Source organism: Panthera onca, chromosome E3 (genome assembly GCF_046562875.1).
Source record: "Panthera onca isolate mPanOnc1 chromosome E3, mPanOnc1 haplotype 2, whole genome shotgun sequence".
NCBI lineage: Eukaryota > Metazoa > Chordata > Mammalia > Carnivora > Felidae > Panthera > Panthera onca.
Window position 1 is genome coordinate 33,156,270 of NC_138354.1, and position 53,593 is coordinate 33,209,862.

A 53,593-nucleotide genomic window follows, 5' to 3' on the forward strand; every position below is an offset into this window, starting at 1 on the left:
TAGGAAGAAATACAAAACAAAACCCATGTCACTGTTAAGCAGGGTAATGAAGGAACAGTGTTGATTAGTAAGTTCCATGAGATAAACGGTTTTGTTTTTAAAGGTTTTATTTTTTTAAAGTAATCTCCATACCCAATGGGGGATTTGAACCCACAACCCCGAGATCAAGAGTCACGCACTCCACCAACTGAGCCAGCCGGGCGCCCCTGAGAGCAAGCGTTTTTCCGACCTGCTTGTTCACTGCTGGACTCCCAGTGCCTCAAACAGTGTGTGGCACGTAGGACATTCACACCAAATATACTTTTTTTTTTATTCGTTTTTCTGAAGGACACTTAGTGTGCGACTTGCAAAGTACTGTGAGGTCGGGGACATCAGCCTTATCGTTTATTTAGTTTTGAGAGAGAGAGACAGAGTGTGAGTGGGGCAGGGGCAGAGAGACAGAGGGAGACACAGAATCCAAAGCAGGCTCCAGGCTCCGAGCGGTCAGCATAGAGCCCGACGTGGGGCTCGAACCCACGAACTGTGAGCCGAAGCCAGGCGTTTAACCGACTGAGCCACCCAGGTGCACCCCCCCCAAACATCAAGTATACTTTAAGTGAATGATTGGAAATATATTATTTCTGTGAGCGATTGTTTGGCAGAAAGGAAGGAAGGCAAGGAGGTTTTTTTTTTTTTTTTGAAAAATTAAAAATATTTAGAAAAGCACAAAGAAATAGTATTTTTGACTCTGCTTAAGATCCCAGGAAAATGAGAGCACACCCTGGACGCTGTTAACAACGGGGACTTTTTTCTTCCCCTCTGCCTTTTCGGGGTTAAATGTACTCCGTCTTTTCAGGACAGGCCAGGACAGGGGACCTCTGCCCGCCTTGCCATGCTGGGAGACGCCAGAGGACTTTCTTCTGGGACTTGCTAAAGACGTCCCCTGGGCCTACCTGGGCTCCAGATGCTTGGGTGGTAATGATCCTGGCGGTGGAAAGCATACTGCCCTGCTTCCTGTCACTCTTTCTGATGTATTTCAGGGTAATTCAAATGTGAGAGGGCTCACAAGCTCCGTCCCCACGGGGCCGAACCTTCTGATAAAACCCGGGAGCTTTAGTCAAGCAGCCAGATGTTTCGGGGCTCAGTGCCAAACGTGTCTATGATGGGAAAAACCCAGACACAACCCCTTAGGTCTGTGATGTCTTCAAGAGACCCGAAAGCCCCTTACAACGTGGTTAGGGGCCGTATCTACAGGGGCCTGGAGATTCTGCGGCCGTGGACTTCGGTGACAGTTGAACCTCTGTGTCGTAGGTCCAATGGACGAGATTTGTATTGTGGATCCTTCTTATATTTGCAGGATGCTTCACGACAGGGAAAAATGATGAGATCCAGAGCTCCAAGCTGTAACTGGAGGACGCGAGGCGGTGGGGGGGGGGGGGGGGAGGGTTCTTCTCTGCTGGAAACCATTGCCTCCATCCCGCCCCCACCCAGTCTGTGGAGGTGGGCGACAGGAGGAAATGATCTCTCCAGAGAATGTATTTCTCAGATCCCACTCCAGGAATTCAGGTCTTTTGGCCATTCATCCAGCAGGCAGTAAGGGCTTTCGTAGCTGTCTCTCTTATGGCAGATGGGCAGCCGGCTGAGCCTTGCCTAAAGTGCTGATGGCAAGGCATTTGGTTAGCGGGGCGGGGGGGGGGGGGGGTGGGTTGACCCAACATTAGTTTCCTATAGCTTTCATACTTGGAATTTTTCCTGGGCAGCTCTCCTCCAACAATCCTGCTCCACATCTGGAAAAGCAGCTGAGAGAAAATGTCGCTTGTGAGGTCTTTGCATGTGCTGGCTGTATTCCTCCCTGCAGAGGCATCTAGAGCTGTAAGCCAAGGTCAAAGATAGAGTTGGACCCTGAGAGATGAAGCGATTTGCCAGGATAACATGGCCAGCGGGAGATTTTTTGCTGCTTGGCTTCGTGACTTGCTTTGCCCACGAAATGTGAGCGCACAGAAGCTTTTAATAGCCGGTGTGTACTTCATTCCCTTACCTCCCCACCTCCCTGAGACCAGCGACGGTCCACATCGAGGCTGCTCCATCAGCCTGCATCGTGAAGCAAAGATGATACGAACACGTGGTCACAGTCAACCCGTAACGGACATGTAATACGAGCAAGATACAGCAATTACCTGTGTTGCCGGCCACAGAGATTGTGGGATCATTTGTTACCATGGTGTCACCCAGCCTATCCTGACTGATACAAAGACTGCAGCTAGAACCCATCCCTCCAAATCCGAGTCAGCAGATGCTGATTCTTAGTGTGTTCGTTATCTGTCTCTGCATAACCAAGTACCCCCACGATTAGCACACCTACATTCACTTAGAGTTTCCGCGGGTCAGGGATCTGGACAAGGCTTCACTGAGTCCTTTGCCCCAGGACTTCCCACAAGTCAGGATGGTGGCCAGATCTGGGGTCTCATCTGGAGGTTCACCCGGGGAAGGATCTGCTTCTAAACACACATGGTTGTTGGCATTACTCTGGTCCTCGAGGGCTGGTGAACGGAAGGCCTCAGTTCCTGGCTGGCTGTTGGCCAGAGTTTCCCTTGTTGTTGTTGTTGTTCTGTTTTGTTTTTTGTTTTGTTTTGGTTTTTTCCTGTGGATCTCTCTAACATGGCAGTTACTTTATGAAAAAAAAAAAAAAAAAAAAAAAAAAGCATGCTAACCTAGAGGCCACAGACAGTCTGCTGGCCGGACAGAAGTCACAGTGCTTGTAACCTAATCACAGAAGTGACATCCATCATTTTTGCCTTATTCTGTTCATGAAAACCCAGTCATGCGTCCAGCCCACTCTCAAGGGGAGGGGATCACACAAGGGTGAAGCCCCAGGAGGTAGGGTCACATGGAGAAGGGGTGGCACCCTAGCAGCCTGTCCACCAGTTTGCTTGCAAAGGACATGGCTATTGATCGGAAGTGAGAAAAGCCTCTGCGACACCTGTCAAGATTCAACTGACCCACCAACCAAAAGGGGGGTGCACTGGCCGAATCACCTTCCCATCTCGTCCATTCCCATCCGGACTTTATGGCTTTAGATATTGTCTTTTAGGGTCTCCACCCTTCTTGACCAAAGCCCGCCTAGTCTCCGTTACCTATCCTGCTACAACTCCAAGTCCTGCTACTGCCTGAAGGCTGGGGATCACGTTCGCCCCGGGGCATGGACACCGCTTGTCATTCCCTCTAAGAACAGAAAAGAGTCAACAGAAGCAGGTTATGAGCAACGGGCAGAACCTTAAAACGTTCAAGCCAGCAAGGCCACACAAGAGGGGCCAGAGTTCTCAGTACCCTGTGCGCCTCACCCCTGACTCCCACCCTGGCCTTTTGTCAACCTGTTCCTGCTGTGAAGCAATCAGCCAGGATGCCTCATAGGTGCGACAGCAGACATGCATTTCTCATTCACGCACCTGCAGCTTGGCTGGAACAGCTCTGTGTCCCAGATGGGAGTTCTGTAGGTCACCTAGGGTAGCTCTGCTCCCCACGTCTTTAATTTTTCTGGAAACCGTGGGCTACTGGGGGTGTCTTCTGCTTACAGAAATGGCAAAAGCACACGAGGGTAAGCCTTACTGGCCAAGCGCATTCCCAGCCTTTGCGTGTGCCCTGCCTGCTAATATCTCATTGACCAAAGGCTGCCAGTGGCCTGCCTCAAGGTCATCGGAGGGGCGGGGGCGGGGGGAGGGATGTACACTCTTCTGGCCACAAGGCTGGAGTGTGGATGCACACTGCTCTATAGCAGGTGAAGATTTGGGCCCCAGAACTCAATCGAACACATTCTTATTTTCCCCCCACACCATGTTGAGGTTTCCAGCTTATTATGGAAACACCAGGAGTGTGAATACGGGTGGGTAAAGGTAGGTTTCTGCCTGCAGTTTTAGCGGACAGATAGGACTGTATTTAAAGAAACCAAACTAGGAGGCATAGGCAGCAGGTGAATGGGCAGGTAGGTGGGGCTCTGGAGCGGGGTTTGGGAACAATAGAGAGGAACAGTGGATCCCCTCCTTTCTCTGGGTCCTGGAAAGGCTCTTTGGTGTCTTGCCAGGTGCTTCCCGGGGTGAGGCACGCCCCACCAGCAGGCACACTGGAGGTGATTTAGGTGATTCGGGAGGAGGCACTGCCTAGAGTGAGAGTGAGTTTGAATCACAGAGTGAGAAGGAGTTTCTCTTTCCTGGTGATCTTGCAGTGGTTCTGATGACAAGAAGGAGAGTCTCCTTCTGTGCTAACGTGTCCCTAATACCTCCCAGGCTGGCTGATAGATCCCCAACTTCAGGTTCGTGGTTCTTTCAGGCAACAGGATCTGGCTAGAATATACGGACGCTGGGGTGGGGGTGGGGGGTTGGGTAGCGTTTATAAGTTTCTCATCTATGTTTGCTGAATGGCACTGTTTCCTGTTTACTGTAATGCTATAGGGTTTCCTTTTAAAATAAATATAGTTAAATAAACAGAGTTGATTTAAAGGAAAAAAAGTAAGTGAATACTAGTTCAGGGGGCATGTAGTGACAGCTTGGCCATGGTTAGCATTTGGTAAATAGTGACGTGGTAGGAACAGGAGAGTGGTCTTGCTGCAGTCGGTCTGATTTCAAATCCACGTTCCATGCGTCACTTGAGGACTTTGAGCAAGTTACTTAGGTAGCTAATCTGACCCTCAGTCTCTTTATGGAGAAAACGAGGGCAACTTCTTTTGCAGGGCTGTGGGGTTATATTGAAGGGAATGTTGAAGCAGAAACCCACCCGGACTGTCCATTCTGGGAGAGCCTCCTGGGTTTCCTGCGTCCTCCAAGTGGCCATGGGACAGCAAATGCCAATGTCCCTGCTGGTGGCTGGGCCCCACCTGGCCCTCCTCGGCTGCAGCCAGACCCCACTCTCCTTCCCTTTAAGGCAGGGCCTCAGTTCAAATGAACACCTTCCTGCCTCCTCTCTAGCCCTACAGAAAACCTTCTGCTTAGCGGATAGCGGTCTTGAGCAGCATTAAATTCCAAAATTCAAAGAGAGATGACAGGTCAGGCACCAGAGCAACTGGGGAACCTCAGGACCTTGGGGGTGGGGCGTGGCCCTTCAGAGGGGCTCTCAGATCTCCTAAGGATCTCTAATTTCCATTCAGGGAGGCTCTCCCCTTGCAGAGCTCCCCAGCAGGATTGAAAAAAGACTGGCATCAGTCAGTTTAAACATGGCATTCTGGCCCCATCAGCCAGTGCATAATAGATTGGTATTTCCTAAAAGTGTTTCTAATTCTCTTTTCCGTAATGCGGTCTACTGCCTTGTATTTTGGGGTGCATGCAAATAATATGAACCTGTTAAATTAAAAGCTTAAAATATACTGTTATGTTGTGGCCCTGTTTTGGAACTTCTTCGATTTTTCAGTATACTAAATGCTCCCCCCACTCCACACATGGGGCTTGGGTACCTCTGGCCTCCTCCAACTCCCCAAGAACCTCCAGAACACATTAGTCCTCTCAGTTTCCAGATGGGAAAACTGAGGCTGGAAAGAGAGGCTGGCTGTTCCTTGTCTTCTGCTGTCACTTCTAGGGATCATAAATTCCAGGGCTGTGGGTTCAAAGGATGTGGGTGGTGGTTTGTGCAAGGGTGTGTGTGCAGTGGGGGGAAGCAGCAAGTGGGGGGGGGGTGGGCTCGGCGGGAGTCCTAAGACTTGGGTTCCCGGTTGCCCTGCCCCCTCCCACCAAGGTCGCAGAATAAAAATAACAACCGTTCATATTCACTGAGCACTAACTATGTGCCAGGCACTGGGCCCGCGTGTATCACCACTTTCGGGTCTTCCAACGACCCTACAGGTCCCATTGTGACTCCCCTTTCCAGAAGAGGAAACCGAGGCAGGAAAGGTGTAGGAAGGACAGGATCACAAAGTTGAGAAGTGGGCCTGAGAAGGGGTTCTCCAGCAGGAAGTCGGATTCCAGATCCGTCGTTCTGAACCCTTACGGGAAGGTTGGAGGAGAAAAGGGGGGCAGAGGGACCGGAGAGGGGAGGGAGTGGAAATCCGTCCGGGCGAGCGCGGCGGAGGGACTCCTGGCTGCCCGTAGCGGCGCGATTCTCCCTCTTTCCCCGAACTGCGCGGCAGACTCCGCCCCAAACTTGGCCCGAGTTGCGCCCGGGGGCGGCCGGGGGCCGGGGGCGCTCCCCGGGCCGCAGCCTTTCCCTCCGGCGTCCCCCCACCCGCCTGCCGCCGGCCCTCCCACTCCGCTCTCCGGGCCCCTGACATCACGCCCCGGGAGGCGGGATCCGGGAAGGAGGGGACGCGGGGAGGAGGCTCCGCGCCACCGCGAGGGAGGAGGGAGGGCGCGCAGTCCCAGCCCAGAGCTTCAAAACAGCCCGGCGGCCTCGCCTCGCGCCCCAGCCCGTCCGTCGGTCCAGCCGCCTGCGCCCGGTGAGTGGGGCTCGCGCCCGGGAAGCGCGCGCGGGGCGCAGGGCCACGTCGGGGGGGCTCCGGGCAGCGTGCGCCCCGGGAGCCGGCCGCGCGCCCCTGCGCGCACGGGACCGAGGGAGTCCCGTCGTTGGTGGGGGGCAGGGAGGGGCCGAGGCCCATCCGTACCGAACCCCCCCCCCCCACGGTCCTCCGCCAGGGGACCAGGGCGCGGACCTTCCCCGTGCGCCGAGTTCGCCGCGCACCCCGAATTCCACCTCCCCACCCCCGGACCGCTTCCTGCGCCTTTTGCGCCGAGGCGGGCGGGAAAAGTTCGGGGAGGAGTCAGGGCGGCTCCCCTCGCCCCCGCCGACTGCCCTCCCGGGGCTCTCGGAGTGCGGCGCAGCCGTCTGTCGCGGGAAGGTCCCGGGCGCCTCGGCGCACCGTCCCCCATCTTACCGAGCGGCGGGCCGGGCTGCGCCCAGGCCGGGTCAGTGGGTACCCCCTCGGCCGCGGCTCCGTTGCGCCCCCCAGCGACGAGGAGCAACTTCCTTGGAGGAGCCTGGAGGCGCCGCTGGGAAGCCGCTTCTCCCTTCTCATTCTGGTTGGGGTGGGGGTCTTTGGCGGCCCCACCGATGGGTTCCAGAGAAAGGGGAGGCTGGAGCTCGAGTATAGAGGGACTATACACTCTCCAAATCCAGGGTCCTAAACACACCCCAAGGAGGCCCTGATTTGGGGCTCCCATGGGGACATCATAAATGGGAGCCGGTTGAGGGTATCTGGACATGAGGGATAGGGATACCCCGCAGAACAAAGCCCTCCTTCCAGGCCGCAGAAGCCACCCCTTATTTTTGGAACAAGGCGGACAGCCCGGTATCAGGTTTGGGGAAAGTCACCCTGCCTCCTTCCAAACTCCAAAGACGTGTGTGTGTGTGTGTGTGGAGTGGGATTGGCTCAGGGGTGATCTTGTAATTTTAGCGGTGTCTATACTGGAGAGGCAAGCCTGAAAAGTGACAGGCAGAGGAAGGGTGAGGGGCTTGGGAAGGCTGCAGCCCCAATCTTGTATGATCCCACTGTCGAAAGGCACCTAGGACGGGCAGATTCATAGGGCAGAAACAGAAAGTACAGGTTGCCAGGGACTGGGGCGGGGTGGGGGGTTATCGCTTAATGGGTAAGTTTTATGTTGGGGAGGGTGAAAACATTTGAGGTATAGACAGTGGTGATGATTGCATGACATTTGGGGTGTATTTAATGTCACTGAATTCTGCAGTTACAAGTGCTTAAATGATCGATGGTCGATTGTATGTATTTTTACCACCATTAAAAAAAAAAAGTCTCCAGCCACCTCTTTACTTCCGTCTGAATTAGTGGAGTCTCAGAGGCTGCTGACCATTGCAAGCCACCTCTCCCAGAATTTGGCCTCGGTACAAGGAAGTAGAAGTGAGGCTGAGGAAGAGACAGGAGCCCGGGTCCCCCTAGGACTGCGGGAGGGACCCGGATGGGAACTGAAGCTAATGGAGTGTTTGCGGAACGCCTGTGCAGCATTCGGTGCGCCCACGCTCTCCCCTTCTGGAAGCTTCACACAGCTGCGTCCATCCCTGCTCCCAGGTGGCAGGTGGGGAGAGCCAGGTGGGAGACGTTAAGTCAATTTCTCAAGAGCACTGAGCTAGTGAGTGCCCAGAGCCAGACTTTGAACCTCCCTCTCCCCAAGCCCTCCCCTTATCCACCTGGAAATGCCCCGGTGGGTTTCCTGGAATGGGGCGGGAAGATGGGGGGGGGTGGGGAGACCCTTCTGGGAAAAACAGGGCCCAGATGCCCAGGGGGGCCTTGGCAGATGCCAAGCCCAGAGCCGAGGGAGGGGCATGGGGGTGGCAGGAAGACGCCTAACCTGTTTTCCCACTGAGGGATTTGGGATCTGCCCCCGCCAGGAATTGAGGGCCAGGAATTGAGGAGTGGGAGTTGGAGAGCGGGCCACGTAGCCTGGAGCTTGCTGTGTCCCTAAAGTGGGGAAACTGAGACTCCCTAAAGTGGGGAAATCTGGGGACTGGTGTCTGGGGTGGAAGCCACGGAGGTGGCCAGCCTGGTGGGGAGGCTCGGGGGCTGCGGCTACACCGCCCACCCAGCAAAGTGACACCCTGTCTGGCAAACGGGGCTCCGTGGCATCTAACTGTAAATACAGGGCACGTCCATTCAGTCACCCCTCCCTGGCTTCACAAGACGCTGTCTTCCTGCGATGGAAGCAAACGTTTCACCTAGATTTCCTTTCTCAGCCTCGCACGTACATTCCAGGCAGGAGCCGAAACCACGTGCGTGTGCGTTCAGAGTCTCCATTTTACAGCCACAAGTGATTCATAGGTTGACTCAACTGGCCAAGTTTTCATCCCCTGGGGACTGTCCTGCCCCTCAGCGGCCTTCCTGGTTGATGGGGGCACAGCAGAGGCCAGCTCCCTGTCGCAGTAGACTCGGTCAGACATGACCAGGAGGGGAAGTCTGTCGAGACAAAAATATAGAAGTGTTTTTGCAAGGCCAGATGGGACGGCCATTGGATTGCTGGCTGGTTGATGAGTCGTTTGGGAGGAAGAATCCAACCACCCTCCCTGGGGGGGCAGGTGTGTGTGTGTGTGGTGTGTGTGTGTGTGTGTGTGTGTCTGTGTGTGTGTGTGTCTGTGTCTGTGTCTGTGTTTTGTAACATGTGGCCGCTGCCCAGCTCTGTGGACAAGTGGGGCTCTGACACAGAGCAGGGGTGGCGGCTGCCATGCCCGAAAGGTAGGGTGGGGTCCCAGGCACTGGAGCAGAGTCCCTGGAGAAGAGGCAGGTGAAGGTTGGTGCCGGGCTTCTAGGAGGGAGAATCAGCCCTGGACGTCGGCTTAGGAGAGCAGGCACTTGGTGGTGGCAGCTGGAGTGGGGAAAGGAGGCACCTGGCACCTTAGACGGACCGGAGGCCTGACTCTTGGACTTGGCTTCAGCTTGTCCGGGGAAGAATAGGGGTTGGGGTGGGGGTGGTGGGAAGCAGGGGCTCCCCTTTCTTGCCCCAGGCGTGATGGAGTTACCCAAGGCCCTGCAGGAGTTACCCAGAGTGCAGAGTGGAATCCTCCCCAGATGCATCTGGCTCTCGTTAGGGACAGGCCAAGGGGGCGGGGGTGGGGGGGGGGGGGAGAGTCTAAAAATATCAGAGGCAGAACTGCTACCCAGCGAGAGTGCTGGGCTAGTAACCGGATACCCAGGGTGGGGGCTGGTGGTGGTGCCTGTGACGCAGAGCTAGCGTAGCTCTGTTCCAGTCACTTGGGTTCTTCCAGGCAGCTGAGCCTTGGGCAAGGGCCTGGGAGGAGCGAGAGCTGTCTGCATTCAGGGCAGCCAGGGGCTAAGATGGGGAAATTTCAAGGGTGTGAGAACCTTAGAAAATCCCAGTTTGACAACTAGGGACACCCTGACTTGCCCCAGGTCACCCGGCAGGTTGTCAGCAGAATCAGGAGCAGATCTGGGTCTAAGGGTGCACTGCCCAGGAGCTCAATGGCATCGGAGCCGTCATGGGGGTTCCAGGCCAGGTCCCCAGGATCAGGGTCCCTTATGGCATGTGCCATCCACCTGGGATGCTGAGTTTTCCGTGCTCACGTACTGATGGGAGAAAGGTAGACAAGACACTATGCCCAGGCAGTAGGTCACTTCCCGCTGGGCCTTGGGTCACTCTCGGGCCCAGCCGTTGGGCTCTGGGGGATGTTTGCCCATCCTGGGGCAGGTTGTAGGGAGGAGGAGGGGCTGAAGGAGAACCAGCTATATGAGTCCCTCCCTCCTTCCCATCTTAAGACACTGTTGGTTTTGTTCAAGAGGTATCTGCTGTGCCTAATGAGTAAGTTGTTAACGTGAATAACTGAATTCCTACGGCCCCCACTGTCCTTGGGAAGTGGAGCTGCTTTTGATCTAAAAGGGAAGTGAGGGCGTAGAGATTGCCCCAATTCCTGCCTTCTGTGGACAGGTTGGATGACCTCAGCTTCTAGAAGCTTCCTAGCATTCCTAGGTGGTGAGCTGGAGGAGGGGTCGCGGGGGGCGACATTTGGCATGGAGATTATCTTGAGGAATACGGGTGTAAAGGGTGTAAGCTCCCTATCACCGTGTGGGATGTGGGGACGGAGAAGTTAAGTCCCTCACTGCAGATGGCTTCCCCGTGGAGAAGTCACTTGGAACGTTTCTGGTTCTGACACTTCTGATCACCGATGTATCTGGCAAACGCCGTCAATAAATACGACTCAGAGTCGTCTCGTTCGTCTTGTTCTCATGAATGCTTCTCACAGTGTGTCGTCACTGGCGGCATGCAAGATATTTTTTGAAGTTCTGCAAGCTGAACGTGAACCAAGAAAGAGTAATCATGTCTTTCTGTCAGTTGGGGTTTCACATCAACAGCACCCAGACCGGTTCACAGATACACCGTTTGGTAGAGTGAAACTACAGTTGATGCTTTCAGCTTTAACACGTTTTTTAAAAAATAATCGAAGGGTGTCGTGGATAAGCCCGGCTGATCCAAGCAAAAAGCTTAGCCCTGGCGTGACTGCCATTTGGGAATTGGCATCACCGTGACCGGGATGGACATGCAGTTCACGCTTTGGACGACGCCACCGATCCTGGAGTATCTGTGAGCTCTCCGCCCCAGCTTCGCTTCCGCAGAAAGATCCGTGTGTCTGGCTTCAGACCTCGCAGCCACTCAGCTTCCCAGAGAGTCTCTCCCTTTAATGAGGGTCCTTGTGCTGCCCGGATGACCTCGGACGTTGCTCTGAGGATGGGAGGAGTTGTGTGTCGGTGTAGATAGGAGTGGCTTGCTTGAACCGAGGGAAGGGCGAGGGAGCGGCTGGCTGGCCCCCTTTCATCTTGCTGGGTACGATTTAGCAACTCTGTGCAGAGAGCTGCTACAGGCAGAGAGGGATTTCACTGTCTTCCAAGGAGGCTGCAGCCTGGTCCAAGGATGCTTGTGCCAGGACCGGGACGGAGACAGAGATGTGGTTTCGTGGAAGCCGGTGGTTGTGGTGGGCAAAGGGTTTCCTTAAGCCTCGTGGGACCGGAGACGGGCTCAGCAGAGTCCCTAGGATTTCCCCAAGCAGCGATGGTCCTGGGTGTGCGGGCGGGAGCAGAGAAGGACGGCGGACAATGCTGGCGGGATCCCCCTCGAGGAGCAGTGTGCAGGTCGCCTGCCGTTCAGGGAGGGCAGCAGGGGGCATGGAGCTGGACGGGGAGAGAGGGGCCGGGTGGAGGGGCTTTCCTCCAGATCCCCAAGAACCTGGCTAGGGAGGCGGGCATGATGATGTTCCCACAGCATTGTTGCAGTGGAAAAGGCAGAGAGAGAGAGGAGAGAGGCGGGGGGGGGGGGGGGGGGGGAAGAGGAAGTAACCTAGAAGCAACATAAATATCCATCGGTCGTTAACAGGACAGTTTACAGAGGTTAAAAGGAATGAGATTCATCTGTGTGTCCCGGTAGAGAAAGATCCGTAAGGCATTGTTATAGCAAAGCGATCGGTGGGGAAATACTCTTTTTGTATGAAAATCAACAAGGACTAGCGGCGTTTCCTGTGGCCTCGTATGTATCGTGTGGACATAAGCAAGAGTGTCTGGAAGGACACATCAAAATAGGTCTGGTGGCTGCCTCTGGAGAGAGGGGAGGGAAAGGAACAGCAATGGCAGGAATGGACACGGGAACCCCAGCCTCGTCTGTACCAGAGAGCACGCGCTTCCTCTGTACCTGAAGTTCCATAAGTTCCGGTAACCCGGGGCCAGGGTAATGGGGGGCCATCCAGCCCCCGGGGAGCGTTCCCTTCGGAACATCCCACTGTGGACGCCTCGTGGGTGTAAGGGTTTTCCTGTCTGGGTGCTGTTAACAGAATGGGGCGACAGTGAATATAGTGGCCCCAGTAGGGCCATTATGAGAACCCCCGAAGGGTATCCAGGAGGCCTTGGGGAATGGGAGCTTTGAAGAGAATTCAGAGACACGTAAGGAGCCGGGGCTGGAGCCGCGTTTTAGGTTGGTTATCTGAGGGGAGTAGAAAATGGCTTGCATTCTGGCGCCATTGTCCGTGGCAATAATAATAATTACCGTTGCTGTTGTTCTAGCATTTGTAAGGTGCAGAGCAGTTTCCTGGGCCACGGGCTTTGTATCCTTTATCTCATTTAAAATGAACACCAACCCGGGATGCCTGGCTGGCTCCCTCGGTGGAGCCTGCAACTCTTGATCTCAGGGCTGTGGGTTCGCGTCCCACGTTGGGTGTAGAGATTGCTTAAAAACGGAATCTTAGGGGCACCTGGGTGGCTCGGTCATTTGAGCATCTGACTTTGGCTCGGGTCATGATCTCGCGGTCCGTGACTTTGAGTACCACATTGGGCTCCCTGCTGTCCGCACAGAACCCGCTTCGGATCCTCTATCCCCCTCTCTCTTCTGCCCCTCCCCCGCTTATACACGCGCGCGCTCTCTCTCCCCCTCTCTAAAAAATGAGTAAACAGTAAATAAATAAATAAATAAATAAATATTAAAAACACCAAACAACCGCCCCGTGAGGGTAGGGACTGTTCTAATTCCCGTTAGTAGATGGAAAAGTGGAGTCTTAACGTTTTTGCTTAAAACCACACAGTGGCTGTGTTTTGGATTTGAATCCTGGTCTGGTGGACCCCACGGACCCTGCTGCATTTGATGTATCCCGCGACGTCCGTCTTTGGGAAAACAGACATCTGCGTCCTCCTCTTGGAATAATCCCGGCCCGTCGACCCGGGAAAGTTCCTTTGTTAGCACATGTTTTGGTGGGTGTCCCGGAGGCTGGCATCCTTCCTCCGAAGCCGGCCATCTGGGCAGGCCTGGGGGCCCCCCCGGCCGTGAGCTCTCTGCCCCCCAGCCTGTCTCACGGAGGACGGACCCGCCCCTCCCCCAGGCCGTCTTGATTCTGTTTCAGGTGTGTGTGGAATGGCATTCTGGGAATCCCGCTTTGGCCAGGAACGTGGAGTCTAAAGCTATCCGTTCTTTCTGCTGGTCTTTGCCGAAGGCCAGGGCTGGTGGATGCGGGGACGGACCCATCCGGTGAGGTCACGGGGGTGCCTCCAGCATCCAGCACCCAGCTCAGCGTGCAGTAGCAGGTGCTCGGGGACCCTCTGTCCTGTGAAGTGCTGAGAGAGGGAGTCACCCTGGAGTCTTGGGGCTCCATGCTTCCCAGCCGGCCCCAGAGGAGGATCCCAGGGGTGGGTGAGGAGCCAGCCGGAGGCTGCAGGGGGTGAGAAGGGAGGGGAGAGACTCGGGGGTGGGGTGGAAGAGGTAACTGGGGCCGGGACAGCTAGCCGTTCCCTGTCCCTCCCGTGGCGGGCTCCGCCTGGAGCCGCGTCAGGCCCCGGATGGCACGGTCAGCATCCATTTGTGTCAGAGTGACACGGGGTCACATTCTTCTAGGGCAGAGCCCGAAAGAGGCTTCATTGCCGCCACGCCCACAGTGCGGTCTGCACACCCACGGGCGTTAGGAAGCAGCTTCTATAGCATACGGGCAAACGTTAGAAACTGTGATGTGCTCATATTTATTTATTTAAAATTTGCGTTACTAAAATGTCCATCGCTTGGCCCGGGATACGGCTTTTCCTTTGATGGAGTGATACACGCTTAAAAACGAATCGACTCAAGCTCATGTGTTTTAAAGACGGTTATGGGTCATGTGTGGCCCCGGGGGGGATATGGAGACAGGGCAGAACTGATAATAGTGTTGTCTCTGTCACTGTTTCCCTTCACTCCGTGATGTGCCCACCCCATCCCCCGCCCACCCCCAGATGCCACGAGTGTTGGCTGCTAACACAAGCTCCCCCTTTTCTGGGCAATTTCGAGGACCCCCTCACCCCTCTGGAGACAGCCGGGAAATTGTGCTCCTGCCCCCTGGGTCTATGGACCACACCCCGGGGCACCTGCCCAGCTGTGTCCACGAGCCTGGCTGAGGTCCCGCCGCCCTCTCCCAGGTGGGGCCCTGGGGCTCTCCCAACGGTTTTCCAGGCTAGAGCTGATGAGCCTCGGAATATTCCTTTCCCTGCACCCAGAGGCTGGGTGGGACTTCCCAAGCGGAAGGAGGACACTGATCGTCTGGAGGCCCTCTTCTTGGAGATGCTTCCGGTCTCCACTCACCCTCCCTTCCGCCTCAGGGCCTGCACAGGGCTCTGGAGTGGCCTCGCGCCGTCAGGGGTGGCGGTTTACCAGCCCCCAGTGAGCTCAGCCATCTCTGCACACCGGCCTGTTCTGGACAGTCCGTGCAAATGGGGTCGTGCGCCGCGTGGCCTTTTGCGTCTGGCTTCTTTTCCCTCGCAGCACGTCTTCGTGGTTCTTCCCTGTTGCGGCACGTGTCGGTGCTTTCTCCCTTTTCAGGGCCGAATAATATTCCACCATATGGGTGTCACCGCTTGTGTTCATCCGTTCACGAGTTGCTGGACACAGGGGCTGCCTCCACCTCTTGGCCGTGGTGAGGAACGCTGCGGTGGACATTCAGGTACCTACTTGGACCCGTGTCCCCGTGTCTGTTGGGTGTATCCCTCGGCGTGGAGTTGCTGCCTCGGGTGGTAACAGTGTTTAACTGCTCGAAGAGCAGCCAGCCTGTGTTCCAAAGTGGCTGTACCTTCTTATGTTCCCACCAGCAGGGTTCGAAGGCTCCAGGTTCCTGGGGGCTGGGGCCTCTGGGCCTAAGGGAGGACCCACCAAAGGGTCTGGGACCCGCTGACCCAAGTGAGTGGGCGGTGGGGGGGGGGGTCTGGAAGGAAGAGGGGTGTGCCTGCTGTGTGGGCACCTGCCGGGGGTACAGTTGCAATCCGTGCAAGGTGCTGTTTTCTGCACGACGCTGCAGTGACTTTCGAAGGCGCTGGACACGTCACATGGCGCGAAATCACTCTGTGAGAGGTGGTTCCCTTTCCGATCCTCTTTCAACGATCCTGATTCCATCGAGGGAAAAATCTTAGTGGGTGCTGACACGTTTCATGCCTTTCCAGCTTCGCGTTCCTTCTTCAGACGGTGCGTGTCTTCGGTGTAGCCCTCGGACAGACAACAGCACTGAGCCAGAACTCGGGGACTTTTGCGGGGGTGGGGGGGCGTTTGTTTTCACAATCAATCTCTATTTGTAGCAAGTGATGCTGATTTTCCACTGCCAGGGAGCCAGAAGATTTCTTTTAAAAATACGTGTATTTCTGTTAGCGAGTGGGTTTATTTAAAGACCAGGATGAAGTCGATTCCCAGAGTGGTACTCGAGAAGGTGATGGCAATGGAAGTCGGGAAAACCTTGTTCTGGGATGTAGGGCCTGATAATCACTGGTCTTGAGTGTTTCACAGAGGGAATCTCTTCCTGTCGTTTGTCCCCACTCCCCACCCCCCCGCCCCCCGCCCAGTTAAGGGGCGTGACTTGCCAACTCTCAAGTTAGCGAATCTGTATGGGCTGGGAACCCCAATGGAGAGATGCTGGGTTAGAGTTCTCCAAGAAGCAGAACCAACAGGATGTGTATATATAGAGAGAGATTTATTTTAAGGAATTGGCTTACGTAGTTATGGAGGCTGGTGGGTCCAAAGTCTGCAGGGTGGGCTGGCAGGCTGGAGACCCAGGGAGAGGAGATGCTGTAGTTCAAGTCCGAAGGCCGTCTACTGGCTGAATTCCTTCTTGCTTGGAGAAGGTCAGCCTTGTTCCAGTCATGCCTTCGCCTGATTGGATGAGGCCCACCCACATTAGAGAGGATAATCTGCTCTTCTCGAAGCCCACCAATGTAAATGTTAATCACACCCCAAAACACCCTCACAGAAATACGGTGGCTCAACCAAGTTGACACAGCTAAGGATCACAGCTGCTTTAGGGGAGGCAAGGCACATAGCATTATATAAAACAGAATCCCTTTTAAATCATTCCCTTCCAGCCTTCCAAGGAGAAAGTCTCAGTTTTGTGCCAAGTTGCCTTCAAACTTCCCAAACACTTGTGACATCCTGTTTCAGCAAGGAGACAGCAAGTTGGCTTGGGACCTGGCTTTCAGCGGCCCCGGTTTCTAGCTGGCATCTAGTAACATTGTTTTGTTTCCATTGTATTTCTTTTTCCCAACACCCTTGGTTAATGGCAGGCAACGAGGACTTTCCATTTGAGTCCTGGTACAAGGTTTCCTTTTATAAAGATGTAAGCTTAGGGGCGCCTGAGTGGCTCAGTCCGTGGAGCGGCCGACTTCGGCTCAGGTCATGATCTCACAGTTCGTGGGTTCGAGCCCCGCGTCGGGCTCTGGGCTGACAGCTCGGAGCCTGGAGCCCGCTTCAGATTCTGTGTCTCCCTCTGCCCTCCGCTGCCTGCACTCTGTCTCTCGCATTGTCTCAGAAATAAATAAACATTAAAAAAAATTTTTTTTATAAAGATGTAAGCTTAGAAAGTGAGGAACTCACTAGTACCAAGGGAATTACGGGACCCACCTGAAATTCCGAAGGTGGTACACAGGGGAAAGCGACGTAAGCATAGTGGGGCCGGTGCCCGAAACAGCCCCTCATGCTCCATGTTCCCTGAGCTGCCCGTTGCCATTTTTGACTTCTTTCCCCCCCAGGAGACCATGCTAGTGGTTGATTTCCATGTGGAGGGTCCCACCGGAGAGTGGTGGCAGTGGACAGGACGAGAGCACCCTGGCTCTGTGGGAAGGGCTGGCCTGGGGGCGGTGGTTCTGAGAAGCTCCTTGACCATGATAATGGTCGTGGTTGCTGGCTTGCATCCCAGCCGCTGCTCTAAGCACTCGTGCTGTAGTATCTCCTAGAAGTCCTAGAAGGTAGGTGTGCCATCCTCATCCCCGTTTTACCAGTGGGGAAACTGAGGCACAGAGAGGTTACACTGCTAGGCTCCAGTCCAGTCAGTCTGGCGCTGTTTTCTTGCATATTTTGCCCCCGTTACCTCCTGTTCATCTTCTCCCCTCCGTCCACCTCCCCGTGTTAACTCCCCTGGAGGTGTGGGCCCGGCTTTCCTGGTCTGGGGGCTCCTCGGCCAGGCTACGTTGTAGGAAGCGATTCCTGGTCCCTGACTTGGCGGCACAACGCGTGTACAGAAATGCCAACTCTTGTCACTTAGGAAAGGTGACGGGCTGTTAACGTGAATGCCTCCGATCTCCCGGGGATTACTTGAAAGTCACTAGTACAGAGTGTTCTGTGAAGGCAAAAACATTCCCAGCCTAATGGCCGTGAGGATGGGGTGACGCCCCGAATCTGACGCCGGCTTCGGCCCCGGCTGCCTAATCCAGTTCCACCTCCCTGCCACGCTGACGTGCTGCATGCCTGCAGGGACACCAGCAGCCCTCTCTGGGCTGGGGTGTGGGTCTGCTGGGTGGCATAATGCCAAGGAGCTCCTTGGATGCCAGCAGCCGGCGGTGAGATCTTTAATTGAGGGGCTCAGGCAGCAGTCATGGGCAGGATGACAGTTACTAGGTCTTCTGCAAAAGCTGCCCAAGCCAGCAGACGTTCAGCAAATAATTGCCGCGCAACCTTGAGCTCTGGGGATATGATGAGCGAGACATTGTCTCTGCCCCTTGAGGACCGAATCTGATAAAGCAGTGTTTCCACTGTAGCAGTTAGCTTCTGCTGTGTAACAAACCACTCTGAAACGTAGTGGCATAAAACGGAAACTGTTCACAGGGAAACCTCGCTTCACGAGCGCAGAGCGTTGCGGAAACGTGCTTGTCCAAAGCGCTTGCGTACCAAGGCGAATTTCGGGAACGTTGGCTCGGTTGCGATCATGTGACATTTGCTATCGCCTACTGCTCGTATTGCGAGACATCGCTCGTTTATCAAGTTGAAATTTATTAGAAACGTTTGCTTGTCTTGCGGAACACTCGCTGAACACGTGACTCGCGATCCAAGGTTGTACCGGGTTTAGTTCGTGATTCTGCAGGTGGGTGGTGTGGGCTGGGCTCGGCTGGGCGCTCTCTTGGGTCTGTGGTCAGCTGGTGGGTCAGCTGGGGGCTGGCTGGTCGAGCGTGGTCTTTGCCGGAAAGGCTGATCTCTGCCCCGTCCAGTCTCCTGCCCTCCAGCTTGTTCATGTGGTAGCTGAGCAGAGAGAGAGAGAGGAAGTACGTGAGGTCTCGGGAGGCCCCCGCTCCGCACTGGCCACTGCGTCCCTTCCACTGCCTTTTCTTGATAGAAGAAATCACAGGGGCAGCCAGGGTTCAGTGGGTGGGGAAATAGATTCCACCTCTTAAAGGGAGGAGACGAGTTGCAAAAATTTTGTTAAAATCGTGTGTGCTTCTGAACATGAGGGATGTTGGTCTGCCTTTTTATATTCTTGTGATGTCTTGCCTGGTTTTGGAATTGGGGTAATTCAGGCCTCCAAGGATGAGTGTTGGGGGGGGATGTCGGAGGTGTGGGGGGGCGGGTTCCCTCTTCTTTGGTTTCATTCAGTTGGTGTTATCCTTTCTTGAGTGTTTGGCAGAATTCACGAGGGAAGCCATCTAGGCCCGGAGTTTTATCTTTGGGAAGGGGCTCCAGGCCCTTGATAAATATTTCTTCTTCCTTCTGGTAGCAAACTTGAAAAGAAAAGTCTAGGTCTGGTTCTTTTTCTTAGCTGTTCAGCTCCTTGAACTCTGTCTCGTTCAGTCATTCCCTCCGTACCTATTTACTGAGCACCATCGACAAAGCCGGCACTATTCTAAGTGCTGGGAGGGCTGCACCACACAGAAGGTCCCTGACACCGTCACGGAGGAGAGCAAGAACGCCCAGGTAAGCAGGTGCATTGTGGCATCAGGCCGCGGCAGATGCCGTGGGAGAAGGATAAAGAAGGGCTATAATGTACGTCACTAAGATTGTCCTCAGCAAGTTTGCCTGTCTCTTCTTTTTTTAACGTCTATTTTATTTTTGAGAGAGAGCGAGAGCGTGAGCAGGGAAGGGGCAAAGAGAGAGGGAGACAGAGAATCCGAAGCAGGCTCCAGGCTCCGAGCTGTCGGCACAAAGCCCGACGCGGGGCTCGAACCCATGAACCGCAAGATCATGACCCCAGCCAAGGTCGGACGCTTTACCGACTGAGCCACCCAGGCGCCTGGACGCCTTCTTTTCTAAGGTCTCCTCTCTCAGCCTCTGTTTCTGGGTCCCACTGTCCGCTCTTGGTTTTCTCCGCACCCTGTGCTCACCACCCCCTCCTCCTCCGTCCCCTCCCCTGGCCCAGTGCTTTCTCCACGTGGGCTCCGTGTCCCACCTGCCCACCCACCACACCGGCGGGTTCTGCTAGGTGCTCCTGTTCTCTCCTGAGAGAAGGTCCCACCCGTATTCCCACCACCTGGCCACATGTCCACATCGTTCCCAGACTTGGCTAAACGTGCTGGGCCGTTGCCCTCGCCCTATAGACGTGCTCCTCCCGCTCGGACCCGCGTGCATCAGCATGCTCAAGCTGGGGGCCCCCCACCCCTCAGCTGGTGCTCACCGGCCTGTTGCTGCCTCGGTCCAGACCCTTGTTCCCCACCAGGGATCTACCCCAAAGGTGTCAGCCCTTGGTCTGCTTCTAACCCACCCTCTGACTTCCAGAGGCAGATCTTGGTACTTTCCTCCTTAAGGGGCGCCTGGGTGGCTCAGTCCCTTAAGCGTCCGACTTGGGCTCAGGTCATGATCTCGCGGTTCGCGAGTTCGAGCCCCGCGTCGGGCTCTGTGCTGACAGCTCGGAGCCTGGAGCCTGCTTCGGATTCTGTGTCTCCCTCTCTCTGCCCCTCCCCTGCTCATGCTCTGTCTCTGTGTCTCTTTCAAAAAATAAATAAACATTAAAAAAAAAAAAAACCCAAACAGTCTTCCTCACTTCCTGCTTTACTCATTTGTGTATCACCAGGGCCCGGTTTATGGGGGGCGCTCAGTAAATGCTCATTTACTCAGGAGCAGGGGACGCCTGGGTGGCTCAGTCAGTTAAGCGTCGGAGTTCGAGTCCCGTGTCGGGCTCTGTCCCGAGAGCTCAGAGCCTGGAGCCTGTTTCAGATTCTGTGTCTCCCTCTCTCTCTGCCCCTTCCCCTTCTTTTGCTCTGTCTCTCTCTGGAAAATAAATAAACATTAAAACAATTTTTTTAAAAAACAAACAAGTAAATAAAAGCAGTGAGCAGTAGGCTAGACTCTGAGCCTGCTTCTGCCACCTGCTAATTTGATGGTATGAACAAATCCTCTCATTTTGACTTCTAGCCAGCAAAGGGGATCCTAGCTCTTGCCCATCTGTGTGACGGGGCTGTCACCTCCCTGACAAAAGGAAAAGGAAATTCAGATTTAGGGTGGGCAACGTTGTAGTTTCTCTAGTGCTGGGTTGCCTAGGTTCAAGTCCCAGACCCAGCCTTTACTGGCTGTGTGACCCTGGGGACGTCGCTTCACTTCTCTGAGCCTTTCCTTCGCCTCTAAAAGGAGGCTAATTGTAGCACCTACGTCATGGTGTTTTGTGACGAATGAGTGAGAGCCCAGAACAGTGCCTAGCACACGGTAGGCACCGAATGTCGCCTGCCACCATTGTTGACGTCGGACTGAGAGACTCAGGCCTGCGCAGGCAGGATCGTCCTCGGCGGCTTCTGCCCTGGAGCACCGCCGAATCCCCGTGTCCCGTGTGTGGCCGTGTCTGCCCCAAGCCCAGTGCTGGCTCCGTGCCCGGAAGCCCCAGCGCGGTGAGAGCAAAGCCGGGCCGCCCAGGGCAAAGGGGCTTCTGCCAGCATCAGGGCATCTCGGACGCCTGGATATTCCAGTGTGGCTGGTGTCCAGATACCAGGGCGGGAGGCCGAGCTGACCTCTGCCTTCCTGCAAACGGAGGCCAAAGCCACCGTCCCCTCCGAGTGCCGCGGGTGCTGGGAGGGGCCTGGGCTCCAGCCAGCTGGCCCGCCAGCTCCGGCGCGGGCCTCGGAGCCCCTGTGGCGGCACGGTGTCCCCCGGGCTTCAGTGCCCAGAGCGTCCTGGGCCTGTCCAGCCCGGGCTGTGGGTGGAGCGCTTCGGGGCCGAGGGAACACCACCCCCCCCGCCCTGGACCTCCAGACGCCAAGCAGCCCAGGTCTGTTTTGCAAAGCTCCACACCTCAGGGCTGACCTCCTGCCCACAGTTCCTGGAACGGCGCCAACTCAGGCTGAGAACGGGCCTTGGTTTAAATTGTAGGAAGGACTCCGGGGGTGGGCTGAGTGGTCGTCTCAGCAGCGCGCCCTGTCCCGGCGGGAAGCTGGCCGGCTCTCTCTCTTGCTCCCCAGCACGTAAGGGAGCACATGCCAAAGCCGCTTCCTTTTAGGGGCTGCAGGGGTGGGGGGTGGGGGTGTCTCTCTAGGAAGGGGAGGCGAGGAGGGACCTTAACCTTCTTTTCACCTGTAAGGCCTTATGGTGATGTCCCAGCATCAGCGGCAAGCCAAATGGTGCTTCTGGCAGAGGGAGGGCCGGTGAGTCACCAGCAGGACTTTGTCCCCACCCAGGGCCAGACGTGCAGTGCGTGAACACACACACACACACACACACACACACACACACACACACACACTTCAAGCAAATATCCGACCAAGGCACAAAAGCAGGACAGCCTCTCTACTAAAGAGCCAGTGACGAGCTACCAATCCTCGGTGTGTCCTGTTTGTTGTCTGAGGTCTGGCTGGGCATTTCTGGGAGCGCCGTCCCTCATCCCGTCGGCCATCAGAACTTAAAACTCCCTGAGCCGCCAGTCCTCCTTCGTGTGCCCGGATTCTCCATAGCCCGCCCCCTCCCCCACACTGGCTCTGGTTCTGACGTCCGGAGGATGCTGGCCCCCTGAAAGCCATTCGCTGCTCTTCCTACCCCTTTACGGATTCTTTCTCTTGCAAATAATTCTTTTGACTCTGCAGTTCTAATACCCTGGGATGTCTGTTATTTTATGTGATTATTTTGGTGGGTATTTTATAGCACGGAGAGCATTTAGGCCGTCAATCTGGAGATCCTTTCGCGTGGTTCCTACTGTGCACCAAAATCAAGGCTGTAGAGTGTCTGTGGGACCCACCTGAGTTTCTGGGTGGAAAGGGGGTGCATTGGGATACATTTTGAAAACAGGACTGAGTCCGTGTAGTGTCTGGGGGAGTGTTTTTAGTGATCAACGAGAAGCCTTATCCAAAATCCAGACCAGTCTCCAAGTAGATCAATAAAGACAGCGTTCGATTCAGTGGGACCAGTGAGTGAGCCAATAGGATCAAAAATGCCAGAAACACTTTTTTTTTTAATGTTTATTTTTGGGAGAGAGAGGGACAGAGCATGAGTGGGGGAGGGGCAGAGAGAGACGGAGACCTAGAATCCAAAGCAGGCTCCAGGCTCCAAGCTGTCGCCACAGAGCCCCACACAGGGCTGGAACTGAGGAATGGCGAGATCGTGGCCTGAGCCGAAGTCGGACGCTTAACAACTGAGCCACCCAGGCGCCCCTAAAGTGTATTTCTGGTTTTTTTTTTAAGTTTTATTTATTTATTTTGAGAGAGAGAGAGAGAGAGCAAGCACACAGGGGAGGAGCAGAGAGAGAGGGAGAGAGAATCCCAAGCAGGCTCCACACTGTCAGTGCTGAGCCCAAGGTGGGGCACGATCCCATGACCTTGGGTTTGTGACCTGAGCTGAAATCAAGAGTCAGACGCTGAACTGACTGAGCCACCCAGGCGCCCCTAGAACGTATTTCTTAATCAGACCCTCTCTAATAAGCCCCGTCCTATCCCAGCCGTAGCTAATGGGCCTGTGCAGACACATGCTGCCTCCCCAGATCCCTCCCGCCTGCTGCAAAGATTGAAGGAAGTCCCACCAAAGGTCAAGGATGCAGGGATGGATGGCTTGACGCTTCCTGAGCCCTGTCACCCGATGTTAACTAGGCTGCCGTGTGATTTCCATTAGGCCCTAACCACGTGAGCGGGGAGGAGGGCAGCAGAAAATGTCCTGGAGCCCGAGGTGGAAAACAGGGGGTTGGAGTCCCAGCTCTGCCCAACTTTGGCAAATCACCTGCAGCCTTTGTGAGCCTCAGTCTTTCATCTGTAAAGTGGGGATAATGATACCTTGCCCTGCCGGCTTCACAGGGCTGACATGAAGGTCCGACACAAGACACGCCGTGTAAACTGCAGCGCGACCTTTAATCATGAAGAATCACGTGGGGTGACCCCTCGGCGCACCCTCTCCCTGGGGACCTGCTGGACCTCCTCCCTGTCTTGGGGGCACGCGTGCATTCCTGTGCGCTGTCGCGGTCAGGGGCAAGTTCGCTAGTCCTCCCTGAAGAATGCCCGTCTTTCTTGTCATGTGGCAACAGCAGCTGGCAGAGGGCAGAGGAGGCCGGGGCTGGGAGAGAGGGCCTGGCTGGGTCGAATACCCCACGAGGGACGTCTCACCACGGGCTCGTAACTGTAACAGTGTTCTGCAATAGAAGACTCAGAATGGTAAACATTTGGCGAGAACTAAAGATAACAGACAGAGCCCCCGAGGGGTGGAAGAGGCAACTAGTAACGCCAAGGAAAAGAAGGGTTCTTCAAGGGAAAAAAATGCAGTCAAAGCACACTGTTTGTCTCTGTAGTTGACAACAGCTACGTGGTCAAAAGGTCAAGGTCGATGATTGGCCTATGGCAAGACTGTATGGAGACGGAGAGAGTGGGCAGGTGGGGGGCGACGGTGGTAAAGAGACTCTCCCCTGGGCAGGAAGCCGATGTTTATTTACAGTAGATGAATCAGGCGGGGAGGCTCCTGGCTTGACTCGGTCCGTGGAGCCCGAGACTCTTATCTCGGGGCCCGTGAGTTCAAGCCCCCAGGTTGGGTGCAGAGATTACTTAAAAACTAAAATCTTTAAAAAAAAATCCCCAAAAACAAATACAGTAGGTGAATCAGGAAATAGAAGTGCATATGGAAACATGGAACCCTGGGGAAAAACACAGCTGAAGGGGTTAAAAGTGACTGCTTCCGGAGACCGGGAGCAGGGCAGGGCAGAGGCTGTGGTTTTTCATCACACGCCTTTGATCCTATTATCTTTTGTGTTTTTTTTTTTTCCTTGTCATCACCTGTATTATATAGATCAAAACATATTTTTTGAGAAGCTGTGCAAGTGCTAAGACTTTGATTTCTAGACTGGGACTTGAAAAGCTCACCCGTACAGCCTCCCTGCCCTCCTGCCTGGTGAAAGCCATGCTGGCACGTGGCAGAGGCTACTGGAAAATGCTTGTGGACATTGGAAACCTGTCTCCCGTCCTCCAAGGGGTCTCCCACTGAGCTCACGAGGGCACCTGGAGTGGGGGCCAGGACACCCTCCAGACCTGACCTTGCTCCTGCTTCCCTGTGGGATCGGAGCAAGCCGGAGCATGGCCTCTGTTCCTGGTCTCGGTTCCTGCCTCTGGGCGATCAGGGCTTTGAGTTTTCTGAGAACATTCATAGTTATGCATTTTTAGAACTACAAATGATAGCAGATAGCTTGCCGTGCACCGGGCACAGCCATGAACAGATAGATAATAGATAGATAGACAGATAGATAATAAACAAGTGAACAAAATGAGGTACGCTGAGGCCATGAAAGTCCTCGGAAGAAAATGAACCGGGGGACAGGATAGACAGCACCAGAGGGGGCGTAGGTGTTCATCGGGTGATCTGGGAGCTTCCCTGAGGATGGGCTGTGGGAATTGAGACCTAGACAATGCGAGGGAGAGCCAGCTGAGGGCAGAAAGGAAGGTGTCCTCCAGGGAACTCTCCTCCAGAAAAATGAGACCAGGCCAGCCCGGTAGAGCACTGAAGGCCGCAAGAATAGGGAAAGCAAGAGGCATCGGCATTCAGTAGGGCATTTTTTGGAGGGAAAATAAATCTCTGTGAATGGCAAGGATAAATTAGGTGCCACCTTGGGTTTGGTGGGCTGGCCTTCATGCAGCCCCCAGCCCCGGGGGGTTTGGCTGTCCTTCAGTATCTCCAGAGAGGGTGCACGGAGACCCCGTGCCGGGGTGAAAGATGGGTGCGTGTCACGAGGAGAGCACCGCTGGGAAGGGAGGGCCCAGGGGATGCCAGAGGCTGGTCTGTGCTGGCCAGAATTACACTCCCCGGGGAACTAAGGGTGGTAATAAGTCAAAGACGTGGCATCGAGGCTTCTGCCCCCACACGGGACTCTGCACAGCTGTGGGTCCAGTAGGTCAACTTTGAAGATGGAGTATGGCACAGCACTAAGTGTCCAGTATGGTCAACTGAGCCAAAAAAATTAACAGTAAAATCCACTACCTGCACGTACCCTTTGACGCAGCACCCCCACTTCTAGGACTCTGCGGAGAGCAGCGTAAGGGGGCTCCCGGCTGGCTCAGTTGGTGGAGACTGCACCCCTGCATCTCAGGGTTGTGTGAGCCCCACGCCGGGTATAGAGATCGCTTAAAAATAAAATATTAAAAAGAAAAGGAAATAAGTGTAAGTATATCTCTGGGCAGTCCGGCGTGAAATAGCAGGACGTCCGGAAAGGACCTGAATGGCCGTCAGCAAGGAACCAGTTGAGCAGACTGGCTTCAGCCACACAGCCCAACACCAGGCGGCCATGCCAACGACGAGGTGGAATCCTGTGCGCCCGAAGAGAATGATTAGTGGTGGGAAAACCAGGCTGGAGAATGGGCTCCCGACTCCACACCCGGTTCCCCCCTCGGTGAAGGGAAAGCGAGGCTCGAGGCGAGCAGACATTTCCGCTCCCCTGGGTAGGGAGGAGGTGTGCGGAAGAGCAAAGCACCGCGCAGCGCGCCCTGAGCTCCACCAATCCGGAAGGTGGGCGCTGGATGCCCCCTCCAATCAGGAGCGGAGGAGCGGGTGAGGGGCGGAGCAGGAGGCCGGAAGTGTCACCCAGGTGCAACTCCCTCCACACGGAAACCGGAAGAGTGTGGAATAAGTGTTCCCACGTAACTATTTATGGAAGGACACAGAGGAAAATGGGAAGAGGGGTTCCCTGAAGGAGAGGAAGTAGGAGCCTGGCCTCAGAGATAGTGGTAAAGGGACCCTTGACGTAAAGGTGCAGGAGTGAAGGGCCCTTCGTTAAAGGTTTCTGGGATCTCTCCTACTTACGAATGGTTTCTTCCAAAGCCTGTGGTGAGGTCACTTGCCGTGTCAGGTCCACAAGTTCTTTTTGTCCCATTTTGCTTTCATGGGAGATCCAGACATCATCGTGGGGGAACACTAAGTAGGTTGCATTTACTTCTCTATTTCCTAATTTTCCTGGACACCTAACAGTTCAAACCAATCTGTAGCCACCCTTGTTTGCCCCTAGATCTTTGTCTTACACTGGACTCAAGACATTTTGTAAAAACTTAGCGTCTTCTCTGCGGGAGCTCCTTCATAATGTCTGGAATTCCAACCGAACTCACTCCCAAGTGTTAAAGCAGTGCCTTCCAGACATTAGGCGTTCTAGAACCACCCTCAGGCTTTTTGCTAACACTGAAGACTTCCCATCCTTTTATTTACATAATATTTTTCTTAAATGATTCACTTTTGAAACTTCAGATTTGTTTTGGGGCGCCTGGGTGGCTCAGTCAGTTAAGCTTCTGACTCTGGGGATGGGCTCAGGTCACCATCTCACAGCCCATGGGATAAAACCCTGCCTCAGGCTCCATGCTGATGGTGCGGAGCCTGCTTGAGGTTCTCTCTCTCTCCCTCTCTGCTTCTCTCTCTCTCTCTCTCCCTGTCTCTCAAAATAAACTTTTTTTTTAAGAAACTTCAAATTTGTTTTAAAAGGATATTTCATATTACTACTGTAAGTAGTGTTACTTATGAAAAGAACCTTTTAAATTCTTAAATTCTGGCTACACTCTATGACCTACCCGAAGTTCTGCTTATTCTTTTTGTAAAAAAAAAATGGCAAGTGTTTGAGACAGGCTAACACCAAACTGGGTCTTTTTCCTTGGTGGACTCAGAAGGATTGGATGGGGACTTTCTTACTTCGTGGTTCAGTGTTATTTAATGCCCTATCAATCAACGTATCAACCCAAACCATGCCCTACAGCATTTGAATTCCACACTTCGGAGAAACCAGAGTTAGAGCCTTTCTCCCCTCTTCTGGAAAGTTTTAGTTATGTGTCCATATGCTTTTGTGTCATCTGAACTGGATAATATATTAAGTCCATTATCCCCTGGCATTTATGGCCCTGCCTGATTAGGTTGGCTTTTTGGTAAGGGTCAGAAACACATCTGTTTGGAGGCAGCCTACGATGGCAGCTAAAAATGATGCAGGCGTAAACAAAGGAGTATTTGTCCTTTTAACAAGAATTGGAAGAATTTCTGAGCTGGTTCACGGATTCTTCCCGAGCGATGATGCGCAGAATCGCCGCCGGGACCGCGCAGGCCGAACTCTGGAGCCGCGGCTCCTGGCTCATTGTTAGGGAGTCCTAGGTCTTGGGGAGTCCCCCCGTGTGAGCCCATGAGCCCCTGCCCCCCATGAGGGAATGATGAGTCCCGTGAGTGAGAGAGCATGGTCAGAAAAGACAAGCCCCCCGGGTACGAATGCCTTTGGTGCTTTTGAGCAGCTCTCCAGTATCACTTTAATCCACTTGCTACAACCCTAGCTCTTGGGCAAGAGTTCCAATTTCACTTGGCTGTCGCTTCCTATGGTGGAGTATGCAGACTGTCCAGCCAGAGTAAAAAAGTTTAGCCTGAGATCTCAGTGGTTTAACATCCAAAGGCTTCTTCGTCAATCACAGTATCTGTCCAAAGCGTGAGGCTTCAACGAGCGGTGGCTGCACCATCCCGGCCACTTCATGGGGGAGGGATGTGGGAGGACGCACACCTCCTCTTCAGCCCGGAAATGCGCGCCAGGGTTGCTTACAGCCCATTGGCCAGAGTTAGTCATAAAGCTCCAACCTAACTGCAAAGGAGGCTGGGAAATGTAGTCCTGTCAGGCCCACAGGAAAATGAATCCGTCCCGGCTGTCTACCATCCACCATGTTTCCATTTTGTGGTTAGATGTTCACATAGGGATGGATGTTAAGAGGAGGGGTGTTTGAGTGGGGATTAATTTTATAAATGGTCAGATCGTTAGGAAATATGTTCGCGTCGGGATCACTTTGGCTCTGTTAAGCACCATTGCTGTGATCATGAATACTCAGATCTCCAGCTTCCTGGGAGCTGTGAGCCTCCCAGGGCATTGCCACCATTGCCTGGTGGGTGGGGGATCAGGGAACAGCATTTTGGCACACATAGAGCCGCTCGTTCCTGCGCCGGCGCCCATAGTGTGCTGCTTTGAAGAGGTGCGCGCTTTTCTGAATTAGCGATTTTAATCGGTCCTCACCCGACTTCCTCCACAAGGGATATTTGGCATTTGGATGCAACACGGAGCAGCTCCTCATGCCAGACTTAAGTCTATACAGGGAAGGAAAGATGAGAGAAGAGCTGGGTTTTGGTTTTTTTTTTAACTTTTTAATGTTTATTTATTTTTGAGAGAGAGAGAGAGCACAGGCAGGGGAGGGGCGGAGAGAGAGGGAGACACAGAATCCGAAGCAGGCTCTGGGCTCTGAGCTGTCAGCGCAGAGCCCGACGCAGGGCTCAAACTCACAAACCGCGAGATCACGACCTGAGCCGAAGGCAGACACTTAACCTAGTGAGCCAGCCAGGCACCCTGAGAAGAGCTGTTTTTGATTTGCTAAAACCCCCACTAAAAACTGACTGTTTTTTGCTTAATTTTGCTCTGCCATTGACACGTGTATTTCTCTCTCTCTCTCGCCCCCTTTAGCATCTCTCTCTCTTCCTCTGGACTTTAAACGCAATCCCTCGCCCCTCCGTGCCCTGTGAAAATGTTGGTGCTCCTGGCTTTCATCATCGTCTTCCACATCACCTCTGCAGCGTTGCTGTTCATCGCCACCATTGACAATGTAAGTTCCCTTTCTTTCCGACCGTCCCAGATCCCAGAGCCCCCGGATCCTACAGTCTGTAGAAGCAGGATTGAGAAGTTGCCCAAGGCGATTAGGATACGGGCTTGTCCTCCCCCGTGAGACATGCCCCTCTCAGCTCAGGCCTCGGGGCTCGGCCAAGTGTGGAGGTTCAGAGCATCTCACGGTTAGGTCTGGGTGCACAGGCACCTGGATCTTCTTGTCCCTGATCCCCCACATGCCTGGTGTGATGCCTTGGGTGTAGGAAGCTCTTTCCTTGAATTCACTTGAATTCATCCCTCCTCTGGGTAAATTTCTTAACCTCCACACTGTGCCATTCCGGGGCCGGACCATTCTTTGCTGTGGGGCCGTCCTGTGTCATGTAGGGTACTTAGCAGTATCTTTGGTCTCCACCCACTAGATGCTATTTTGTGACAACCAAAAACGTCCTCAGACATTGCCAAATGTCCCCAGGCGGGCAAAACCACCCTCAGTGGAGGCCCACAGCCCTAGATCCCCCAGGTGACCCATCCCAGGTGATTTCTGCCCCTCCTGCCTTTAACACCTTACAAGTCAGGAACCCTGTTGCTAGACCCCCCCCCCCCCCCCCCAGTTATGCCTTCCCTGGCAGAGCTCATGCTTGGAACTTTCCTGCTGCCCGTGCTCCCGGAAACATTGAACTCTTACTTTCATATCCAGCCTGCGGCCGTGTAGCAGGGATGCATTTGAGAAACAACCCATCGGTAAAGACTAATGGGTCTCCTAGCAGGAAATGAAGCTTGGTACCAGAGGTCCTCCTGGCCCGCACTTAGCCCCACAGGCCTGGCTTCCATCCTGATCGTTTCAAACTCAGAAGCATTTGGAGTCAGAACACGGCTCAGCAAGCCTCGGCTGCGCCTTCCGCGTGGCCACCAATGCTGCCGACATCGAGGACTCCTGTTGATCGATCATCATATGGGAACCTAGATTATCACACCGCCTGCCCCTTAGCGCTCACCCTGGCCAGGTCCTGCGCTAGGTCCTTATACATGAACCCACGCATTTGGTCCTTACCTCAAGCCTACGAGACGGGTCCTCTTCTGACACGGTTTTATGATGCGGGAGTTGGGCCTCCGGGCAGTTGGACACCTGTGCTCGGCTCACCTGCAGTCAGTGGCGGGACCGGGATTGGAGCCCTTCCTGACCCTGGATCCTGGAAGGGAGGTGATCGCAGTGATCAGTCTGGGTTCCAGAAGGGTCTCGAGGAGTTGCTCTGCGGGGCCAGGGCAGAGATCACAGTGATGCTGTGGCTTAAAGGGTTTGGGCCTCTGTGACATAAATGGTAGTGAGTGTTCTTTTAGAATCCCCTTTCTCTGTGCTTTGCAACTTCCCCTTTGAGATCCTGAAAGGGTCGCCGACGTCATGAGAGGGATAGACAGACATGAGGGGCAGAAGAGCCCTCAGCCACAGCACCAGCTAGTCCTTTGGGGCACCGTGGGTATTTGTAGTGCCGTGGCACTTACCAAGAAGACATGGACAGGCTTTTTTTGGCCAGTTGGTAAGTCACGGTGTTCATTATGAGTTAGGAATTACTCTTGGCACGTAGCTGGCACATGGGAGCTCGGTGAATGTTTGATGACTGGACAGATAGGAGAGGGGGATTCCAGTCTTTGGATGGATAGAAGACAGAAGAAGGGCCCAGTGGGGGCAGGGAGCTGTAGAAGGCACAGAGAGGAAGAAAGCATTTGGACCGAAAGCAGAATTTGGCCTGCTCGTCTCCTCCACAACAGCCTTTGCCCCCGGATTTCAGCCTTTCTGGCTGCCCCCTGACGTCGCCCCTATAGTTCGTGTGGATTTGCCGCTATGAGCTCTTGTTATTGCCACATGAGCCTCATTCGCTGCTGAAAAGCAGCCCAACAGCACGGACCTCGCTTGGGAGCCTGTCGGACGTGCAGAATCCCAGCCCCACCCCAGACCTCTCAAATCAGAATCTGCAGTTTTCTAATTTTTTTTAAATGTTTACTTATTTTTTCGAGAGAAAGACAGAGCGTGAGCACAGGAGGGACACAGAGAGAGGGAGACCCAAAATCTGAAGCAGGCTCCAGGCTCTGAGCTGTCAGCACGGAGCCCGACGTGGGGCTGGAACCCACGAACTGTGAGATCATGACCTGAGCCGAAGTCGGACACTCAACCCACTGAGCCACTCAGGCACCCCCAGAATCTGCATTTTAACCAGATTCCCAGGGGCCCCACATGCACCCTGCAGACTGAGAAGTGCTGGTCCCGTCCCGAATATTTGTTTCCCGCTGTGCCTCGCACCTGGGTAGAAGTCAATGCTTTCGTGATTAACCAACCGCCCTTCCCTGTGTTTCTGCTTTGTGTTCCAGGCCTGGTGGGTAGGAGAAGAGTTTTTTGCAGACGTCTGGAGAGTGTGCGTCAACAACACAAATTGTACAGAAATCGATGCCAGCTATAAGGGTGAGTGCGAAGCCGATACAGAAACACCGAGCGAGAAAGGAACGCTCAGGCGGAGGGCTCCCCTGTTCGCCGCTTTCATACCCTCTCCTGTGCTCTCAGGGTACTTGGAAAGGGCTGGCCCAGTGCTCCGTGCAGGCCAGAGACAGGAGGGGTGTGCAGAAACCAGCTAAGCCGCCCCCCCTCCGCCGCCCCGGTTCTTGGCCAATCAGAGCTTCCGTTTCTCGCGAGCTGTCAGGCCACTTTTCCCGGTTTGGGCACAGCCACCTTCTCCCGTGTCCTCACAAGGCGGAGAGCAGAGAGCCCAGAGCCCAACAAGCTGCCGGGTGTCTTCAGTAAGGCATCCTGCTCATGAGGGCTCCGCCCTCACGGCCCGATTCCCTCCTAGAGGTCCCACGTCCGAACGCCATCCCATCGGGGGTTAGGATTTCAATAGAGGAGTTTGGGGGAGGCATAGTCAGCCCACAGCAGCCCCAAACTGCACCATCCCTGGTTCACCCCGAACTGTGAGATCGTGACCTGAGCCGAAGTCAGACGCTCAACCAACTGAGCCACCCAGGTGCCCCCTGGATTTTTATGCTTCATAGAGCTGTAATTTACAAATCAGAAACTGCATACTTCTTAAGGGCTCAGTTCAAAGAGTTTTCCCAATGCTATATACGCCCGTGCAAGAGAGAGAACTTTCCCATCACCCTAGAAAGTTCCCTTGGGCCCCTTTCCACTCGTTTCCCGCCAGCCCCGTCCCGAGGGCAACCACTTCTGACTTGTGTCACTATAGTTCCCTCTGCCTGTTGGGACTTGATACAAATGGAGTCGTACAGTGTGTATTCGTGGGCGGGGGGCGGGGGCGGGCTTCTTTCCTCACCGCAAGGAATGGGGTGAGGGCTCGGGTGCTCTGTGGATGGCACTCCTGATGTACAGCCAGGAGGGACCGTGAGCCACTGCTCTAAGCATTTCATTAGATACTTCCAAATTGGGGCGCCCGGGTGTCTCCGTCAGTTAAGCATCCGACTTCAGCTCAGGCCCTGATCTCACAGTTTATGGGTTCAAGCCCGGCCACGGGCTCTTTGCCGTCGGCATGGAGCTTGCTTGGGTTCCTCTGTCTCCTTCTCTCTCTGCCCTTCCCCGACTTGTTCTTTCTCTCGAAGGAAATAAACTTAAAAAAAAAAAAGTACTTACAAACTATGCTTTCCTCCAGTCAGTTTCAGGCAAAACTGGGGAAAAAGAAGAAGGTTTGTCGTTAGGTTTTCCCGTGCAACTTTGGCCACCGTCCCCTCACCCGTGTTAGCTGCATCCTGGTGATGACGTTCAGCCCTTATGCGGGACTTCCTGCTTGCAGTGCCCCCTAAAATCCTTACATGGATGGATTCCTTCTGCTTGCCCTGCCTGAAGGCGGGGGGCGGGGGGGAAGCTGGGAACCACGCAGGTGGCTCCAGCCTGTGCCCTTGATCCCTTGTCTACACTGGCAGTGTGTAGCTTCCGCTGTGTCCTTCCGTGCGATGCCCTCCATCCAAGGCCAGCTCTTCTCTCTGCTGGGACTTCCTTCTGCCGAGCCTGGCTCTCCAAGGCTGATCCGAGAACCCTCCCTTTCTCTTCTCCTAAGTAGCAGTCATAAGGCTGATTCCCTTATAGTTAGGGGGTATTCAGTAGTCAGTTCTCAGAGCACTTTCTGAAGGTCCCTTGGGCCCGTGAGCCCCATGTCCCCAAGAATCCCTCTGGAGGCCTGTAGGACGTCGGGGATCATGTGGTCCAGTGCACAGATGGACACCGAGGGGGAGGGGATGCTGGGAGGACACCTGGCCGCTCTTGTGCTCGCAGTGTGCAAATGTCCGTTTACCTCCTGTCGTCCTCACTCGGGAGCTGCCACTGTCACTGTGGCCCCGGGAGTCTGCGGTCCTCGGTCACGCTCTCTCGCCCTCTCCCCGCAGATTATTCCACGGTGCAGGCGGTCCAGGCCACCATGATCCTGTCCACCATTCTCTGCTGCATCGCCTTCCTGATCTTCGTGCTCCAGCTCTTTCGCCTCAAGCAGGGAGAGAGGTTCGTGTTAACCTCCATCATCCAGCTCATGTCATGTAAGTAGAGCAACGGGCTTCCTGTCATAAGCACTCCCCTCCTGGGAGCTCCCCTCTCTACTGCACCATGACTAGGAGCCAGGAGCGGCGGCAGGTGAGGTCTGAGAGAGGAGAAGCCGGCCGCCACGCTGCGGCGGAACCTTCTCTACGTCAGAGTCTGGGATTTAGTTGGGGGGTCAGGGCAGGCGTCCCCAGGACATGAAGTCTGAGCTGGGATCTGTAGGATAAGTAGGAGTTGGCGTCTAGAACGTGCTGTCTTGATACTGAGGGGAGAGGCAAAGGTTCCCCCAGGGAAGATGCCGCTAATGTCTGTGTGTGCTGGTGATTCGGTCAGGATGGCTTTTGGCTTCAAGTAAGAAAGAAATCCAATAAACAAGGGCTTCAGCCACAAAGACCTTTACTTTTTTTATATGACAAAGAGCTTGAAGGTGGAAGGAGCCATTGTTGGCCTGGCAGCTCAGCAGCATCAAGAGCTTCCACTCGGTTCTTTGATGCTTTTCATCTTCAGAGTGTCAGTGATGACTTCCTCATGGCCCCCAAAAGGCTGCTGCAGCTCCAGACATTCATCCTAACCTCACAGTATCTAAAGCAGTAACAGGGGAAAGTACAGCAACAGAAGACGCATTCTCCTCCCTATCTGTCTCTTTGCAGGGAGTACTATTTTTCACTGAAGGCTTTTTCTGCGGCCAGAACTGGGGCACATATGGGTCCATAAAGTATAGCAAGTAAACAGGAATAGGACTGCTGGGTGGGGGAGGGGAGGGGGAGATGGTTGGCAAACGGTGGTCCACGGGCCAAATCTGGCTCACTGCCTGTTTTTTTCTTTTTTAAATGCTCATTCATTTTTGAGAGAGAAAGAGAGAGTGTGTGAGCGGGGGGAGAGGCAGAGAGAGAGGGAGACCCAGAATCTGAAACAGACTCCAGGCTCTGAGCTGTCAGCACAGAGCCCGACGCGGGGCTCGAGCTCACGGTCCGCGAGATTGTGAACTGAGCCGAAGTCAGACACTGCCTGTTTTTATAAATAACATTCTAGGGGTGCCTGGGTGGCTCAGTCGGTTGAGCAGCCGACTTCGGCTCAGGTCACGATCTTGCGGTCCGTGAGTTCAAGCCCCGCGTCGGGCTCTGTGCTGACAGCCTGGAGCTTGTTTCGGATTCTGTGTCTCCCTCTCTCTGACCCTCCCCCGTTCATGCTCTGTCTCTCCCTGTCTCAAAAATAAATAAACGTTAAAAAAAATTTTTTTTAAATAACATTCTACTGGAACATAGCCCTGGCCACTTGCTTGCACAGTGTGGCTGCGTCCACGCTCTGGCGGCCAAGCTGAGTAGTTGCGACAGAGATCGTAAGTGGCATACGAACCCTAAACTCTTCGCTGTCTGGCTGATGCCTGGCTTACACCGGTTCTGACTCACCCTCCGGGTCATGCCGACGGCCACCCGAACAAAATCGGGTCCGGCTAGCAACAAGTGCAAAGTCAAGCGTTCACGGGGTAGGCGGCAATATTCTGCTGCAAAACATTAGTTGTGATCTTTCCAAAAGACCAAAAGTAACTACTCCCCGGTCACCGAAGCTTACGTGCGTCTTCTTCTCCAGCCGCGGTCCCCGCGGGGGGCTGGTGCACGCCGTGTCAGTGGTCCGTGATCTGTTTATTTGCTTTCTTTGGACAGGCCTGTGCGTTATGATAGCAGCTTCCATTTATACAGACCGGCGCGAAGACATCCACAGGAACAACGCGCAACTGTATTTGCTGACCGCGGACGGCAGATATGGCTACTCCTTCATCCTGGCGTGGGTGGCCTTTGCTTTCACCTTCATCAGCGGCCTCATGTACCTGATACTGAGGAAGCGCAAATAGGACACCCAGAGCTACGTAGCGTTTGCTGCAGTACAGAATCCACATTCAGATAACCGTTTTGTATATAATCAATTGTGTGTGTGCGTGTGGTTTTTCTAGCAAACATATCGTTTCCTTTAAAAGCCAAAAAAAAAAAAAAAGAGAGAGAGAGAGAAGAGTTTTTGCATTCTTGAGATCAGAGAGAGAACAGACGATGAAGGCTGGAATCCAGAACTCCTGCCCGTCCAAAAGTCGCGAGACGACAAAGCCAAAAATCCAGCCATGCTCAAATGCAAACATGTTCAGTGGGATGTTTCTAGACCGTGGCGATGTGCTGTGATGTGATGTGACGAGAGACCAAGAACGCCAGGTCTCGGGGGACGTCCTCCCCCCCCAGGCTGGAGCCTCGCCGAGCACCCCCCTCCCCTCAGCCTCCCTTCCCCATTCTGTCTGTGCTGGTGTTGGAGGTGGGATGAGGGGGGGTCCGGGTGAGGGATCGAGTCTCCTCAGATGTTTAGCCAAGTTCTATGCGAGAAACAGATGTGTATCCCCTGCTGTTCTGTCTGTATCCAGACCAGAGCCCAATGGTCCTGTGAGGGGCTGGGTCCAGAAAGTTCCACCCACGTTTGCTGACGGTGTCAGGTGCTTGCCTTAGGGAAGGTGAACTTTAAGGGGGGTCGGGTTGAGGCTCACCCTAAGGCGGGGAATCTCAGCATGTGACCCCCGGCAACCTAGTAAGGTGCAGACTGCCGGGGCCCCTCCCCGGACCTACAGAATCAGTGTCTTCAGGGATGGGGCCTGGCAACCTGCATTCCTAACAGGCTCCTTGTGTTGAAGCCGAGGACCACAGCCCCAGGGCCGGGTGAGCACAGCTGCCTCGTCACGAGACGTAAAGATCTTGTGGTGAGGTGCTGGCCGCCACCAGCCTCTGTTAGCTCTTGTCTCTTCCACAGCGGCTCACATGTGGGTCATCGTCCCAACTGTGCCCAAGCCAGTGTCCAGACACCCAGATGGCCTAGAGGTGCTGCCTTCTTCCTCCTGTAAGTAGGAAAGCCTGTCCCGCCTTCTGAGGCCGGCCGGCCTCCACTAACCCCCATTTCTAGAGCCTCAGGAGGCCCACCCGCCGTTCATTCATTCAGCAGCATAAATCATGGAATGCTTGGTACATGTCAGGCCCAGGGCCCGCCGAGTGGGGACAGTCTAATCAGGGGCTCGGCGTCCACTGGAAGAGGCAGATTAAAAACTACTTAGGAAAACTAATCACGAACTATGACGAAGGCCGCAGAGAACACAACCCAGGTTCAAGAGAGAGAGGCCCTTGGGTAGGGGGGAGCCTGCTGTATGCCTGCCTATTTTCAAATGCTCCTGGAGGCACTTAAATCGGCAGAAATGTCACTCTGGTCTGCCACACAGAGTGCCTTTGTCGGGCGGTGGTGTCTCATTACACCCCAAGGACACTTTTGTGGAGGGTCCCAGGGTCCCGCCTGCAAAGGCAGCCGTGACAGGCTTCTGGATTGCCGTGGCTCTCGAACACCGGTGTGCACGGTGCCGCCTGGGGAACGTGCTTCGGTAGGGTCCGGGGGACAAGCCCGCCAGGTGCTTCCAAGGCTCTCCTGCAGAATACGGCCGTGGGGAGTTTGTCTTTGGTGTGAAAGCACGGTGTGTGGCAGGTGACCCCGGGAAGTGCCTCCTGTAAGAAGTTCTTCGCCCCTCATGGTCTGTACCCTCTTGGATTTTGGGCATGCCGCCGGGGACATGTGCCTGGGGCCCCGCGTGGGACCCATCTGCCGCGTCTCCGTGCTGGCACTTTGACCTGCTAAGTAGAGCGATGACTTGTCATAGCCTGGTTCCCGTGGAGCTGGGAAGATGCCCAGGCGTGGTCTTAGGGCCACCACGGATGCCAGTGCAGGATGGGCTTTTCTCTCCACCCACTCGCTCGTTTCTTCGTTCATTTTCAACAGTGCGTTAAATGCTTACTATGTGCCGGGCACTGTGTGGGGCTCTCAAAACACAGGGTGGGCAAATTCACTTGAGGTAGGAACTCCCTCCTTGTGGAGAGGCCACCAGCACAGCGACAAAGGGACAGACACGGGGAAAAACTGTCACCTCTTGCTTCCATGGAAAACCCATTGTAAGAGTGTGGGCCATACCTCCCGGGGTTTGCAAGATGCTACATGAGCCTCAAGGAGGAAGGTGGGTCTGCGTGCCCCGGGGCTTTCTACCCAGGGGGCTTTTCTAGAATTTTCTAGCTGCCACGGTGGAAACAAACAAAAGTCTTAGAGCCCCAAATCTGGAAAGCTTGCTCCCCAGGCAGGGTGTGAATTTCCCTCCCCAAATTTGAGGGGTACATGAGTGTCTGAAACGACCCCGTGGAGTTTCCTGGCTGGTCACCCCTCCTGTGGGGCACGTTTGGTGTCCACATCCATTTGTGATGCCCCGGTTTTGTGAAACATGAGAGGTGCTTCCTCCCCCGCGTGGTGTGATGTGTGACGTGCATCGGGAAAGTAAGGTGGTAGCAGGAGGAAGAAAATGCCCAACCTTCTTCGCCCTAGACAGAACCAGCCCTCACTCGGCGCTTAGGGTCAGTTATTCAAGGACAACCCCAATGAAGAAAATTAGCTGAGACATACAGGAAGCAACGACTAGGACCAAACACGTGACTCGTAACAACTGCATTTGAAGGGAGTGTAGTTTGCGCATTTTAGGACATTTTTATAAAGTACTGTAATTCTTTCGTGGAGGGGCTATGGATGGAGACAGATTAACTTGTTTTGTTATTTGCATTAAAATTCCTTTGGGTCTCTGTTCAGATGAGTTTGGAGGATTGATTTGTTGGTCGGAGTGGATGTATGTGTTCGTCGATGAACGCAGGAAAGTTGGGGGCCTTACCCCCCGCCCGACGCCGCCCCCCACATGCTCTCTGCTGTAGTTGTGTGCCTGGGTGCATTCGTTCTTCAACAGAGCTCAAGTCGTAGGATGCTCTGTACTTGCCGCTAAGGAAGACCTGCCCACGAGCCTATACGTAGACGCACTCAGCACAGTAACTGGAAGATAGAAGTTGTGGCTTCCTTTAAAGTCTGCCTGGATGAGAGATTGACTTGCTAATAGTTGAAAGGCTACTTACTATACAGTAGGTTAGACAGTTCTGTGTATTGAGGGACAGTGGTTTTGGGGGGCAGCATTACAGAAAGGCTTAGGGGCTGAATTTGAACCTTGGCTTGGGGACAAAATGGGACTTTAAGGTAGTTAGATCCTTTCTACTTAATGTGTCTTTAAAGTAGTCTATTTCCTACATTTTATATAATCTGAAACTGTACATGACAAATAAAGTTTGGAAGCAAACTGCCCAGAACAACAGACTCGAATGTTCCCAACCGTGCCAACCATCTAGCGGAGAAGGCTGCCATTTTGAGTGGCGGGGGTGCCATTTCATTTCCCGTCAAGATAATCCTGGGCAGTGTTTACAGCGAGCCATTGATATCTGACAGTTCGCCACAGGACAATTTCCACCACCCCACCCCCCCCTTTGCCTGCAATGGAATCTCTTTCCCAGAAGAATAACATGCTTCTTCTGGGACCCCGTGCTGGAAGGCCCCACACTTGGTTAGCGATCCGCTCGCTAATGCCATCTTAAAATCCGTAATGATATTTGAGCAAACAGCCCCACTATTTCTATTTGCAACGGTCCCTGAAAGTTATGTAGCCAGGTCTGCTCTCCAGTTTGCTTAATAAATGCTTCTGCTTTAAAGGGTTTGGTCAAGGGGCGCCTGGGTGGCTCAGTCAGTCAAGCGTCGGACTTTGACTCAGGTCATGATTTCATGGTTTGTGAGTTCAAGCCCCGCGTCGGGCTCTGTGCCGACAGCTCAGAGCCTGGAGCCTGCTTCGGATTCTGTGACTCTCCCTCTCTTTCTGCCCCTCCCCGATTTGTGTTCTGTTTCTCTCTCTCTCTCTCTCTCTCTCTCAAAATAAACATTAAAAAAAAGTTAAAGGGCTGGATTATGATGAAAGTCAGATCTTTTCAGCATACTCTGCTAAAAAATGAAAGTTCAGCCAGAAAGAAAGGAAGTATAGATACATTGGTAGATAAGTAGATGGGTAGATAGGTAGATACATGGGTATATCAAAACACAGATGGGTAGATGATAGATAGATGGATAGATTGACAGGCAGATAAATAGATGATAGATGAAGAGAGAGAGATCTTGAATTCTTACCTAAGGAATGCCAAAAGTAGTAGTAACAATCCATCTGGGGAATCTACATCCCCTTGTCTCGACACGGGCGTTGCAAACTAAAACCTCCAGGGGTTTCTATCTGTATTCTTTGTGCGTCCAGGGTTTTTGTTTGTTGGTTTCGTTTGGTTTTTGGTCCGTGAGGCAGGTAGCTGGTGGTCATCCCAGAGAACTCAGTTTTACGTATTTCTTCCATTTGGAAGAAAGCTTGTCATTCATTCATTCATTCACCAAATATCTGTGGCCTCCCACGATTTATTCTGGAGAATGCTCATGTGTGCTTCAGAAGAATGTGTATTCTGCTGCTGTTGGAGGGAATGTTCTGGAGATGTCTGTCTGGCCCATTTGGTGTAAAGTGTAGTTCAAATCCAATGTTTCCTTATTGATTTTCTGCCTGGATGATCTATCCATTCCCAAAGGTGGGGCACTGAAATCTACTATTACTGTATTGCTGTCCGTTCTTCCCTTGGGACCTGTTAACATTGCTTTATTTATTTAGGTGCTCCGATCTTGGGTGCATTAATATTTATGACAAAGGACTCAATTCATCACGAGGATATTGTAAATATTTTTTCACCAAGTATTTGTGTATGTATTATGGCATAAGCATTGTGCTGGTTGCCAGGTACATTATGATAAACTTAGTCCCTGCCCTGCTTTAGACTTAGTCCCAATTAAAAAGAAGGGGGGGGGGGCTGGTGCCTGGGTGGCTCAGTCGGTTGAGCGTCTGACTTCAGCTCAGGTCATGATCTCACAGTTCGTGGGTTCGAGCCCCGCGTCAGGCTCTGGGCCGACAGCTCAGAGCCCGGAGCCTGCTTCGGATTCTGTGTCTCCCTCTCTCTCTGCCCCTCCCCTGCTCATGCTCTGTCTCTCTCTCAAAAATAAGTAAACATTAAAAAGCAATTATTTTAAGTGCAAAGAGGAATACTTGACGGTACATGAAAATTACATGCGATTCGCATTTCAGTGTCCATAAGTAAGGTTTTATTGGAAGCCAGCCATGCCCATTTGTTCAGTTATGGTGCCAGCTGCCTTCACGCTACAGTGACATCCACACTACAGTGGGAGAGTCGTTGCAGAACGTGTCTGGCTCTAGTACTGTCTGGCCCGTTACAGAAAATATATGCCATCCTCTGGTCTGATCAGACAAGAAGGGAACTTCCTCCGCGTCTCTTTTGAGGAACAAGAGGCGTTTTCCCGGAGCCCTTTGGCAAACTCCTCCCGATGTCACTGGCCCGAGGATTCCACTTTTCATGCTTCACCCAAACACCCAAACACCGGCGGGGGGATTAAATTAGCACGCTTAGTATTGACCTCTTAGCTGGGGATCACATTCCTCCAGTGAGGGATATACTTATGAACCACACTCTCAGAAAAGAGAAAGGAAGAGGCGAGGAACAGTGTCTGCCCCAGTCCATCCCTTCACTGCCCGACGTCCATGCACAACTTCAAAAGACTTTTTAAGATTCATGGGATGTACTAACCCCTTCCCAAGAGGTACACGCCCTGAAGCCAAAACCAGTTAGTACTTCCAGCTCCAGGGTTGTTTGGTGACTTTATTTATTTGAGAGAGAGGGTGCAAATGAGCGAGGGGCAGAGAGAGGGAGAGAGAGAGAAGCGGGGCTCACCCAAAGCCGTGTTTACCAAAGCCGGTCTCATGCTCACCCGACGCGGGGCTCGAACTCACGAGCCACGAGGTCGTGAGCTGAGCCCAAGTCAGATGCTTAACCAACTGAGCCACCCAGGCACCCCTTGGTGACGTTTATCATCCTCTTTATCAGGCCCACACGTGGCTCCTGTGACTAAAGGCTAAGATATATACGCCCAACGTACCCAATACGTAATGGGGGAAGACCTGTTCTGTAATAAGGGATGCCCTTTGGAAAATGGATCAGTAGAAGGAGAGTCGATGCCCAGTGACCTAAGGGTCACGGTCCGTTGCAAATACCGAGAACTTCCCTGATGGGGAGCGACATCAGTGGTTGGTCAACCCATGGACTTTGATTCCACTCAGTGGCACAAGCTGTATCCAAGGCTGTATCCAAGATGGGCAGTGGGGAGGAGGGCCCCTACCTCCTTCCCGTGGGCATGAGGCCTGGTGTCTCAGAAGAGCCTCAGGCGGGGACAATCACAGATGGGGTTCCTTTGGCCGTGCAAGGCCAAGCCAGCCAGACATCTTCCCTGGCTCTTGGCTTGTTTCTACACAACAAGCTTTTATCATCACAAATTTTGACAGGAGTCCTGGAGCTGGGTGGTTCTGCCTGACGATCTTTCACGAAGTGGGCCTCATCTCTGAGCCTGAGAAGTCCTGTCTCCTGGTCCCATCCCTCAGTCTCTTGAGGCAGTAACTTCATGCTTTCATAATCCAAGCTATGTCCCTGGTCTTGTCTCTTTGTCTGGTGGAAAAAGCTAGGATCTGGGGTGTCTTTTCTCGTCATCTCCTCCATCGTGCTTGGCTTTCCGCCTCCACACCACTGATCCGTAGTTTCGAGCAGGGCTTAACAGACCACTGGCTTGCTGGCCAAAGGCCTGCTTTTTTGAGGCCCAAGAGCTAAGAATGCTTTGTCGTTTTTGGAGAGTTGTAAAAAAAAACATGTCAAGAAGTATATGCAGCAAAGACCTTGTGTGGCCTGGAACACGGAAACGATTTACTGTCTGCCCCTTTGCAGGCAAAGGGTGCCGCTTCCCGGGTTAGACTTCGAGTCGTCCGTCACTGCGCATCCCTGAAGCACCAGATTCCCCATCAGTTTGGATTGCAGGCTTCAGGCAGAAAGAATCTCAGGAAAGCCGTGTTTTCTTCCACTCTTGCCATCGGGTGAACCATCTCTGGCTCAAGGCTTTTTCTTTTCTTACGTTGTGTTTATGTTTTACATTTATTTTGAGAAATAGTGGTGGGAGGGAGAGAGGCAGAGAGAAAGGGAGTCCGAATCTCAAGCGGGCTCTGTGCTGCCAGCAGAGAGCCCGATGTGGGGCCCGAACCCAGAAACTCTGAGATCGTGATCTGATCTGATCATGATCGCTTAACCGACTGAGCCACGCAGGTGCCCCTCGATTGACTTTTTCTTGAAGGAGCTTCGCGACGGCTCTAGGAAGCTGAACATTGTAACAGCCTGATAGGTTTCGACAACTCTTGCTGGTCCGACAGCTTCCACAGGTACATGGTTGGTGGAAAACAGGGTTAAACGTTTGGTCCTGGCCCAGCCCAGTCCACGCCTGATTTTGCAAACAGGATAACGCTGGCACACAGCCACGCCCACTGACTTACACATTGTTCCTTCCTGCTTTAACAGGCAGGGATGAGTGGTTGCCAAAGAGACCATACTGACCGCTAAGCCTGAAACAGTTGCTATCTGGCCCTTTACAGAGAAGCTTGCCAAAACCTGGTATAAAGCAAATGTTTTGTGATCACAGTGCACGGGCCACCGCTTCCCAGCCTGGAATGGCGGGGCCTCACTGCCCTCTGCCCTGCCCCCTCCCACTGGCCAGTTGCACATTTAGAGTGTTACTTGTAGTGCCCAAATTTAATACCAGTCAGGGTTCTTAGCTGTAAGCAACGGGGACTCTGGCTGATTTAAACAGAACGGGAGCTCGGTGAAAGCAAACCGGTGAAGCACAGGCTTGGAAGTAGGCAGTCATATCCCCGTGATTGCCTCCGATTCTTCCATAGAACCGTCTGGTGAGGAAACCACTGCTGTCACCACAAGCTGGTGCTTTGCACCGAGAACTTGACCTTAGGAAGCCCGCTGCTCCACCGGAAAGCATCTGTCTGTGCTATCCCTACTCCTTTGGATTCAGAGCCTGGCACGGTGCGTCTGATCGATGGGCGAAGACTGTGTCAGGTGACCACACCCTCGCCGCAAGGGCAGCTGGGAAACAACAGGCATTTTCAGTATCTATAGTGGGAGGTAAGGTCTGCAAGCCACCAAAACTCCGAAGGAAGGAAATTCCCCAACAAAGGAAGGAAGTTCAAAGGCTGGGCAGTCAAAACCCAAGAGCAAATGCCTGCTACATCCTATCAGGATCCAGTTCCCTATTTATCCACAGCTAAGTTCGTGCTTCCCAAAGTTTATTCACCCGTCGCTCCTCGGCCACATGCTCCTTGCTCATAGGCATATACGGCCTGGACTGTTACTTGCTGAACATTTTTCTTTAAAGCAACTAGTTTTTATGTGAATACATTTATTCAAAAGGAAACTCTAAGGTAAGTTGAAAATCACCCTCGGCTGTCCTAAGTGACATAGATATGATTAAATTAAAAACAAGAATGCTGTTAAGTGTAGTGCAAACCGTTATCTGGCAGAGGTTTTGAGCCTGAACACTGCTGTTTTCTAAGGAATAAAGGAGGCTAGTAACCGACGTATAGGTGTTAAAAAATTATCAGGACCGTAGCTGCTTGACATAATCAGAAAGCTAACAAGAGAACGGAGGAGACAGGAACTTCCTCCTATGTGATGTGACTCTAGGTACCACCTAAATGAGTTGGGTACCACTGGGGGTGTTTGCCTCGTCATGATAATATAAAAAAGCATAAACTAAAGTCCTTGCTGGCGCAAGGGAATTCACACGTACGCTCCGATCCTATCGGATTTCCTGATTCTGCTCTTTGTGAGCCGGGTTTCCTCTTTCAGGCTGGCCACATCAGACATCCCAAGCCAACAAGAGATTAGAAACGTGTGTTTTTGTTTAGCCACGCCTGAGTGTGTGATCGGAAGCTTCCAGCCTCCGGGGAAGCCTGCCATGCCCCATACTCTCAACTCCCCTCTGACCACAATCCCCGCTCGAGCTTCTGGCACGGCAGTGACCCAGGAAGGCGTTGCGCAATCCCGCACAGGTGGCCGGCAGGAGCCGCATCTCTGCCAGGTGTCTGCAGTGTGCTAATTACAGAGCATGTCGGGCTTTAAGGAGCTGAGGTTCCTAACTCCTCTCCCGTAGGGTAGGGGCTGTGGTTCACCTTTTCTGATCACTGCATTTCTTGCTCCCATCCCAAGGTCATGGCCCAGGACTTCTGCGGCCAACTGGACCCTCCCTGGGAGGCAAGGCCAGGTCACGTAAAACACACGGGCCTCAGAACCAGACAGGCCCGGGTTCCAATGCGACTCAGCAGTTAGTTGCTAAGAGGCTTCAGCAAGCAGCTTAGACCCTGTGAACCTCGTGTCCTGTTCTGCAAAATGGGAGTAATTCTTGGTCCACCTGGTCCCCCACCCGGCCAACATGCGTTGAGTACCTACTGTGTACCACACACTGGGCTGGGCACGGAGACACAGGATGTACCAGACTGAAAGGAGCTGACGTTGTAGTGGGGAGAAACAGATAAAAATTACACATTGGGATACAATCTGTGAAGGAAGCCGTGTGCCACGAAGACAGCAACTCGGGGTAGGTGAGGCCTGACCGTTGAAGCTGAGACCCACGCTAGGAGAGCTGAGGGCAGACGGGGCCGAACAGCAGAGCCGGCTGGGTTGTGGGGTCCCGTGAGATGGCGCACGTACCGGGCTTGGCACCGAGCGGGGGACCCTGAGCGCTTGCGGAGACACCCGGAACTCCGGTTTACGGAGCACGGTCACGGGAACTGTGTCATTTCGTTTGATTCCATGGCAGCCCATCAGGCAGGGGAGGCAAACACCGTGCACTCACTTTTATCGGTGGGGAAGCAACGAGAAGAACAGGGAAGTACAGCAAGGAGCCAAAGCCATTTCCTTTGGTCTCTCCTCTCCCCAAGGCCACCTCCTTTGGGGCGCCTGGGTGGCTCCGTCGGTTAAGCGTCTGACTTGGGCTCAGATCATGATCCTGCAGTTTGGGGACTCTATGCTGACAGCTCGGAGCCCGGAGCCTGCTTCGGATTCTGTCTCCCTCTGTCTCTGCCCCTCCCCCGCTCATTCTCTCTCTCAAAAATAGACAAACATTTTTAAAAAACCACCTCCTTTGATGGACGGTGGACGCTTGCAAGATGGGAGCGGATGACTTAGCTACTGCTGTATGACAAGCAGAACCTTGTTCGACAGGTGTCTCTCATCCCGTTTCAAAATGACTCGGGTATAGACTCATGGTGATGGCACAGATGGAGGAGACCAATTGGAAACATACGCTCTCTTGGGCTCGGAATTGGGATATCACTTCTGCTGCCTTTTGTTAGCCAAGCGGGTTACAAGTCTTACCCAGGTTCCAGGGAGAGGAAACGACTCCCTCCTTCAATTGGGAGGACCGCACTGTCACTTTACAGAGGACGGGGGTGAGAAGGTGAAGGCGGGAGGGAGCAAAGTATTGAGACCATTTGTGTCATCTGTTAGTACCGACTTCCATTTAGAGGCATAAAGTAGAGAATGGGTTGTGTGTGTGTGTGTGTGTGTGTGTGTGTGTGTGTGTAGCAACTGAACCTTTTAGAGCACACACCATTCGGGAAATGCTCGTGAAAATGCAGACTCTAGACCTGTGAAATCTCTAAGGACCTGTCCCAGGATCTGAATTTTAGGACTCCCAGGTTTTTCGAGTTTGCATGTTATCATTTTAAGGGATCAGACCTATGTACCGGAGTCAGATGAGTTTTAATTTTGCATTTGGAGATGAACACTGGAACATGTAGGCCAGTCTCTATGCCTCCCTCCAAACCAGTGTGTATCGAAAAAGTGTCCTGCTTCCAATGGATTTGTTTTATGGACTTGGGCAGGCCAAGCGGCCCGAAAGTGAAAGAGCTGGTGATACTACTACCCCCTAGTGGCGGCGTGTGGCAATACAACATAGCAATAAAGCACCCTTAGCAGATAGGTTCTTTCATATCCACTTTAGCCAAATCCAACACAGCCGATCAGGGCTAATGTGAGTTGTTCCTCATTACTCTACAGTGAAATCTATACCGCCAGAACATTGCTATGGTCCTCTTTTCATTAGCTCCATTTATTCCTTTTTAGCCACGTGAAGCTGGTACTTAGAATATTGCCCCACGGACACAGATCTGCAGGTTACAACCAGGTGTCACTATAGAATGACTCTTCTCACGTGAGAAAAGAGTATATTTTCAGTGCCAGCCCCCTTCGAAGTCATTTTAAATAATTCTATCATGAGAAGTCCTTGCGAATGTTTTCTTTCAAAATTTGTCCTCGCAAGAGCTCCGTGGTATAGACCAAAGTTGCTCAGCGTTGGCGCGATGGACATTTGGGACCAGATAATTCTCTGTCGTGGGGGCTGTCCTCTGTGTGTCAGGTATGTAACAGCATCCCTGTCTAATCCATCCATCGGATGCCAGAAGACACTCCCCCCTGCCCCCTCCATACACACCAAATTGCGTCAAGGTAAAAGGTCTTCAGACGTTGCCAAAATTGCCCTCAGTTGGGAACCACCGCCAAAGAGTTTCATACACCGAGAAATACGGTGACTGGTGACCCCGGAAGGCTGCAAGGGCACTGCTGGAAATTTGCCGTGAGGGTGGCTGGGCCCCACGCAGCTCGCATCGCTGCAAGAGAACAGGGCAGAGCCGACGACAGAGGACCCGGCTGTGGCCCTTGGCACGTGTCGGAACACACGGGAGAACAGCACAGGACGTTCCCGGTCCCAGAGTTTAAGACGTACGTTTGCTCAATATTTGTCATCAGCTGGAGTAAACAGAGACAGGAGAAGCCGGGAAGCGACTGCTTCTTTGTGTCTGTGGAAGGGCGACGGTGCAGTTTCCCCGGGGCCTCGCATGCATGCGAGGAAGGAGAGGTGTGTGTGGCTCGACCTTGGCACAGGTTTACCTTAAATAACAGATTTTGGGGGGCCAGAAGAAGTTGGACATGCTGCTGCCTCATCCGGGAGGGAAGGGGAGAGGAGGGTTAACAGGCGGCCCACCATGCCTCTATCCTCTTAGCTAAGCTTAGGTTTGCTTTTTCCGGAAGCCCGCTTTTCCTGTTTGTCATCCTCTGTCATCCTATGGCAGCCTGGGATGGGTGGACTTTGGTCCAGAAAAAAAGGATCCTGAAAGACCCCCAGCCCAGACCTTTTCAGAATAAGCTGTGATTCCTGGATCACAACGAAATATCTCACTGGGACCAACGAGACATGCCTCATGGGGGCTAATGACCCTGCCGAGCCTCTGGTCCCAGCATTCTCCTTGCTGGATGACCCGTGGCAAACTGCTTGATTTCTCTGGGCCTCTGCTTCCTGTAAAACGAAACTGCCTGTTGCAGCAAGTGCAGGAGGCATACAGACAGTGCTCAGAGAGGGCTATTAATCTCTAATTATTATTGTCGAGTCACTGGGCCAAGGCCACCCGTCAAGTAAAGTGGTAGACCCCAGGCTAGAAATTAGATTTTCCTACTCCAAAGCCTGGGTTCTTGGCACCCGCCGGAACGACTTGGGAAGCTTCTGAAGCCCGGATCCCGCAGAGGCGGTCATTTATTGGCCCGGGGAGCAGCCCGGGTGTGGAAGTTGTTAAAATTCTCCAGGTGATTCTAACATGTAGCCCGGGGCTGAGAACCTGTCTCTGGTCTGCGTCGTAAGTCAGGTGCAATCAAGTAACAGTCAGGCCCGTGCAGTATTTGACCTTCTGTGACTGGCTTATTTCACTTAGCATACCGTCCTCCAGGTTCATCCATGATGTAGCATGTGACCGGATTTCCTTCTTCTTTATGCCTGAATAATATTCCCTGGTATGTAGATAGCATGTTGTCCCTATCCATTCACTTGCCGATGGGCATCTAGTTTGTTACCACCTGTTGATATCCCTTGAGGTGCCTCAAGTAGTCAAACTCATAGGAACAGAAAGTACAATGATGGCTGCCAGTGGCTGGGGGAAGGGGGATGGGGGGCTGGGGTTCAGTGGGTACGGAGGTTTGGCCGTGCAGCTTGCAAAAGTTCTAGAGATCTCCTGTACGCCATAGTGCTTGTGGCAAATGATGGCATACCCTCAAAACTTTAAGAAGGTAGATCTCCTGTTATGTGTCTTATGTTTACAATTAAAAAAAAAACAAAAAAACAGTGGTAGGCGATGGGCTGTTCGAGGAAGTACAGAAGGCTCCAGAGTGAGCAGAGCCCAGAAACAGCAGGACTGAATCAGGAGGGGCTTCCTGGAGGAGGTGGTGGCTGAGGGACCTTCTGGGAGGAGAGGTGCCAGGGAGAGCAGGAAAGCTTGGAGCCAGCCTGTGGAGCGGCAGGTGGCGGGAGGCCTTTTAAGGGGGTTAATGGGAGCAGCAGGCTGCTGGGAATTCCAAGCAGGGATCTGGAGCCTTCAGCGTGAACCCGCAGACCTCGGAGTTGCCCGCTGGGAGCAAGGTGTGGCCTGCCGGCTCCCGCCTCCCCACCCCCCGGTGAGTTGACACAGTAACCAGACTACCTGTGAAAGGGTGATGACTCAGCCTTCCCTCTCAGCCTCTGTCTTGCTCGGCTAGTTTTCTGGCAACGGAGGCAGAGAGGCCCCGTGGGCAAGACGGGGCAAACCGTGGCAAAAAACAATGGCCAGTTGGTGCCAGAGGCTCACCTGGTTTCGAGGTTGGCCGATTTTCTCTCTCATCGTACGTGGAAAGGTCTGCATAGCTGCGGGTGGGAGAAAAGGGTTTCGTGAAGCGTCCACAGACCCACGGCCTTGGGGTCCCCTGGGGAGCAGGCGGACCTGCCGATTCGTGGCCACGCCCTAGACTGTTGGAGTCCGTCCCTCCAGGGGCGGGGCCTGGGAACCTGCCGCTTTGACAGGCTCTCAGGGATCCAGATCCGGAGAGGTGGGTGGATGGCAACTGGGGATGTTTCACAGGAGGTTTAGCCTTGTCCACCAACCCAGACAGCCCCAATTCGGAGGCGTGATGGCGCTGCCAGCCCGAACTTCCTTTCCTCTCTGCTGGTTGTCCGCTGTCTCATTGAGCGTCATGAAACGCCGAGTGGACCTCCAAGGCGGTTTGGAAATGCAGTGACCTGACTTCAGTGTAGTCCCACCAAAACTGATAAATTAAAAAAAGAAAGGAAATCTCACCTCCTACCCACGGTCCACTCATTTTTGAAATATCTATCCATGCGGATATTTATTGCTTTTTTTTTTTTTTTTGACTGGCTGATATTCAGTCCCCCTTTGCTTTGGTAACAACACCCCAAGTTCCTCTTGGAGAGTCATCTCTCCCTCCCTGTGGGCAACCTGATGGGCAGGTCAAGCGGGCGTTTTGTGGCGCGTGACCCAAGCCAGCGCAATCCACGTTTCTTTCTTAGACCCTCCTGGGCTCCTCGAGGATCCCCAACCCTGGCGTTTATTCCATCTAGCAGGTGCTTCTTATCTTTGCCTTCTTTCTGAGCCTTCCCTAATCTACACCACGATTGCGTGGGCCGTTTTAGGTGCCTCTCATAAATCCCCCTGCTCCTGAAGTTCTGGTCGGCTTGCCTGCTCGAAAGGTCTCTCCTAACCTACGTCTACATGCCGCTGCAGTATTCTGGAAAGCTTTGGCTTTCCATGCGAGAAGGAAAGGAGTGGAGGCAGGGATGAGAACGGGCGTCAATGCCTTTCAATTCCTCTGCCACATTCAATGGAGTCCACCAGGAGAGCCTGAGGTTTTTCTGGCAGACAACATACAGAAAGTGGCTCATGGAGACCAGTCTTCCACTTGGGTTAGGTTTGCAGCTGAAAACAATGGATTTTAATGTACCTCGCTCGATTCCAATTTGACGAAAGGGGGGAAAAAGGAAGAGAGGAGGAAGGATGGTAAAATCCACCCGCAAGGGCTGTGGTTTCTAAATGCAGGTGGAATTCTGAAATGGGGAACGCCGTCAGGGAAGGGCTTTTGACACAGAGCCAGCGGGCGTCTGTGGTCATTCAGGTTACGTTGTGTGAATCAAGGTCAGAATCTGAATCGACGGAGAAGTGTTAGAAAAGAAACATTTTTTTTTTCTCTGCCCTTCTTGGCTTTTTGTGACCTGTCTAATAATCAAATTAACCTAGGACAGATTAACAAGAGAAACACAGATTTAATTAGTACACAGCAGAGTGCCACAGGGACCACGAGACCCAAGGGCAAGCCGGGAAATGGAGGCTTACGTTTCATCTTGAGCTGAGGAATGAGACAGGGGCCTGGGGCTCCACAGTGGGGGAGGGTGACTCAACTCACAGCAGCAGAAGAGCAGGTGTTCGGTAATGAGACGTTCTTCTTGCCATACAGATATGTCATTCAGATTAACAAGTGACCTCTTGGTAATAGCTCTCTTTCTGGGCCAGGCCCCCTATCTGAATTCTTTGAGGTAGTTTAAGGAAGAGGTAAAAGTTTTTCTTGAGTCTGCTGGGTCTTGAATACCTTCCGCTCAAAACGTCCACATGTCAATAGTCCACATTTTGGGGAGACTTATTCTGAACCCCTTCGGAATCAATGTGGAGGCCTGGGAGAAATGGACCGTGTTGTATCTAGGTAATAGCTAAAACACTTGCCACACTGACACCGTATTTCAAATATATTATTTAGTAGCATTGTGACAGTTGGTTTCAACGCGCAAAGGACAAAAAGGTTTCTTTTCAGTTTCAGAAAGGCGGAGAAGAGGCATAGTGCCACCTGGTGGCCATTTCCCCACATTGTAATCAAGCCTCAGAGATGAAATTTGTGGCATTAAATGTAGGAGGCGAAATGCGAAATTCCACTGCCCTCAACATCTGGCCATGGACCTGGGATATATACATCTCTATATTCAATTAAATTCTCAAGTATTAATCAAAAAATTTGATTTGGTTTGGTCTGATAAAAGTTGTTCTTTTTTAAAATCAGATATTCCCCAAAGAAGAGAAATGATTCCAATGATTCGCTTTATGGTCATTCTACATTTTCCTCTGCCATGTTATTTTTCCCGGAGGAAGAAGGGTGTGCACATTTATTCTGTGCTTCTTAGTAGCCTTGGGGCAGAGTAACTGGATGCTGGGGTCTGCCTGGTATATTCATTGAAGATTCCCTGGAAAGTATTCATTCTTGATTCCCCTACCCCCGGACATCACTTCCACGGCTTCTGTCCACATCACTTCCCAGCCCGGCTGCTGTCATCTTGTTCTGACCATTGCAGTAGATTGGTAATTAGTCACCCTCGTTCCCTGGTCTACCCACCACCCTCATCCCAGTCTCCAGCTTATTTTCTACGTGGCAACCAGAGTGATCGCAACCTCTTCTGATCCTGTTAACATCTTGATTGAAATCTTCACTGCCTCTCCATGACTCGCAAGACAACAACCCAACCTCTTTTTCTTTTCTAAGCTTTAATTTTAATTCCAGTAGAGTTAACATTCAGTGCTGTATTAGTTTCAGGTGTACAGAAAAGTGATTCACTCCCATACATCACACTCAGTGCTCCTCACGGCAGGTGTATGCCTTAATTCTCAACCCCTGTTTCATCCAAGTCCCCGCTCTTTCCCCTTTGGTAACCGTGTTTGCCCTCAATAACGAAGAGTCTGTTTCTTCCTTTGTCTCTCTTTCCCCCCCCTTTGCTCATTTGTTTTGTTTCTTCAACTGCACCTGAGTGAAATCATATGGTATTTGTCTTTCTCTGACTGATTGAACACCCAGTGCTCACCCCAAAAGGCGCCCTCCTCAATACCCATCACCCACCTTCCCCTTCCTCCCACCCCCCCATCAACCCTCAGTTTGTTCTCAGTTTTTAAGAGTCTCTTATGCTTTGGCTTTCTCTCCCACTCTAACCTCTTTTTTTTTTTTTTCCTTCCCCTCCCCCATGGGTTTCTGTTAAGTTTCTCAGGATCCACATAAGAGTGAAAACATATGGTATCTGTCTTTCTCTGTATGGCTTATTTCACTTAGCATCACACTCTCCAGTTCCATCCATGTTGCTACAGAGGGCTGTATTTCATTCTTTCTCATTGCCACGTAGTATTCCATTGTGTATATAAACCACAATTTGTTTTTCCATTCATCAGTTGATGGACATTTAGACTCTTCCCACAATGTGGCTATTGTTGAGAGTGCTGCTATAAACATTGGGGTACAAGTGTCCCTATGCATCAGTACTCCTGTATCCCTCGGGTCAATTCCTAGCAGTGCTATTGCACGACCCAACTTCTTAACACGGGCTACCAGTCTCTAACAGTGTCCCGGGTGCTGTTGCTGCCTCATAAGCCTCACACTTAGAGGCTTAGAGTAACTTGAGTTTTGCTTAGTTTTGTGGGTCAGGAATTTGAATGGGGCTCAGCTAGGCTGTTTGGTCCACATGGCTTCCACTGAGGCGATTGAAACCCAGGATCTGCTTCAAAGAGGCCCTCCTCACCCATGGGTCTGCCACCTTGGTCCTCCCTGGTTGCTGCCACCCTGTGACATCTTGTCCTCCAGGGTCTTCATGCAGCGTGGTGGTCTCAGGGTAGATGCACTTTTTTAGACGGTGGCTGGTTTCCAAGGGGGAGGAACCAGGGCCAGCTCTGAGAACTGGCCCAGCATCGCTCCCCCTATGTTCCATCGGTCAAAGCCGTCATCGACCTGCCCAGAATCCAGGCAGTGGAGAGACAGATGGGTCCGCTAGGTAGGGGGAGGGGCAAGGCCGCGCCGCGGGAGACCAGGCAGCATGCGGGTCTGCTGTCCAGGGCCTGGCCCCTGCAGAAGCACAGGTCATCCTAAACCACCTGCCTCTTACAAATGTGCTTCCCTGCGCTCTTAACCTGGCGAGCACGGCCAAATCAGGATTTCCAGACTCTCCGTGGCCTGAAAGAATCTGCAAGCCACTGTTTTGTCCCCCAACTTTTTATTTTGAAAAGCTTCAGCCTACAGAAATCTAAGAATGACATGACGCCCATACACTTTCCACTTAGATTCACCAACTATTAACACTCTGTGGTCGTATTTGCTGTGATGTGTGTGTGTGTGTGTGTGTGTGTGTGTGTGTGTGTATGATTATTTTATGAACCATTTGTGAGTTAGTTGTAGACATCAAGGCATGGGGTTAAATGTCCAT

The 53,593-nt window shown here is 53.1% G+C and overlaps 1 protein-coding gene and 1 long non-coding RNA gene across 2 annotated transcripts; one reads left to right on the forward strand and one right to left on the reverse strand.

Annotated features, from left to right (window-relative positions):
- Positions 1-6,194: 6,194 nt before the first annotated feature.
- Positions 6,195-39,432, forward strand: EMP2 (epithelial membrane protein 2). Its single transcript, XM_060648471.3, has 5 exons — positions 6,195-6,394; positions 28,990-29,128; positions 31,492-31,582; positions 33,508-33,654; positions 35,320-39,432. The coding sequence occupies exons 2-5, from the start codon at positions 29,051-29,053 to the stop codon at positions 35,505-35,507; spliced, it is 504 nt and encodes a 167-aa protein (XP_060504454.1). The 5' UTR covers positions 6,195-6,394; positions 28,990-29,050; the 3' UTR covers positions 35,508-39,432.
- On the reverse strand, positions 22,770-27,038 carry LOC132689064 (uncharacterized). The gene is made up of 3 exons (XR_009614836.3): positions 26,334-27,038; positions 25,525-25,657; positions 22,770-23,685 (listed from the first exon to the last, which is right to left on the reverse strand). It is a non-coding gene; the product is annotated as an uncharacterized LOC132689064 (long non-coding RNA).
- Positions 39,433-53,593: the final 14,161 nt, after the last annotated feature.

What these genes read in the sequence shown, in the direction of transcription:
- EMP2 (XM_060648471.3), top strand. Translation starts at nt 29,051, where the DNA reads ATGTTGGTGCTCCTGGCTTTCATCATCGTCTTCCACATCACCTCTGCA. An exon ending in TCATCGCCACCATTGACAAT is followed by an intron (nt 29,129 to 31,491) that starts GTAAGTTCCCTT and finishes TTTGTGTTCCAG; the next exon opens with GCCTGGTGGGTAGGAGAAGA. An exon ending in AATCGATGCCAGCTATAAGG is followed by an intron (nt 31,583 to 33,507) that starts GTGAGTGCGAAG and finishes CTCTCCCCGCAG; the next exon opens with ATTATTCCACGGTGCAGGCG.